This window comes from Cavia porcellus, unplaced genomic scaffold, assembly GCF_034190915.1.
Source record: "Cavia porcellus strain 051 isolate PalLab524CR breed Dunkin Hartley unplaced genomic scaffold, mCavPor4.1 scaffold_5, whole genome shotgun sequence".
Taxonomy (NCBI): Eukaryota; Metazoa; Chordata; class Mammalia; order Rodentia; family Caviidae; genus Cavia; species Cavia porcellus.
In genome coordinates this window covers 63,078,340-63,150,428 of record NW_026947488.1, presented here as the reverse complement: position 1 = coordinate 63,150,428, position 72,089 = coordinate 63,078,340, and the positions used below count along the sequence as shown (strand labels likewise).

At 39.4% G+C, this 72,089-nt stretch overlaps 1 protein-coding gene across 2 annotated transcripts; it reads right to left on the bottom strand.

Annotated features, from left to right (window-relative positions):
- Positions 1-15,157: 15,157 nt before the first annotated feature.
- On the bottom strand, positions 15,158-44,641 carry Cldn18 (claudin 18). 2 transcript variants are annotated; one of them, XM_003476742.3, is made up of 5 exons: positions 44,422-44,641; positions 24,036-24,200; positions 23,137-23,254; positions 18,747-18,857; positions 15,158-17,475 (listed from the first exon to the last, which is right to left on the bottom strand). In XM_003476742.3, exons 1-5 carry the CDS (start codon positions 44,639-44,641, stop codon positions 17,304-17,306), a joined length of 786 nt encoding a protein of 261 aa, XP_003476790.1. In that variant the 3' UTR covers positions 15,158-17,303. The 2 variants fall into 2 exon arrangements, with proteins under 2 accessions (XP_003476790.1, XP_003476789.1); XM_003476741.4 differs by lacking the exon at positions 44,422-44,641 and adding an exon at positions 36,393-36,769.
- Between the last annotated feature and the right edge of the window lie 27,448 nt (positions 44,642-72,089).

Sequence of the window (72,089 nt, the reverse complement as noted above, 5' to 3'; positions counted from 1 at the left end):
CAAAGCCAGCATTCCTTGGAGACCAACAAGGCTGTGTAAGTTTATGCCTTTTTGAGAAGATTTGCAGTGGGATTCCAGGTAGTTTATATAATGGCCCTCCATTCACTCAGATACCATAGCTACTCCACGAGTCAGATCTGTGGTTGTGTTGTTTTTCACTTTTCATGCAAATTCATAAGCAGGCTCAAACAAAGACAAGTCCCCTTGTCATTCATGGCCAGTATCTCAGCTGCATGAGGAAAAAAAGTCTCTTAACTTGCCTTTGCTTTGGGATTTTCTTTTGCAGACTCTCCTGAGGCTTTTTGAGACAAGCATATGCCTTCTCAAAACCATCAAGCAAAATCTTACTAGCTTAGACGCTAGATATCATAATTCATACCCACTGTGCGAGTTCAGGGAATGTCTCTGTCTCCTTGGGAAATGGCAATTTACCATTTCTCTGAAATAATGAAAACCATTCTTTATGAATGTGGATTATGTGGGAGAAGTTTTATACATTGTATGTTTAATCCTTACAACGATCTTAGTATATAAATATTAGCCCATGTTGATTGTTGACTGGGTGCTGAGGCGAAGAGAGATCAGCTACTGCTTCACTGTCTTATAGTTGCTAGGAAGTGCTGGGACCCTAAATGTCCTAAGACCCCTCCCTGTGAACCATCCTTTTCATTGGTCTCATGTCATGATGAATTGAAACACCCTGGGCTTTGAGTCAGACACACATGATTCAATTGCAGTTTCATTAATCACATAGGTAAGCAACTGGACAAATCATGAAACCTCAGCGAGCCTCAGTTTCCTCAGCTCTAATTGTGAGAACGATACTTTGAGTAGTTCTTATGGAAATGGAATGAGCTGAACACTTAGAAGCCCCCAGGATTGTATTGGGACATTGTACAGCACATTGAAATCCCAACAAATGACACTTCCTCTTTTTTCCTTATTCTTCTTTGTACCTGTTGTGGCATCTGGCACAAAGTAGGTACTTGAAAATATTTGTGAAAGTAAATTCAAAGGATTCTTCATGGCCTTGTTTCATAAGGACATTATGAAGTTGGACCCTCTCCAAAAGCTGCCTGGAAGAACAAAAGATGCTTTGAAGCATGTCAAAGCTACTCATGGTTACAATCTTTAGGATGAAGCTGAGAGACAAGAATACTGCTAAAAATAACAATAGCACTAAAATTCTGAAGTAAAATTCACTGGGTGGAGTGCTGTTGCTCTTCAAGAAGCAGTAGTTGTTGAAGGTTGTCAAGTACCCTGAAGCACAAGGGACAGTGAATGTGACAGGAACAGCTCCTGGGTTTGGTGCATTGTTCAACAATGACTGCATTGGTTAGAGACAGTGCACTTTGTAAGCGTATCTTTGCTTAAGAATAGAGAAAAAAATAAAAGATTTTTGAATGTGTAATGTGGGTGTGAGAGGGAGTGCATCTTCACCATGCTGCATGGGTGGTTGACTGAGTTCTGTCTAGGAAAGGATTTAGGAGTGTGTGTGAGTGTGCCTGTGTGTATATGTGTGGTATGTGCATGTGCGTGCATGTGCCTGTGTGTATATGTGTGGTATGTGCATGTGTGTGCGTGTTCCTGCCTGTATATGTGTGGTATTTGAGTATGTGTGTATGTTCTTGTGTTTATATGTGTTGTATGTGTGTGTGTGCCTGTGTGTATATGTGTGGTATGTGCATGTGTCTGTGTGTATATGTGTGGTATGTGCATGTGCCTGTCTGTATATGTGTGGTATGTGCATGTGTCTGTGTGTATATGTGTGGTATGTATGTGTATGTGTGCCTGTGTGTATATGTGTGGTATGTGCATGTGTGTGCATGTGCCTGTGTGTGTATGTGTGGTATGAGCGTGTGTGTACTTGTGTGTATATGTGTGGTATGTGCATGTGTATGCGTGTTCCTGTGTGTATATGTGTGGTATCTGAGTGTGTGTGTGTTCCTGTGTCTATATGTGTTATATGTGTGTGTGCCTGTGTGTATATGTGTGATATGTGCATGTGTCTGTGTGTATATATGTGGTATGTACGCGTGTGTGTGTGTACCTGTATGTATATGTGTGGTATGGGCATGTGCCTGTGTGTATATGTGTGGTATGTGCATGTGTGTGCATGTTCCTGTGTGTATATGTGTGGTATTTGAGTATGTGTGTGTGTTCTTATGTCTATATGTGTTGTATGTGTGTATGTGCCTGTGTGTATATGTGTGGTATGTGCATGTGTCTGTGTGTATATATGTGGTAAGTACATGTGTGTGTGTGCCTGTGTGTATATATGTGGTATGGGCATGTGTCTGTGTGTATATGTGTGGTATGTATGTGTGTGTGTGCCTGTGTGTATGTGTGGTATGTGCATGTGTGTGCATGTTCCTGTGTGTATATGTGTGGTATCTGAGTATGTGTGTGTGTTCTTGTGTCTATATGTGTTGTATGTGTGTATGTGCTTGTGTGTATATGTGTGGTATATGCATGTGTCTGTGTATATATATGTAGTATGTATGTGTGTGTGTGTGTGCCTGTGTGTATATGTGTGGTATGGGCATGTGTCTGTGTGTATATGTGTGGTATGTACATGTGTGCGTGCCTGTGTGTGTATGTGTGGTATGGGCATGTACCTGTGTGTATATGTGTGGTATGTGCATGTGTGTGCATGTGCCTGTGTGTATATGTGTGGTATGTGCATGTGTGTGCGTGTTCCTGTGTGGTATTTGAGTATGTGTATGTGTATGTGTCTGTGTGTATATGTGTGGTATGTACGTGTATGTGTGTGCCTGTGTGTATATGTGTGGTATGGGCATGTGTCTGTGTGTATATGTGTGGTATGTGCATGTGTGTGCATGTGCCTGTGTGTATATGTGTGGTATGAGCGTGTGTGTACCTGTGTGTATATGTATGGTATGTGCATGTGTGTGAGTGTTCCTGTGTGTATATGTGTGGTATCTGAGTATGTGTGTGTGTTCTTGTGTCTATATGTGTTGTATGTGTGTATGTGCCTGTGTGTATATGTGTGGTATGTGCATGTGTCTGTGTATATATGTGTGGTATGTACGTGTGTGTGTGCCTGTGTGTATATGTGTGGTATGGGCATGTGTCTGTGTGTATATGTGTGGTATGTACGTGTGTGTGTGCCTGTGTGTATATGTGTGGTATGTGTGTGTGTATACCTGTGTGTATATGTGTGGTATGTGTGTGTGTGCCTGTGTGTATATCGGTGATATGTGTGTGTTCCTGTGTATGTATGTGTGGTATGTGTGTGTGTGTGTGTGGCTGTACATTGCTGGATCCCAGCCAGTTCTTTGAGAGATGTTGCCAGCTAATCATGACATTCTTTCAGGCCTGAGCCTTTACCATAGTCAGTTGCAGTCAGTCTGAGTTGGCTTTTAAAATCCAACTACTTGTCCCTGTATCCAAAGAAAAGGACATTTTGTGCCTGCCTTCTGGTACCCAAGGTCCAAAGGCTCCCTCCCTCTTCATGAAGGTTTACTTAGCCTCTTGACATGACAGGGCCAGGTCATGGCATCAGTGCCACTAGCTCCTTTTTATAGGTCATGGAGATTTTAGTGTAGCAGGCATTAATATTTTTATTTCTTTTTGCCCTGCTCTTGCCTTGGAACTCAAACATGACTGCACACTAGGTTGGATGACAAAATGGTGACTATCCCACCACCTCCAGAATCGTTATTACTTATCCTCAAAGTAAATTTGTCCTTTTTCATTTTTCTTTCTTTGAGATGGGACTTCCTGAGACCTTCTTCATTCCGTATGTTCTTCAAGTCCACTAAACCCACTAGGCACAGTGCATGATTCTGCTGCAGTTAACCTGTCCCCAGCATCTGATGATTCCCTGGTGTTCATGTTTTGAGTAGGTTGCACTGGCTTTAAGCAATAGTAAGTCCTGACTGAAATTGCTATAAGCAACAATGAAATTATCACAGTGCTAGGAAGAAGAACTGTGGCATAGCTAGCTACCAGGTTTTACAAAAGATCTTCACACTCCTGCCCCATGTCCTGCCTCATCTTACTCTGCACTTCATGCCCTCTAGTAGCTGCTCTGGAGTGTAAGCGGCAATAGCTCCCTTGGGTGACCTGGCGTAGGGACTGCTGCTTTACAGAGGCATTTTCTTCCACATTCAGGAGGGGAATTTGCCTAAAAGGAGAGGACAGTTGAACCACTTGTCAGCAATGACCATAACTAAGAGTAGCTGTAGTCTTTATGTAACAGAGTTTCTAAGCGATGAAAAGCAGAGTGGAGGTAGTTTCATTAGGTTTAAACCTTATGACTGCAACTTCTCCCTTATCACTCTAATGTGGAAAAGTTTATTTTAACAGATACTTTCAACCAATTGGTTTAATATAGTGGGTGTAAAATTAGTTTTCTGCTATTATTCTTCTTCCAGAAATCAAGAAAACTTGCATTCTTTACTACATTCTGAAAACTAAGGATTATACAATCAGCTTTATTCTTACAAGTACTTATTTCATCCATAAAAGCAAAATACAAAAAACCAAATATCACGCAAAATACTCATTGCTAAAATACATAAAAGGGAGCTCAAAACATAAAAATGAACTGTAATAAACTGATAGGTTGATGAAGAGCATGAATCAAAAATAGTTTTTATTTTAAAGAATAAGATGGAAGTACCTTTGAGAGAAAACATGTGGAGAATGTACTCCGATCACTCCTTTGTCCTCTGTTGTGCTTTGATTATCAATGCGACCAACTAAAAGATGCCTTTGAGCTGGGGAATTGTGAGGAGCTTCCACTCCTACACTAAATATACCCAAAGTAATATTTTTGAAAATATTGTCTTGATTCAGTTTTCAAAGATTTTGCTGGTTTCAGATGGGATGCAGAGACTGTTAAGATTTACCTGTTGCAGTTACTTAATGCTACCGTGTTTCTCCTTTGTATGAGGGCAGATTCTATAAGGCCTCGACTTACGAACATCTGAGATGTTTCACAGATACCAGTAGCCTCACATTATGGGCATTTGTAGATCTGAGCAAACTGGGGAAGTGATTCACATGTATTTAGGACACTGTCACAGCGGTGCTGCTGTGTGCTTGCTGTACAGTGTGATAGTACACCGTGGTACCGTGCTCGGCAGAACCCAGGATGTCTAGAAGTGAGAGGAAAAGCAGTGGTGATGCAGAGGGGATGCTAGGAAGCGCAAAGCAGTAACCACGGAAACAAAAGTGAAAATAGTTTATTTACAGTTGTCATACTGTACTGTACCACCACCTTATGGTAACTTTAAAAGAAAAAATAGTTAATTAAATGGTTTATTAACAGCATTTTGTGGGGTTTTTACGCTTTATATTTGTGTCAAAGATGCATAACACTCACTTTGTCAGATTTACAGATGAATCTAACTTGTGAATGTTCCCCTGGCCCTGAACTTGCTGTCCTTTGGTATCCTTGGAGTGTTGATCCTAGGACCCCTGCAGCTACCAAAATGTATAGGTACTCTAGGTCCTCATATAACATGGTGTGGTGCTTGCACACAACCTATACAGCTTGTATCATCTCTAGATCAATTATAATACCCAGTAGAATGTTGATGCTATTTAGAACATTATTTTTTAAAGAATAATGATAAGAAGAAAAGCCTGTACATGTTCACCACATGTGCATTTTTTCCAGGTCTTTGATCAGTGGTTGGTTGAACCTTTGGATGTGGAACCCGAGGACACAGAGTCTGTTCATAAGGAGCATGAGGATGGGAAGCCCCCAGACGTAGAGGGCTGACTGTGCTTCTGTCTGTGCCTCCAGAGTCCCTGCCTGGTGCAGCTGTGTGGGGATGCTGACGGTGTCTGGAGCTGCTGCGAGGGTGGAAAGCTGTGTATGGGCCAACTACCTCGTCTTCTCTGGTTTTGAGTCTTGTAGTCCATCTGTTGGGAGCAGATGGACTCTTAAACAGCATATTCCTGATGCTCATCCTTTCTTCCTGAAGACACTAATTGCTATCTTGTGTCAGTTCCCTTCAGTTTGAAGAAGCAGAGGGGAGAGAAGGCAGATCTGAGGACAATGAATTCTTTTGAGTTCCTAATTCTCCTTTTAACTCAAAACTATGCTTTCCCTTCCACTTTGAAGGGTATTGGTAATAGATGTAGAATTTTGGTTTAAATTTTTTTTTCCTTGTAGGCCCTTAAACATATACTTCTGTCTTTGACCTCTATTGTTTCTTTTTTGGGTAATTTCTGTTGATCTATCTCTGAATGAACTAATGCTTTCTTCTGTCATATCTACTGTGTCTTTTAAGTTCATACCATACATTTAAAAATTATGTGTGTATTTTTAATTGTAGGGTTTATTTTTTCTTTTTTGAATGATAGAGATCAAACTCAAGGCCTTGAACATTTTAGGCAAGTTCTGTATTAATGAGTTCTAACCTTGATTCCTAGAATTCATGTTTGAAAGAATAGATTCTATTTCTCTGCTGTGGTTTCTTATTTTATGGGCATATTTTTTTAAGGTATTTAAACAGAGTTGCAGTAACTACTTTAAAATCTTTATTTGCTAACTCCAGTATCTAGGTTACCTTGGAGCCAGGATCCCAGTCTTCACTTTTTATCTTAAAAATTCTTTTAAAGAGTATTGATTTTTGTTTGCTTTATTTGTATAGACAGTTAACTTGCTTGTACTTATACTGAAAATTATTTCTTTTAAGCATATCTGAAATCTCCATTAGTTTTTCATCCTAATCTGTTTGCAGTCAGCTTATGTTTTATGGCTTAGGAAGAGTCTATTGACAAAATTTGGACTTCTAAATATCTTTTTTTCCAAGATCCCTTCCTTCTCATTCTATTTTCTTTCTCTTTCTCTTCTTCTTGTTCTTCTTCCCCTCTCCTTCTTCTTCTTCTCCTCCTCCTCTTCCTCTTCCTCCTCCTTCTTCTTTTTTTTTTTTTTTCTTCTTCTTCTTAGATGGGACTCACTGTGCTGCCCAAGCTAATCTTGAACTCCTGGGCTCAAGTGATATTCCTACTTCAGCCTTTAGAGTAGCTGAAACTCCAGACTTGCAACCTTCCTCCCCCCTTATTTTAAAGAGGCTGTGGGTGCCCTGAGATCTGGTCATAAAACTGCAGTCTTCCCAACAGAGCCCTACTTATCTCATGCTGTTAGATTTAGACCTGCCCTTGGACTAGGAATCACAATAAAAGGAACATTCTCTCTCTCTCTCTCTCTCTCTCTCTCTCTCTCTCTCTCTCTCTCTCTCTCTCTCTGTGTGTGTGTGTGTGTGTGTGTGTGTGTGTCTCCCTCCCTCTACATGTATGTGAACTACCCTCCAGATTATCCCTGTCTTTCTTTACCATTTACTGGCCTCATATAGTTTTTTTTAGCATTTTGTATAGAGGAGTTTATATTTTTTATTTGCAAGGAAGTTAGTGTGAAAGAACCTTACCAAACCATCCTGGAATCTGAGTCAAGTTTTTGTAATAATTTCTGTCATGCAGAATCTACAAGTCAAGACAAACATGGTGAAGTAGAGATTAAAGATCAAAAAATTCCTCTTAGAATGTAAAATTCTGAGCTCATCTTGCTCACAAGTGGTTCTTTGTTTATCTTTGGTCCACAGTTTGTAGCACATTTCTGTTCAGTGTCTCTAGACCACTGAAGACAGAGTTTCTCTCCACCTTCTTGCAGTGATCTCAGTTTGCTGTGTCTGCGTGTGCTAGGTTTGCAGCTTTCCCAGGGAGGCTAAAATACAATCTCATCCCAGTCTCAGGACATAAAGAACAATGGATGGTTTGGTGCATTTCTTCTTTATTTCTTTAATTTTTCTATGATTTGGATCATATTATATTTATAATAATGAATATTATCTTTTCATGTGAAAAGGATGAGAATTTATCTATTGTGAAGATTTCTTAACCATCAACTTTATTTTCTCCTTCATATTATAGTACTGCATTGCTTAATTCCTCCTGGTCTTTAGAAGTAAATAACTTTCCCATTTTTCTAGTTTTACAAAATTGAAAATAACCCCGCACTGGCCTTCTTTGGGATAAAGATGATCTCCTTCTGGTAGGCTCCTAAGAAGTCCTAAAAGGCGACTAGGTCACAGAGAGTGAGCAGGTAGAGTCTGGGTGCTTGTTACCAGGGGGCTGTGAGGGCCATTTGATGCCAGCAAACTCCTGTGAACTTCCTTTTGGGTACCTCACTGGCTCTGTTCCTTTGCTGCTGAGTGGGGCCTGGGCTTTCTGAACAAAAGTTCCTGGTAGGAGGATTCTGGCAGCCCTCACAGGAGGACACACACATCCATTCACTGTTGACTTTCAAAATGCCTCTACTACATTCTGACTCCAACCCTGCCCCTCAACATAATTTGTTGGCCATTGGAAATTTTTGTCTCCCTTGTGCTCTTTCAATTATGCCTAACTCTTAAGACTTGGGCAAACACTTCCAGCATCATGAGGAGCTTCTGGCTGACGTGGCACCCTATGCCCATTGTGGTATTTTATTTATCCTTCAATCTGATACCATCCTCTTTACCAGAGGCATTGCTACGACCACCTCCCTTCTTGGGGAGTAAGTATGGGTGGCAAAGTTTGATATATTACCTTTTAAGAAATTCTTTAGAGAAAGTTCAAGTTGGCCCATTGAACAAAATAAATAAGCTTTTATTGTCAATGAAGTCTAAGGTGGCAGCTTTGACTACGGGGAAAGCCTAGACCAGTCAAAAACCTGAAACCCAAGTGAGCAGATCACATCCAATTCCACTTAGGAAATGAGTGAGAAAGCTCTCAGTGCTGATGGTGACAAACCTGAATTCCAGACACCGTTGGGGAAGCATTAGGTGTTTCTAGGATGAAAGGAACCTCGCCTAGCAAAGTGTGGGTAGTTTTTGGTTGCTACCACTTTGGTGGGGGATGAACAGGTATTTCTTCTACCACTTTGAGTGTCCTGAGGATTTCCCTACCTTTGTGGGTGGCATCACACCACAGTCCCCTTTAGACTGGAAGCCTCTGAGAATACAGTTTCACAGAGCACACTAAAACCTTTGCAGTGGCTGAGTCTGGTCAAGAGGGACCAGGTGGTCCAGTGTCCCATGCCATTATTCTCATCATCTGTTTGTGCACTATTTACAATGCACATGCTTTTGTTCAAAATTTCTGAAACTAGAGAATTAAAACTTGAAATTTTATGTAGGTTGTTTTAAGTATTACACTTCTTGACCTCACAGGCAAAAAAATTAAAAGTATATTTACGTGAACTTTTTGTGTTTATGTGTGTTTGTTCTTTTTCCTACCCTTTTTCTTTCATATTTTATATATGTACAATTTATTTTGCCCATTTAGTGGTATTCTGTCTGCCATAGTGAGGAGATGGTGAGATGGCATGCTTCTGTGTTCATTAGCTGCGTGGCCTTGGCACTGGGGTCTTGGTTTGCTTCCACTAGAAACATCTCCTAGAATGCAAGACTCTCAGTGCTAACCTGGGACAGCCCTAGACAAACTGGGAAGTCATCACCTTCCTTTGGCAAGGTATGTGATCTTTTTGAACCTTGGTTTTTTCTCCAGTAAAACAGATAATATTTGTCTAATGGGGTCAGTTTAGGGGCTGGGTGTACAAAAAGGGCCTGAACTATGTTCAGGAATTTGTAGATTCTCAATAAATGATAATGACCATAATCTTAATGTTTATAATTATCTGCATTTTTTAGAAGCTTAGAGTGATCATTTGTCATCATCTCTTTCTGCCTTCAATGCTTTTCTCTTTATTTCTAATGTCTGTTCAAGGAGTCAGGTGCTTTCATTTTCAGATAAGCCTGGGTTTTTGAAGTTTTGCTACACCAAATTTTAAAAAAGCTATGCTTCTGCCAATTCCAAACATCTCTGAATATAGTTTAATGGTAACACACCGACTGATTCGAGATGATCTTTCAGAAAGTTTGAGAAACTCATTGAGGTCTTTAAAGTCCTCTTTAGATACAAGATATCCTGTTCCCAGCTCACACTGAGTCTCTTCTTTATCAGATGCAGGTTCATGAGTTCCACAGTAAACACTAAGTAGATACTCTGGTTCTTTCCACACACAGGTGTGTCTTAATGCTTACCAGAGCTTGCAGGGCTGGGGCAAGTCTCCAAAGACTGTGCATACTTTGAAGGATTCAATGCAGTGCACAGATATTTACAAGACTGGCCTATAATGGCTGCCCACAGCGTCAAATATAGGAGAGTGCAAGAGATCTGGCCACATGCTGGAGATCCAAAGGCTCCAACCAAAGACCTGAAACACACTTAAGTGTACTAAAGGAATTCATATCAGGAGGTCTAAGGATCCATGATGCAAGTCTGAGGGGTCTATGCCAAGAGGTCGAAGGGTCAGTGCTAGACGCTAATGAGTCTGCCCTGGCAGGCTGAAGGGCTGGTGCTGGAAACTGAAGAGTCTGATCTGAAAGCCAGGAGATGACCCCGAAGGCAAAGGTGAAGACTGAAGTTCCTCCAAAGAGAAGAGTAGTCATCCTTGGCTCTGGCAAGGACCAGAGTTCCTCCAACAAGAACAGCTACTCCCCTGAGGAAAAGCAGCTGAAACCCTTCTTTCCCATTCTCCTTTTATACCGTTAAAGTGGCTCTTCCATGCCCAGAACCATGACTCAGTTAAGCTGGGCATTCCCCACAAAAGCTGACAGTTAATCAATGAACCACCACAGGTGACCGCGTGCCAACATTAGGCTACCCGTCCTGAAGTAAGCCTATCCTTGCTCTTTCTCGCTGAATTTCCTGGCCAGTAAATGGAGCTGGGAACTGGGGAGGCCCCTGGGATGGAAGTGAGGGTCTGTGGTTTTGTGGAGCAAGCAAAAACTGAACTGGGCGTGACACTTAGTCCTTGTTCTGGCCTTAGCAAGAGCTTTGAGCATGTCCTTCCTCCTTTCTGGTCTCTGTCAACAGTGGGGGGCCAGTCTTCTGCTCTTCCACCTTGAGAGGTGAATGGAATGGATAATGGAAAAATGAATGATGAAGGGTCACCAAGGTAAAAGAATGCTAAAACAACTCATCGGTGGCCAGATTCTGGATTTATGACCATCTTATGTTATTGGTCAGAATAAAGAGAGCTCTACTCAGCCATGATGTAATACTTCCTTCTTCCAAGCTGCCTGAGGTGGATTTTCCATTTTTTAAAATTTTGCCCTCAGTTTTTAAATTTTATTTTTCTCTAGATGTAAAATATTCCCATTGAAGGCAATATGGAAAACACTACAATGTATAAATAAAGAAGAAAAATATAATATCTCTAGCCAAAGCAGCAATTTAAAATTTGTTTTCAGAATAGATTTAATTCCAGGGCATTTTAAATGTATTCTTTAATTACAGCCAACATTAGAAAAAATATTTATAATTTTAAGAGCTATATGTTAGTTTACTTATTTAACAAAACTATTATGTCTCAAATTTTAAAAAAATTACTGTATTTTATTTTAAAGAGGATAAAAAGAATAAAACCAAATCAAAACAAACCAGTGTAAGAGATACAAGACTTCAAAATATTACAAAATCAGCAATAGTTACCATAATGCCTTTTGGTGTCTTTAGAATAGCTGCAGATAACTTCAGACATAGTAAAAATCAAACAGAACAGAATAGAATAGAAACAAAAGCAAAACAATGAATGCAATAAAGGACTTCCAAACAAGCCAATAGTAAATTCAAAATTGCTATTGTCATATCTTGCTATCTTTGAAATAGCTGCTCCTGTCATCGGATTTGACATAATCAAACAAAACAAAAGAAACTAAAACCCAACCTAACAAAACAATGGAAAAGATGTAGAACTTCCAAAACAAGACCAATGGCTGCAACCCTCAGAAGGAGATTCCCTAGATGCCACACTGAGTACCACTATCCTCCTAACCCATGATCAGACTACTGGTCCTAGATCTGCAGTGTTAGTAAAACACCAAAGCACCACAGGCATCCAATTGCATTTCTCTCATCACATGTGTTTCTCTGGATAAGCTGGTGGCTTATGGTGGGGGTGGGAAGGTCGGGTTGGTACTCCTTGTTTGCCAACCCATGTGATGAAGGGACTTGGGTCTGTCTGTCTATGTCTAGCCGCAGCCCACACATGGTGCTTGTTCCCAGGCTCAGCTTCCTTCTTGGTGTAGCTTTCTTTTTACTATTGGTTCGTGAATGGTTAAATCTCAGATTTTTAAGTTGATTCAGTTACATTATTTTAAACAATTGGCATATACCTTTGGACATAAATATGTATTGTTTCTTTGGAAGACATAAGAAGTAGAATTGCTAGATTAAAGGACAAATATTTTTTGGTTTCTTCCATATACTATTATTTTTATATTCTCACAGAAATCTAAGTTAAGAAATAGGATAAAGTCGAATGTTTTTTTTTGAGGAAGAGACTTATATGCTCTTTGGACCCATTTTCCCTTGATGTTTCTCTAAGGAAGAAGTCTGTGATTTCTTTTGCAACCCTCTGTAGCCAAGAGACCCAGAAATTTTATCTTATTTGGTCATTAGGTATTAGTTGCCTTTAGTATTGGATATTGTGGTGGTCTGCATACTAAAAACTATCACTAAAATGACACTTTTTTGATATCTAAATTAAATGCCCTAGCTCCAGAATAGAATTTGAATGAACTTGAAGCATTTCACTGACATTTTGTTCATATGGCATAATTTTTACATTTCACATTAAACCACAAGGAAACTTTCCTTTTATCGTCAGTTCTTTACACCCTGCATATTTATTTCACATTTACTTCTGATATTGTGAAAAGAATAACCAATTTCCTTTTAACTGTGAATTGGGAGGTATGAAAAAATCAGGCTGGTTTCAACTGGGAGGAATGAAATATTTCAACAGTCCAGAGGCATATGCAAATGCTTAAGATTAGAAAACCACAGAAATGACAATCCCTGATGAGAATCCTGAAATCTGAGACTGTGCATGTGTGTGTGCATGCGTGCGTGCGTGTATGAGTGAGTGTGACGCTGTGAGTTTCTGTGGGTATGGCTTGATTCCTAACGAGTGTTTGGAGGCTTTGGGCCTCTCTGGTAATAGATTGGAGGCTAGTGCAGGCGAGATCAGGTTTGTTGGAGCATTAGAGATAAGAGATGTGAAGCACTAAGCACAGTATGAATTATGAGAACTCAATACAGAAAAAATAATGAAAACATCTTAATGAATCATTTTAGTTGATCCTGCAGAGTCATGCAATTTGTTGGCAATAAAGTCAGGACAGAAGTGCAGTGGATCCCAGGCCCAGGGCTTTCTGTAGTGGGTTGTATCAATCCTGATACACCGGGCATTTTGGCAAAAATTGTAGTGGTTGATCCTGCAGAATGTCATGTGGAAGAAGGAGGAGGCTCAATACTACCCAAGAGAAAGGCAGAAGAAGTGGGCATCCCATTGAAAGATTATTTAAGCCCCTTTTTCTTGACCTTAAGATAACATACTCTGTGGTCAGCTACAGGAAACTCCCAGGGATTTTTATGCATAACAGTGGTGACTCATACTGTGAGCATGTACTTGTGGCTTGACTCATTTAGTTCTGTCTTTTTTTTTTTTTTTTTTTTTTGGTCTTTTTCGTTTTTATTGGTACCAGGGATCGAACTCACGACTGCCTGCTTGCAAGGCAGGCGCTTATGCCGCTGATCTAAACCCCCAGTCCCTATTTACTTCTGTCTTTGCAGAGAAATGCTCCTAAATTTTAGGAAATCTAAGTTTGAATAACACTAAATTACAAAACTGAGCACAATTTTTCTTTCTCTTCCCCTCCTCTTCCCTCCTTCTCTTCTCTTGTTCTCTCTCTCTGTCTCTCTCTCTCTCTGTCTCTCTCTCTCTTTTTCTGTCTCTCTCTCCCTCCTCTTACTCTTTTTCTCTCATTCTCTTTTCTTTCTTTCTGTGGAGACTGACCCCAGGGCATTCATTGTACCTGGTTGGCATGTGCTTTCCCAGTGAACGCCAACTCTAATCAGAGGATAATCTTAACTAACCAATTTTCTAATATTGTTTAAAATTGAATGTAAATATTTTCCTTCACATTATTAAGTTTTAATAATCATTTTCTTTGAAAACTAGAGAAATATATTAAATCTTTCTTTGTATATTATACACACTTTGATAATTCATTGATAACTTAGAACTCTGAAGCTTTTCTTGTAAGTTAAAGATTGACCAAAGAAAGAAAAACATTAAACAAAACAATGAGTCTGCCTGTTTTCTAAGGACTCTGAAGCCCTAGAATGGTGGTGGTGTATAACAAATAGACTGGGGGACCCAGACTGGTCAAGTTAGCTGCGGATGCTTTGGCTGTAAAAAGAGGTTAAGAATGAGACACGGCTCAAATAGTCCAGTGCATTTTATTGCTATCTTTTTTTCCTATACATGTTAGTAAACAGATGCTTCCTTTTGACCAGGTTCCCTCTGACATGTGACTTTACACTTGGAAATATGAGCAACTAGTACTGGGACCCTGTGGTAAAGTATTTTTACAAAGCGAACCAATAGAAAGGAAGGCAAAACTGAGCTATAGGCAGAGAAAAATAGTGTCTTGATCATATTCTTTGATCCAGCTGTGCCTGAAGCCAGCTAGGCATTAGATGTCTCAGTTATATAAGAGTTGTGTAAATTCTCTTGTTTGTCTTAAAGTTGCACAAGTTGTATATCCATTACTTAAGTCAATCTTTTTACTTGTATTATTTCATTATCCTTGTTTTATAGATGGGGAAAGTAAGACTTGGAAAGGATAAATACTTTGTTTTTAGTTACCATCTAGGAAATGATGTGACCTGGAATTGAACTTGTGCCATTCTAATTTTGTAGCTCATGCTGTTTCGATAGCCTGGTATAGACTTAATGGGTACAGCTTTTTGAGCTACTCAATCCAATGCTTGGCAATATTGCAAGGACAGGGCAATGACACTTCAGGCAGGTATATTCAAGGTTAGACAGACTAAACTAGTCCTTGGACTCTAAGCCCCTGGGAATCCCTGACATTAAGATTTCCAAACTTTCAGAAAACACTAACAGGGCTGGGTCCTGATGGCCACCAGGTACCCAGGCTGGAGCTGAGAAAACACGTTTTGTAGGCAGAATTACTCCTGGGAAGATATATTTAGCTCTGAGGTTCTCAGACTTCCATTTGCACTTCCTAAAGCTTATGAAAAAGAACAGAAGCCATTAGAATGGAAGAAAGCAGTGCTTTTAATAATTACCAAAACATACAAGTTAATACTCAATGCATATACAATAAGAGAATAACAATGAAACATTATAAAGCGCAATCTAATGATGTAGAGACTTTTAAACAATGAATGTTGATACACATGTGCTAATAAGAAACTCAGCTGAGCCTCACTGCCTCAGATCTGGCCAGGAAATTTCTGATGGGCGGTGTGTGTGGGGATAAAACTCATTTTGCTCATGGTCTTCAACTCAAAGGAAGCCTCCACTCAGTTCCTGAGAACTCTTAACAATCTGAGCTCTAGATGGCTTATCTTTCACTTTTTCCCTAAAATTATTTATCTGTTTATTTTTTACCCTACCTCAGCCAATAAATTCCTTGAGTGCCCTGTCAAAACTGCATAAAAGTGCAGAAATGTGAAAATCTCTGAGTTTACTTCTCTGGTTTTGGTGGACATAGCTCCTACTGCTCAGTGAATCACAATCTAGTGTTTATCAAAACATTGTTCAGCCTGAAGACCTCCTTTGAATATTTACCAAGCCCTCTGGGCTGATTTCATATATACTATTGATGTAAGGGCTCTCCTACCCCCCAATAATAACCAGATGGACAGTCTCATAGTATTGCTGCTGCTCTCTGGTTTGGCAGGATTTTTTTTTTTTTTGTACTAGGGATTGGAACTCACAACCTCATGCTTGCTAAGAAGGTGCTTATGCTGCTGAGATAATTCCTTAGCCTAGTTTGGTAGTTTTAAGAGACTGCCCCCACCTCCGTTTCCCATGGAGCCTATTCTGGCTTTGGTGGTGAGAAGAAATTCTTATGTACAGGAAGGAATTGAGGTTTTCTGTTACAAACAATAGTAAACAAACCCAGGGAAGGCATGTGACTGCAAAGAACTTTTGATTTGGCCTATACATCCACTGTTCTACCTATTCTAGGTGAATCTGGTGAGGGAGACAGCTGTCAAGAGTTACAAAACTAAGCATGGTGTCAGAGGCTGCTGTCAACTGGCAGTGACCTGTAGCATGAGTGAAAATATAAGGTTAAATTTAGGCTTACCATTTTTAAAAAGAACTGGTTTTTAACCAACTTTCTGAGGGCTTGCTGTATTTCTTTTCTTTCTTTCTTTTTTTTTTAAAGCTGGGTTGTACTCATTTTTATTTGTAGTCAGAATCATGGAAACCTCAAAAGGAAAGAATTGGGGTCAGGAAGCTTTTTGTAGAATTTGGACTTATGTGTGACTTTACAAAGTGAAATACAGACAATATCAAAGACAAAATTTTTCATTTTCTTTTATCTATATTTTTAAGGGTGACACAGATTTAGTATATCAGTTTTCTAATACATTACTTATTCTAACATATAGTTGGGACTTAGATTACCAAAAAAAAAAAAAAAATCCTTTTATCATTCCAGTGGGGACCATTTCTGACTTGTCCCAGAAGGTGAGTCTCCAGTGCAGAGCCCAGGAAACCCCTGGGGCAGGCTTGCTGGAATTCAGCAGATGTCAACGGAACCAGAAAGGCTTGGTTGCCTCACTGAAAATCACTTTGGTCCAGTAACTTTTAAGATCATAACATTAAAAAAAAAAAAACCTCGTATAATGGACTGGAGAAAGTAAAAATATCTTTCCTCTTTCATTTTTTTCTCCAATTAGTATTTATTAGTAGTCAAGTTGAAGATGAAGACAGGAAAAAAATCAAATAGCAGAAAATAATGTCTTTTGATCTACTTGCTTCCTTTCCTTTCAAAAATTTCCTTTGGCATAAGCTAGGAAATAGATCATCAATGCATTCATTAAATAGAAGGAGGAGAAAGACTGTTTAAATCATCAAAGTGTCAGGAAGGCAAACCACATTCTACAGCAGATTAAAAGAGTTATTTTAAAAAAGACACAGAATTATAAAACATGAGCCACATAACTTCTAATTCATAAATGATAACTCAGTTGTCTTGTGGTGGAATATTTAGAGACAGAGACACATATGTGGCCAAGACCATCTGGTCTCGCTGCAGATGAAATCAAGGCCTTACTAACTTCCAACTGTAAGTTAAAAGCAAAAAAAAGTCAAGTAAAACCTCCTTTTTTTTGGGTGAGCTCTCTCTGAGGAAGAGTTTCTTCTGCATATGCCCAAGGTTCTTGGAGCATTACACATAGTCGTACTTGGAAGGATGCGACTGTCCCTCATCTTCCGTATGGGCACCCCCGTCATATATCTTCTTGGTCTTGGTAGGAGATCCAAAGCCAGTGCTGGCCTTGAAGCCTTTAGGGTTGTAGGCAACATTGTGACCTGAGGTGTGGTAAGACACGGCTCGGTAGCTGAGGGAAAAGAAATGTTCCATGAACACAGCTGTCCTTAGCAGGTGGACCAATCTCCCCATTTACTCTGGATAATTTCAATTTTAGCATGAAAATCCAGTGTCCTTGGCAGGCCATTAGTCCTGGGAAAACCAAGATGGTTGTTCAGCCTGTCCTTTAAGACACTAGATTTCTGCCTCTGCATCAAGCAGAATTTCTTGCTTTCATATTAGAGCTTCACTGAGCTGGTAGTTCATAATTAGTGAATTCTCTCTGTTAGTCAGTTAAAAAATAAGGAAACTAAGAATAATTTCCCAGGAAACATTGTATTGCCAAAGAATCACAGAATTCATAAGCTGGAAGGTACTTATGTACAACTTATCTCCCTTAGTTTGCTTATTTTATGGGTAATGTATGGTTGCTATGATTTGAAAGTGATTGTGTCATGGGCAATTAGTGCTTTAGGAAAGGTCTCAAGGTTGAAGAGAGCATCCTCTGTCCCTATCTCTCTGCCATGTGATGCCAGTGTTTTTCTTCTCCAGGGAATACAGCACCAAGGCACATCTTGGAAGTGGAGATTGGGCCCTCACTAAGATACCTAACCTGCCAGCATCTTGGGTCTTAGGCTTCTCAACCTCCAGAACCATAAGAAATACAATTTTATTGTATACAAATTATCCATTCTGTGGTATTTTGTTATAGCAGCCCAAGTGGACTAAGACAGAGGCCTTGAGGGGACAGATAACCTGCTGGAGATCAGAGGACCAGTTAGCAGTAGAGTCACACTGGAACTTGCTCTGCAAACTCTAGGTCCACTTGTGGAGTTATAACATGGTTTTGTAACACCCTTACCAGTGGCATTTTGGAATGGATATTCCTTTTCTATGAGGGACTGTCCTGTATACTGTAGGATATTTAGTAGCATCCTTACCCTGTACCCTGTACTAGATGCCAATATCAACTTCCTCTACCCCTTACCAAAGTTGCAACCAACAAAATTAACTTCAGACATTGTCAAATATGCTGGAAAGTGGTGAAAGGGCAAAATGTCTCCCAACTGAGAATGACTGAGTTCAGAACTTTGGAGCTAGAAGGAACTGAGGAATATTTCTTTTTTCTTTCAAATAGTGTCACTACTAATCTTGCCATGTTGACATTTTGCTGTTCTGTTTTTTATATTCCCCAGACATGGAAACGTTCAATGGACCTTTAGTCAATAAAGTTCTTCCAAACACATTAAAATGGACTCTGAACAAATGAAGTGTCTGATTGCATGGAGCTGGAAGACTTACTTGGTTTGCTCAGGTACCAGACCTCGGCAGGCAATGCACATCAACACACCCCCAACTAGTGTGAGGCCTCCAGCAACCCAGCCCACGAACAGAGCTGAACCAAAGGTGTACCTGAGGGGAAAATTGGCGGCTGTGAATGTAGTGAACTCAGTTCTTCAGGCTCCCCGTCATGTCCATCTTCCCTGTCCTCCCTTTAAAAATACTTCCTTCTATGGGCAAAAGAGAAAGGCCTAGAAGACTTGGTAAGAGACATTTCCTAAATAAGAAATCTGTCTCAAGTTACTATTCTTGAAGAACTTTTAGTTCTTTGAGTCCTCACTGGGCCAAGAAGCATTCACATTACCTCTTCTTGTCTCTTCTGAGGTAATTCCTTGGATATAGTCTAGGCATTGAGTATCTCCCAAAGGCCTGGGTGTTGAAGGTTGAAGGTGGCCGAACCTTTAGGAAGTGGGTCTTAGTGGGAGTGTTTCTGATCATTGTGTGTGTGGGGATGAGGGGGTGGGATGTGCTTTAGAAAAGAATTAGGGCATCCTGGTCCCTTATTTCTTTCTTTTCTGCTTACTGGTCGTGAGGTGAGTAGCTTGCTGCCATCATACACTCCTTGCCATATGACACTCTCATTAGAGGTCCAAAGCAATGAGTCTTCCAGACATGAGTCTCAAATCTCCAAAACTGTGAGCCAAAATACACCCTTTCTCTTTATAAGTTAATGATTTCAGATATTTCATTATAGTAATTAATGGAAGCTGTCAAATACACCTTGCTATCACAGGTAAGAGTATTATCTTGAAGAAGAAGTAAGTTGGAAGTGACCACTCATTCTTTCATTTACTCTTTTGTTTAAAAACTGGATATTGTTTGGGTCAGGGATGTAGCTCAGCAGTATAGCACCTGCCTGGTAAGCACAAGGCCCTGAGTTTGATGCCTGGTACAAAAAACAAAAAACAAAAACAGAATAAAACAACTATATATTGCAGTCCTACTGTGTGCTTACCACTGCCCTGGCATTGAGTATAGGGATGAGTAAGACAGGCAGAGATGCTTCCTATTCTAGCCTGCACTGGTGTTCCAACCTGACACTGAGAGCGTCTGACACTGAAGCTGATGCCTTTGCTCTATGTGAGATGTCTCTCCTGGGACTCCCTTAATTCAGAACAGGATGGAGAACAAAATATGAAAATAAAATAACTGTGATCCCAAATAGACACTTTGGATGGTGCAGAGAGGTATCTCAGGGACTAAAAGCTATTAGAATGTAAGTACTTGATGCTGGTTAGAAACGACCTCCATCTGCAAAAGGCCAGCAGAAAAGAGCCTAGAACAGTAGATGGTGCCCCTTAGAGGTCTCCTTTGTGTTCTCTAAGACTGTAGTTACTGTCTGCAGAACACCACAAATCACTTACTTTTTAGGTGTACTATACGAACTGAGAATATTATGCTGGCAGTAGGAAGACAGCCATGTGTGCAGACCTCCGCAGCCAAAGAAAACATGTTACTTTGGATGTACTTAAAAGGTACATACATTATAGTATGATTAAAATTAACAGTGCAAGACTATGATCAAGTGTAATGTGTAGAGAACTAGTTGACTGAGCTCAGTCTTTGAAAAAGTTTGGGAGAAAATTTATATGTATACAATTTTTATTTCTTTTGTGCTAGGAAAAAGACAGACATTTGGTTTGAGGTTACTGCCTTGGAATGAAGAACCCCATTCCTCATCAGTCCTACCCAGCGAGACCCGAGACTGAGCAGACTCCTTCCTGGGCCCTGGATGACTTTACTGGAGGTAGGACTGGTCTCTCTGCCCAGACACAGACAGAGCCCCGTCCTCAATGTCCCTAAAGATTGGTGAGAGGCTGTATCATGATATTGATGCAACAATACTTGTTACCATTTATTGAGCTCTTGATGGTATTTTTATAAGTACTTTTTCATCATCATCTCATTTACTTTCCCTAATAGCCACTGTAATAATATTCATCATTCTCATTTTACAGATGAGAAAATTGAGGGTCAGAGAGAACAAGGGTACAAGATTCTTCTCCTCAACTTAGGGACACAGGGTTAAAGTTTGCAAACTTAAACACACATACCTGGGACAGGCAAGAAACTTAAATAAGTGAGGTGATCAAGGCATAAGAAAATATTTACTTTTCTTAACTCTAACATAGGGAGAGAAACTCCATAAATGTGATAAATGGACTCAGAGTTGGGCCATTTGAGAGAAGCAGGAGTGTGGTAAATTGGAAAGGGTGAGTCCTCGCTCAAAGAGCAGCTGCCTCTCAGTGCAGAGAAGGATGCTTTATGAGAATGAGAGCCCAGATCTGCCAGATCTGATTCTTTTTTCTACATGAAGCTGAGAAATGGATGTGTGTGTGTATGTATGTGTGTGTATTGTGAAATCTGCTTGCACAGGCATTAATAGTTCTTTGCCCCTCTAACCATACACGTGTGCTTCTTCTCCAGCTTATCTTCTTTTGCCTTTACCTAGTGGTCCCTTGCTGGTCTCCCTGGAGTTCTGTCTTTGCTTTAGCCCCGGAAATCTTTGGTCCATGTACACTAAGAGTGACTGGCGTGGAAATATGCAAGCTCAGTCTTCAGTTTAGAGACAATTTTAGGTGTAATTTGCACCTGACAATGGCTTCTCTCAGGGTCAGGCTGTCAGAAACACATCTGAAATCACACTCATACTTGGCTCTTCCCTTTCCTGTTCTGTTTTCCCCACTCCCTAACCTACCTCCCTTTCCTTAATACGCGCTTCTACAGGATCCTCTTCTCAGGATCTGCTTCAGCGGAACATGATCTGTGGCATTTCTAATTTTAAAAGTGGGTGATGAATCCAGATTATAAAACGAGATGTTTAGGCTAATACAAAACACCTTGCAGGCAGTGGTACTGGGAACGCAGGAACTTTCCGCTCTGACCCGGGGCGTAGGCTTGGCCAATGTTACCCGCAACATTGCAGTGACAGAGGAGAAGACAGTAAAGGAGGAGCTGTGACGTAATGAGGCATGAGAACTAAAGTGCCATCAAATGGATTGCCAAAATCTTTCTTGGCAACTGGGGTGTCTTGTATGATTTCTAGATAGAGAAAATGAGAAAAAAGGGGGCAGGCAGCTGCTCATTCATGGAAAGAGACATCCAGAGGCCTCTCAGAATTTACAGTCTGAATTACAGACTGAAGCTGTCTGCTTAAGGGGATGATATGAGAGAGTGGTAGGTGATATCTCTGGGTGCTGGTGGGTGGGTCCTCTGAGTAAGGGTAGTGACACCAGGCACCACCCAGACATTCTGGACAGGGTGAGTTTTTTTTTTTTTTTAAGTAACTGACCAACAATTCTGCTTTTTCCATGATGGAGACATTTCCCAGGATGTGGGAATTCTAGTGCTCAAACTGCGAAAGTCTTTAGTAAACTGGAATAAGTTAGTCAGCCTATTTCTATGTTGCCTTTGTAACAAATAAACCATGGGAGGAATATGGCAGAGCATGAGGACAGCTAGTTTATGGGGATATTTATTTCCTCATTCTTGAAGAAAGCAGAAATATAGAGGTGATTGGACCAGGGATCCAAAGAGTGATGGATTTATCACATTATAACACCTGTTTATGTTGGTGTGGCTGGAGAAACACCAAGTGTCCCTACATAGAGAGGGCTATGCTCTCCCAGAACAAGATCTCTCTCCTTCAGGATTTTGCTGTTGCTTCTTGCTATCAAATACATCAATTTGAAATGGTTAAATGAATACAGGAGTTAGTATTGGTTTTCTATCTTTTAAAAATTATACTCCAGTCACCAAAGTGTAGGAGGATTGCATCTTCCTGTGCTAGACTGTAACCTTCATGAGGGATAATCTTGTCTGTATTTCTGGTACTCTGAACACTTCTGGACTCACAAGATGTGCTCAACACATTTGCAAAATAAAGGAATTAGTGATGGAGAGGTAGACACAGTGGTACACAGAAGAGACAACATATTTTACCCCCACTAGGCCACCCTCAGTGCATTTATATTCCAGCTTTTATCTTTTCCTAACCAGGTTCCCACTATGGACTGTATATGTAGCTGATGTTCATTTGTATGCCTGGCTAACAGTGCTTGTTTCATTGCCACCACAATGGGGCCTATGTAAGAGTGTTAGATAAATACTGTGAACTGTCACTGTATTTCAGTGCAAATGTCAGATCAGCCTGAAGCCATATCACCAAGAATATTTCACTGAAATGAAGTTTATGAATTTATAGATCATTGCTGATATATGATATGGCACGGTTTTCCCTGATAAATTTTTGCTATTTCAGGTATTGACAATCACATTAGACACATATGTTTAATCAGATTCTTACAACAATATTCACCACGGAATACTGAGATTCAGATTAGAAAGTTACCTCGTCTGGACAGTCTGTACCATCCCACCCATGGTGCCGTACATGTTAGCTGTGGACATCCAGAAATTGGTAACCAGCATATTGGCAAACACGGACACGCCAATAATTGCACAAACACCTGTTGACAAAGAACAAGAAAGCTTCAGAGTCAGCTTAAAGGCAATTTATGCAGAAGTGAGTTTAGGTGAGGATGCTGCAGAATATTCCATTCCTAAACAGAATGGTCAATCAAGCATTGACTATTGAATTCTCACAATGTGTCAGATGATGACTGAGATGCTTATCTCTTACCTCATGAATTCTGGGAGGGAGGGACAGAAGCAGGGCAGAGAAGAGGGGGAGTGAGATAGGAAGGAAGGGAGGGAAGGAGAGAAGACAGAAAGAGAGAGAGAGAGCGAGAGAGAGGGAGAGAGAGAGACAGAGAGAGAGGGAGAGAGAGAGGGAGAGAGAGAGAGAGGGAGAGAGAGAAAGAGAGAGAGGGAGAGAGAGAGAGGGAGAGAGAGAGAGAGAGAGAGAGAGAGAGAGAGAGAGAGAGAGAGAGATCCCATACATCTAGGGACCAAGGGTAAATAGTCCTATTTTGGGTTTGATCCTTTGATGTCAAGAGCTCTTTGCTTGTATCATTTTCTTTCTCAATAAGAAGATGCCTTTCAGGGATTGGTTACATGATTACCTTATATGATCCTCTTATATTACATTTGGGGTAACAGTTGAGAAGGACATTAGCACTCATGAGAGATCTATAGCACGGTATTAGATTTCCACACTCAGATCTTGAATCCCAGCATGAAAAAGTCTGAACCATGTTCGTTAATATGGAGGAGCTATGTTTCTTCAACTGGGATGGTTTTACTTTGACGTTCCTAGAAGTACATTTGAGAGCACGATCCCTTGTTTACCTGAGACAATGAACATGATCCCAGAGGTCAATGTCATTTTGGCCTTGGCAGAGTCATCCATGCCGCCAATGCGGATGCATTTCAGAGCAAAGATGGACACTAGGATGCTGATGGCACCCAGCACAATCCCCACGATCATTAGGGCTCGCACTGCCTGCAACCTACCTGTGGGGCGAAGGAAGACACAAGCAGACAAATAAGACAACCTTAACACAACTCATTAGACTCTGGGTTTATAAAACAGCAATCACAACCAGCACTGAACCTCTGAGAAACAACAAGTCCTGAAGAGAAATGAAAAGTGGAAAACTAACAGTCTTCTGACTGATGAAGGGTATGCATACAAATGTCGAGAGAATGAGAAAATTATGGGTGATTGGGAGGACTCTTGGACTTTATTTATTTCGGTTACCTCATTTTACAATTTGATAATCTGGGGTCCAGAAGGGGAAAATGATTTGTCGAAAGTAACAGTCAAGTTACTGATAGAACTTAGAGTAAAACCACGTAGCTTTGATTTATAATCCAAATCTATCTTTCCATATGAATTCAAAGTTTCATAGAGCTGTGTCCACTTTATCAGTATTAATGTGTCACATATAACAAAGCCAAAGTACATAATATAGCAACAGTATTCTATTTTTGTTCCTTTTCAAAAGCAACTACTAAGGCCACCGTGAGTTGTAGGTTTCAAATGTTTACAGAAAAAATCAGTATATCAATATCAAGCTTTTCAACATGCCCATAGTTTATTGTGGTCTCCTTTCTAGGAGTCATTTGCAGCTGCAGGTTCTGTTGGACTCCACCATACGGACCCCCTCCAGGTACATCCAACTTTGTTTCTATTGCATCTTAAAGTGCAGTGACTCATTGTGATAATTGTTCACTGAGCCCCTACAAGTGGGCATAGTTAATAGGTTAGACATATCTCTGCTCTCAAGGAACTTAAGCCAAAGTGTAGAAACACAGTCACTAAGCACATCTACCACAAGTATAATGAAATGTTACAAGGAAGGCAAGCGATCCTTGATGTCTCCCAGAGAAGAAGTTTCCCACTGTGGGTCAGTTTGGTAAAGTGCAGAGCTAGGCACACACATAATGTGCTCGATACCAATCGCTTTCTCTTTTCGGTATGTCTTCCTCTCTCTCTCTCAAGCCCATGATTCCTGAATGAGCTGCCATGTTTTCATCAGTGCTTTTCAATCTACTTAAATATTTTAATTTATGATGTCATAGATTTAATTTCTGATGCCTTAACAGAATATAAAATTGCATTCTATGAGTGTTACAGAAATGTCAAATTATTATAAAGTTTAGAAATATTTATTCTCAGTTTTGGGAGTAAAACTATTCAGATAGACAATGAGCAGCTTGTGGGCTGGTATGAGATAGCACTATAATAGCACTATTGACCCTGATCTGTCATGTCACAAATTAGTGCTTGACTAACTTGTTAATGATTCCAGTATGAGTACCTGACTCAAACGGGGCAGATGAGACCCTTATGCAGGAAGTTTGTATTTTAGACACAAAGTGTAATATATAGTCTTAGAATTCTATGTTTTTATCAGGGGGAGAAAGCTGCTGAATAATAACAAGCATACCAAACTCAAGAGAGAGATAGAGATTTCTGACAGTATTTGATCTCTGGACTCCAACTATTCCTAAGGTCTGGCTATCATCTTTCCTTGGGATTGAGGGACTATCGTAGCATTAAAAAAACCTCTTTGAGGCTAATTCAGGTGGGGGTTCTGTTTCTTGAAATCGAGTGGTTCTAATACATGTGAGACGGCTTTGTCACTGTCTAGAAATACTAACTCCTAAAGTTGTACTGTTAGTGGAGAGTTTCTATTCTTCAAGAGTGATATGACCAAAGTGGTGTTGAAGCCCCTTGCACTTGTGAGGGACTTCTTGTGTCAAGTCTACAGCATAAAGGTATCATATCCTCATAGACAATGCCCGAGAAGGGGGAAAGGGCATAATTTTTCTTTCATTCAAAAAACAAAAATTTTTTTTCTGATTATATAAGCAATAGACACTTATTCAAAAATTTCAGAATCTATACAAAACTATAAACTGGAAAAAAAACCCCATAACTCTTTATCCAATCTCTTGAAAATAACTATTTTTTTTTTTTGGCATCTTGGTTGGTAGGCGCTTTTTTTTTTAAAGAGGAGAAATAAAGTTCCTGTGAAGGTGGTACTGCCATTCACATCCAAGGGAGCAGTTAACAGCCACGTGGAAATGCAGCTGCTTAAAGATGATACAGTTCTAATAGTAAGGGGGTTGGTCACAGGCTACATCCAAAGAAGATAGGCATTCTTATCTTCAGTGAGAACCTTTAATAATGCCCAGCCAAAGTTGAACTTTACAAGTGGAAAGAAACAGGAGAAATATTTAGAACTTTGCTTCTGAAAAAGGATACCTAGACTGTTGCAGGCAAAGTCTCCTGAAAAGTATAAACAGAACTAAAAGCTCTGTTGTGCCCCAGTTGTCATAGTGGGCTCCTAATTTTGCTTCAAAGCTATTACGATTTGACAGCCATTAAACAATTCAGTTCACATAAAAAAAAAACCCTACAATCTAGATAACAATCTTATCTCCATTTTAGAGCTGAAGGATCTGAGGCTTAACGGTGAAGTAACTTGCCACTGGACAAGCCTGAAAAGAAGGGCAGTGCTAAAGGTCAAACTCAGAACTGTCTTGGAGACCTTACGTTCCTATCTCAGTGTGTTGCTTTGAGGACGCTGGAAATACAGGTGGAGTTCTGGCTGTTGTCATGGTACAGGGAGCTGCTCATGCCAAAGGAATGTGTCTTCCAAACTTGGAGACTTAGCCAAAAAGCGTCATCTTCTGACAGCGATGTTAAGAATGTGTAAAGGGACACTTCTCCAAAATCATCTCAGGGGATAACTTGTCCCAGGAGGTTACTTAAGAATGTGACTCTCGAGACAAGGACATTTCCGTCTTCTCTAAGAGCTCTTGAGGGATCTCTAATGAACCACATTGGGAAGATTTTCATCTCAAACAACAACCAACGTCAGCAGCACTGCCAGCTCTAAGGTGTGCATTCACTCTAAGGTGTGCATCCTAGAGCAATTTGGCATGACGTCATGAGGTAATCAATGAGAACTACTGAAAAAGGAGGGTTAGCTCATGCACAATGTGCCAGCATCTTCTCCCTTTCATAAGGAAGGGAGGCTCTGGCAACCTTTTCACCAGCTGTCTCCCTATGGCAGAAGAGAGTGTTTAGGGACTTCCTCCTGAGAAACTTTGCTTGTCTGTGGGGAGAATTCTGCAAGCACTGACCACCAGTCTTGGTCTTATTTGGTAAATGTGTTGGTACACGGTATGGACTGTGGATCTAATCTATCCTAGAGAATTGATAGCATTGGCATTGTGGGATGGCAACTGAGTTCTAACGGTAGAGCATTAATGATTCCAGTAAGGTGCAGAGAACTCATAGAAATTAGGGGTGCTATATGATCTAATTCTCATATGGGGAGGCTCTAGTGTGTTACTTTTGTTTTTCACAGCCTTGCCTGTGACTTTGTTGGTGCCGCAGGATGCTGGGAGCAAACACTTTTGTTCATTACCTCACTAACAAATACAAGCATGTGCTATCTGCTTGTGTATTCATTTATAGCTTTGTGTATTCAAGCGACCACACTGGTATACTCTCATGGTTATAAATTAACATACTCATACATTTACCTGGACTTCATTTTTTTTTTTTTGTACTGGGGATTGAACTCATGACCTCACACTTGCCAGGCAGGTTCTTATTCATCAAGTATTTTTAAAGCTTAACTCTTGTTATCCTTTTTTTAAAAAAGAGAGAATAAAACTCAATAAAAACAATAGAGAGTTTCAAAACAAGATGCTAGGAAATTAAAAATGGGTACTATGTTGCATATTGTTGTGTTCAAAATCAGATTACCAGATATAGGCATGCAAAATTGATTAAACAATATAAGCACTAACTGTTCTTTTCAGTGAACTAATGAAATGATCTTAGCTGTCTTGTGTATGTGTGTATATATATTTTCCTCCTTCCTTCTTTTCACCTTTCCCCAATTCCAGTTGTTCTTTCCTTTTGAGCAGTTTCTTTCCCTTTCACAATATCTATTGTATCTTTTGGATTTTGTTTACTCTTTCAGTTTCTTACACCAGGGATACCAAATGCTGTAGGATATATAAAGTTTTGTGAGAAATAATCTTTGCCTGTAAGACTTTTTACAACCTAAGAAGATTATATTTTTACCAGAAGTCCTAAACTTTAAATTTATTCTTATCCTGAGAATATCTTGGCTGAGTAAACAGAAAGGAACAATTCTGTGACAGTAGCTCGTTGGGTGGGTCCAGTTCTCTTTAATCCATGTAAACCACATGGCAGCCCCGTGGGTCAGGACTGTGATGTGGAAGACATTTGTGTGGCAGCCCTTGCCTTCAGGAAGCATTCTCAGGCTACTCTGTTTCTGGATATTACTATCAAGAAATAGGACTTTTGAGAAAAAGAAGAACCTTAGACATTCACTCCATTTTGTTTCTGTGAGCTTCTCCCAAATTTAAAATCTACCCATCAAATTCTTAGAAGATCTGAAAACTTCTCTAGTTCTAATTTTTTAAGCCTGAAGCTATTCAGAGAACAAAATACTTTGTGCCTTTTGAGAAGCACTTGGTAAAGCATCTGATTACAACAAGGCAACCGGAAGCAAGGAATCAAACAACTAACTAACCAAACAAAAAATATTTAAGCATACAAGACCGAGGATACTCCTTCCATATTCTATGAAAAATCAGACATATCTCACTCTCAGCAAGGAAGGGTCATGGCTGTCTGATGGATGAGTGGCTTTTTTATTTGTTCCTAAAACATACCATGCACATGCTGTGGGCATGGGTGTGGCTGAGGCGCAGGGCTCCCCCATGTGCTGAATGAGTGATGGGGAAGCTTGCCAGGGTGTGTGTGGGGGTCTGTGCCCTTGACAGCTGCAGGTGGCTGCTGCGGGTGCCCACAGGAGCCCCAGGGGCTGTCTGACCCGGTCAGCCTTTGTCTCGGTTGTTCTCTTGTCTCTGTCATCAGGTTCGCACCAAAAGCCTCATTTCTTTTCTACTCTCTCTTGGCCTCCAGATTTCTGATGAATTCTCGATCTTGCCTTCAATCAGGAGTCCACCACATTTTTCATTTAAACAAAGTCATCTTTATAGCTTTCTTTTACTTTGCTTTTTACTCTATGGTTAGAAAACACAAAATGTTATTTTGTATCTTATGAGGCCACTTTCAGAGGCGGAAGACTGGCCTCGGATGGATGGACCACAGTGTTCCCTGCTTCGGAAACCCCTTGAAGGCTTCATCTGGGAAGGGGGACTGTGATGGGGGCAGCTGTCAGGACACGGAAAATATATGTTCTCTGCCACTCACTGCTGGGAATGCCACATGCCTAGTACTGGCCTAGGAGGTACAAGCAGGGGATTTAAACTTAACTTCCAGTTGGAAAATTCTATCATTCTAATCTTTCTCCACAGACAGGTAAACAGGGAAACTGCTGGAAAAGGTAGGTTTCTCTTTTTTGCTGCTCTTTCTCTTCCTCGTATATCAAAAGATACAGGCTTATCTGCCCATGGCAAAATGACTCAACGGCTCTGCACCCAAGGTGTGACTAAGCATATCTCCCAGTGAATAATGAGGCGTTGTTATCAGACCTGGAGGGTGGGTAGGATTTAGGGTTGAAATAAGCAAACAGAAAAATTTGAACTCAGGGTTGCCTCCCTGCTTCAAAATATCTCCTTGCCCTAAAGGAGCTGAGTACTGACAGGAAAGGTGCATTCAGTGTATTTCTTAGCCATGGCTGCTCCCCAGCACTGTCTAGGGGGACCTTGAAAGAAATAGCAATGTTTTGGCCTCAGCTCCCGAGATATATATTCTACTTTTGTTTTTCTTAAGCCCATACCAATCTCCGCAGTTTACAGATTCTTTTGGGTTCTGTGAACATGATCTCAGTTCCCCAGAGGGTTTCTCCCACAAGAATCATGATGTGTAAGAATTTAGATATCTGTCCATACATTAAACAGACACGGTTGCTGTAATGTTTTCCTTTTTTGAAAAGAGGAAAAGCAGTTTAGCTAAAAACCAAGAGTCTCATATCTCATTTCAACTTTATAATTAACTTGCAATAGCTCACTCCTAGGACAGGTTTCTTCCAACAGAAACTGAGGGCAGGCAAGCTGGTTTCATAAGCTTAAGAGCATTTAGACTTGATGAGGAAATATTCAGCCAATGGCAAGAAGGGATGCATAGGGAAGTTCCTCCAAAAAAAGCATTTTAGAGCAGTCTCATTTTTTTCTTTCCTTGTAGATTTTTGCTTTAGAGTCTGTGGAGTTGTTCTCTGGGTAAAGACAGCTCTGTTATAAAAACCTCTGTTCCTCTGCATGAACGTGACTTGCAGCTTGATGTGGGGAACTCCCCAACACTCCAGCAGCTGTTGTTTCTTACACATTAAGGTAGAAATGAGGAACTGGCCATAGGAAGAGAGCCAAGACTATCTTAGTTCTTACAAAAGGGCTGAGAAATTAAGTGCACAAAACCCAAGTAGGATGGATTTGAGAAAGGGGGCAAAATGATTCTAAATAATCTTTACTTTGGATATTTGTGTTCCTAAAGGGTGTTTGGTTGGGTATAGTGCTACATGCCTGTAATCCCAATACTCTTTCAGGCTGAGGCAGGAAGATCACAAGTTCACATCCAGCCTTAGTTAGCAAGATTCTGTCTCAAAATATAAAGAACTGGAGATGTAATCCAGTGAAAAAGGCCTTGGGTTAAAAAAAGAGGAGGGGAAGGAAAGAGGAAAAAGTGGAGGAGGAGGAGAAGGAGAAAGGAGACAACCCTAGCAAATGTCAAATGTCTTAATCGTTTGAGAACTTTGGGTGGTGTAGACCCAGTAGTGATTTACTTACTAAGATCTCGTAAATGAGTCACTGAGCTCTCTCAGACAGGTGCTTTGTTTGAGGCATCTGAGAAAGGAGGGAAGTGAGATCAAGAAGTGCAGGTGGCTGCCACTAAACAAATCTCAGCAGACACATCAAAAGAAACCTAAAACATTACTTGACTATAATGTGTTCACACAGTCAGGGACATGAGTTTGCCAGGGCTTTGTCTCCTGTCTATTCTACTCTCTGACTGTCCTTTGCCACTCTCTTCAGTGTCTCCAGGGAGGAAAATTGTGAATGATGTGGGGATCATCTACTCTGTTAGCTCAGTATTCTCATTGTGCATAGCTAATAACACTGCCATGTGAGTGTCAAGGTGTGATGCACCCTCTGCTTTTGTGCTCAAGCCCAGACCAATGTATTTAGATCTAAAGGCTGCCAATCCTGTCTGGAAGCAGAGGTGAGGCATGGGCAATGGAAAAGCATACAGACTTGGAAGCCTTTCCACATGTATTCTTAACCTGCCATCTTCTATCCATGGGATCTTGGGCATGTTCCTTTCCCTCCTCTCTGAGCCTCATTTCTATCTTGTGATCATGAAGCTAATATTGTTCTGAGGAATAAAGTGGAGAGTGTATGTGCAGCCCGACAAATGGCACTGATCACTGCACACAGCGCTGACTGTGTGGAATACAATGAGGAGGAATCTTAAGTTGCAAGTTACCCCGAGCTGATAATAGACAGGTAAATAGCTTTGCCACCACCACCTCTCACCTCGTTCAGCTACATAATACAGCTTGTTAAGTTGAATTAATTTATTCTATGGCTGTAAGTTCTGAACAGACGAAATGATACATTTTCATCAGACGAATGAAAAGTTAAATGAGATTTTGCAAGAAAAGAGCTTGTATTTGGAAAGAATTTAGTAACTGCTAGTGATTATTATAATTATTAACTAAAAGTATGATAGGTATCTGCTTCAGGCCTTTTGACAAACACTTTAAGGTTTACTTCTCTGTTGGACGGAGGTGCTTTCTTGAATTCTAGGTCACAATTAAACTCTCACCACCTCCCTAAAATCTTCTATTTCTATCTCCAAGCATTCTACCCCGCTCCACTGTTTTGACTGTCCCCCTAGTTCCCTCCACACCCTTCAAAAGCATGGTAGGCAGCTGGAGGCAAGTGCTCTCTAGGCGTTGGGTGCTGGCTGGTTAGTGTTGCTCCTCCCACCTCTCTCAGGAGCCCCACAGTATTCACAGCCCCCTCCATCTCCCTCTCTATCTACTCCACCTCCTTATGTCTTTGCCTGCTATTTCTGAGTTTCTGTTGAGCTTTGTTCCCCTGGTAGTCTTCTTCCTTATTCCTTCTGTCTGCCAAATCTAAGTCACCAAGCAAATATTTGTATCTCTGGATTCCAATTTGCAGTGCAGCCACTCCTGCTGCATGAGGACTGCTGCTCTTCAGTCCACACTCTTCACCATGGCCACAAATTACCAGCGATTTAAAGTACCACCTTTTCTGCAAACTCAGCCTAAGAAACGCTTTTCCTGGCTTTCAGTGAAATCCTATCTCCACAATTCAGACAAGTAGGTCTGGGGGATACCTCTATGTGGATGCTGGGACCACCCCTACCACATTCCCATATTGGCTTAGGACAGCTTGACTTTTTATAGCATAACTGGGAGATAGGATGTAAAGCAGCATCTACTCTCACCCTCCTGCCCTAGCCCTGTTGCCTGTTGTAGGCCATGCAGAGTGTTACAGAGGTGCAAGACAGGCATCTTGAGGTCCTCTAGGACACAGAGAAGATAAAGCCCCTTCAAGAGGCCTAAATGCATTGCTGCAAGACATCACATTTATGTCCACAGTGTTCAAAATATGTGAAGAAATCTTTCTTTCTTTTTTCTTTCTTTCTTTCTTTCTTTCTTTCTTTCTTTCTTTCTTTCTTTTTTCTTTCTTTCTTTCTTCCTTTCTTTCTGTGTCCTAAAACTCTAAAGATCTCTCCCTTTAGGGATTTGGAACATCTCAGAGCTCCTGGGTAGCAACTGGGTTTCCTCTCTATGAGCTCTTTGTCTGGTCTGACAGCAAATAAAAGTGTGAGGCTGAGGCAGGAGGATTGCAAGTTCCAGGCTAGCCTGAACAACTTAGTGTGACTTTCTGACACAAAAAAATTTTTAAAAAGGACTAGGAACACAATTCAGTAATACAGCAATTGGCTCAACTTCTAGTATTGCAAAAAAAGCATCTAACTTACCCAATATCCCTTCTTTTTTCTTTCTTCCTTACGTTTTGGAAAAAACTAATTTTTTCCATTATCATATTTATATTCATCACATAAGTACCACAGACTTTTATAAGGCAGAAAATCATCTCAAATCATACCTTCTTCTTGATTTCAGGCCACCCCTATAAAAATTTCTGGCTTCTAAAACCACACATTTCTTGCATTGGACAATATCTGGTATGTAGCAGAAATTAATACTTGTTTGAACAGTGAATGTAAGTCAACAGCATGTCCTCTTTTGCACAGACTGTTTAGTGTTTAAGAAGTTATCTGTGTATCAGAATTGAAACCAGCCTGGTGGGTAAGTTTTAGCACAAGCAGTTACTATTCAAGTGTCACAGAGGCAGACATGGTGGGTGCCCCCCAAACAGGCGTGAGCTCTATGTCTCCTGGCTCTTGGGGCCATATGGCTAGATCTGGTCAAGACATTGCAAATGGAGATGACATGTCCTCTGCAGGCCGAGGTGGTTGAAAGGAGTTGTGCCTTTTGTGTACTCTCTTCTCTTGTTTTTTACCGTCTTTGAATCGTGTGGCTACATGGAGGCTGCTTGTCCCTCCGTGGATTTCATGTGTACAGGAAGTAAACTTGTGTTAAGCTACTGAGATGTTTAGGGTTGTTCCTTGCAGTGGTTGACATTAACTACTCTAACAGAGTCCCTGAAGCTAGTCCCTGTAACTTAGTAGGTGTGCAAAAGATATTTGTTAAGTGAATAGTTGGCTGAACAATGAATCTGTTTCAGGCAGGAGGAAAACCAGGTTCTTTTCTATACCTGGGGCTATAATAGCAAAAACTATAGTACAAAGGCAATCTTCTCTCTTTTGGAAGCTTTTCACTTGTGTTTGGTTCACATGGGTCATACAGACATTTAAAATATTCTTATTATCCAAAGTTCAACTTAGTTTATCAACCACTTGCTGATCACTAATTTTGCCATTTCCTATGCTGGGAACTGGGAAAATAGGCCTTGTCTAGTTAGCTGATGGGGGCAACTACACAAAAGCTGAGTGAGAAAGTGTACAAATAACCAAACCGGTAATCTAAGGTTCAGACTTAAACAGTGAAATCCTTCTGACTTGTTCCCCTCCTGATACTTCCCACCGAGTCTCTGGTACTCCAAACACCCACATAAAAGCCCTAGGACATGTAACACCCTTGCCTGAATATTTATGCACATGCTTGTCCCCTCCACTGAGGTTTATAGGAGTGGGCAAGGGTAGTGTTGTATTGTGCTCTATCTGTGGTACACAATAAATGCTTCTCAGATTTGTAAGCTGTGTCATGAAGGCAGAATGTGCTCGATGCATGAGAATGCTCTGGCTTGTGGGGTGTTATATAGTATGAGGCTGTGAAGAAACTTTAGGGAGAAGGCAACTGGGGTGGTAAAGGAGACATTTTGAGGTGTCTGTGAGCAAGCCCAAAATACAGTAAATGCAAAGGGAAAACCATAGGATGGGGAAAGAGGCCCAGAACAGAAATCAGGAAAAGTAGGTGAGGTATATAGGAAGGCATAGGTATGAGGCTGCCATGTTTGTACCTAATTAATTCAGGAATAGAGGATCATGGGAGATGCTTGGGTTTTGAAATGTGTAAGGAGAACTGAGAATTGGGAGCCAGTGATTGGAAGAGGCTCCTCTTCTACTGACCTTCAGTCATGGTCAAAGGAGGAAACCCTACATAATACTAGTGGAGAGCTGGGTTTGGCCAGGAAAAGAGAAGATGATTTTGTGGTACAGGAGCAGAACTGCTGAGGAGTGCAGATGAGATTCTGAGGGGGCTCATGGAGGGTAGGAGCTCTGGTGAATAAGAAGACAAAGGCGAGATAGCAGTGATGGGGTTGGCCATACAGGACTGTGGGAACATTTGGAAGGGCCATTGTGATACAGAGTGAGCAAGAGATCAGCAGTGTTCGCTGGAGCCCTGAGAAGCGGTCACTGAGCATGAATAGTCACGAGTTAATTGTGAGCATAAGATCAATCTTTTTTCTAACTAACAGTTAACATTAGATGTAGGCAGCCACTCAACAACCTAAGCCTTGTACTCCCTCCTCTGACCTCTCCCCTTGTTACAGCACATTCCCTGGCCAGTCTGGCTGCCTTCCCTTGGGCCAGCTTCTTTCCCAAGCCTGTCCTTTGTGGAGGTAGTGATCTTGTTCATTCTGCAATGAGCGGTTTCCAGAAAAAAAAAAGAAAAGAAAAGAAATAAATAATTCTTGTATTCTGACAGTTCTTCTTTTATTCCTTTCTGAAAATAAGGATGAATTAGTTGAATTGTTTTTCACAATTCAATTTCAAGGACTCCAAAGCCTCTTTAAAATTTCTTGGCAATTTATTTCCATCTACCTGCTTGAAAGAGGAAAAACTACACCCTCCTATTGGTCACCTTAACTTGCTCTATTATTTTCTTATTTACTGCTTTTAAAAAATACAGTTCCCATAATATGCAGAATGCAAAGTTGCTATGGTGCACATTTGCAATGATTATCTGTATTACAAACAACATTTAGCTTATTTCATCTGCAAGCATGAAAGAATGTCATACTTGTGATTATATTTATATTCATACATTGTTATAATATAATTGTAATTTTACATCCTGACATATACTGATTTTTTTGGAAGAGTATACCAGATGTTCTCCATACAAATTCAGAAAAATGAAATTATAATTTAGTAGCAATTTTGAGGCACTGAAAGAGACTGCAAGTTTTTGAGAAAAGCTTAATTGAAAACAAAATTAAATTAGCTCTTGATAAACTTTTCTGGCTAAAACGAAGTGCCATCCTCTTTCCTTGCTCCCATGTATGTACTGGCAGGAACAAGTCACTTGCACACAGGAGCACATACTTTATTCTCTCCGTGAGAATCAGTAGTTTATTCCGGGTAACCCTAGCATCCCTTACCAGAGACCGAGTCTTCCTGCAGCCGGTCTCCGGCAAGCAGTTCCTCAGACCCAAGCATGAATCCTCCCATTGTCTCCTGTGTGACTGCGCTGTCTGTGACACCCAGCCAGCTTGTGCTCTTATTCACACCTTCTGTGGTCCGTCTGCACGCCTGGAGGCGGCAGCACGGTTGGGTCAGGCAGCCCAGTGGCTGGACTCGCCCAGGCCTGCTCTCCTGGTCCTGCCCAGGATGCCCGCACCTACCTGGAAGGCCCAGGATGGTGAAGTAGGGCCGGCACTCGGTGAAGCCCGAGCTCTGCCTCACACAGCTCCTCCAGAGCCCTTCGTACTGGAACACGGAGGTGACGGGGTTGTCATACAGGTCCTGGGTGCTCCACATGTCCATCCCCGTGGCAGCGATGCAGCCGGCCAGGCCGAGCAAGGACAGGAGGAAGCCCACCACTTGGAACGTGGTGGTGGACATGGCCTCAGCCCTGGCCCTGCTGCCTCCTTGCAGCCAAAACTGGGCGCCCAGCGTGCGCTGCCGAGGGGAACCCTGCTAATCAGAGGCTTTCTCTAGGGCTCAGTGTTTGCTCACCGTGTTTTCCTTAGATAGTTCAGTTTCACTCCTCGTTCAAGGGCATTATTTTTTCATTTGTTAGGGAAGAGGCCCCAAGAGGCACTTGTCAGGCCGAGCTGCGCAGGTGCAGCTGGCAGTTGGTTGAGCACCGGCTGGCAGAGGCCAGAAGGTTGCCCTGCACTGGGCGGCACCAGCCTCCCCCATCCTAGCTCTGTCTCTGCAGGGAACTTGGTACCCTCTGGGGAAAATGCCTAGGGGCACATTACTCAGAAGGGCGCAAACATCTTTCAAAGTACGAAGACCCTGGCAAGCACCCCATCGTTCCATCTAAAACCAGACTGCCACGTTTCCTCCCAGACTGCCGCGTCCCCTTGTATATTACCTTCCACTTCCACTTTTCTGTTTCGAGCTTAGAGAAGCGGGAAGGGCAGATAGATTTATCTGCCATTTTTAGGTGAGTCAAGTGAGGTAGACGTAGTCAAGGAACCTCAAGTGGTTTGTGCTTGAGATGCTTTAAGGAAGGCAAAAGTGGGTCTCTCTCCTTTCCCTCTATCTAACGCACTTCGTTTCTATGTGAGTGACAGGGCCAGGCAGGGTTGTCCCGTTGGAAATGGGTCCAGAAGCCAGGGATCCCACCGACCTCCATAGTCACACAAGAGCCACGGGAAGGTGGTGTGGCAGGCACAGGAGGTATCACTAAGGCCTGAGGAGCAAACACAGCTGCAGGGCCAAGGACCCTGACCTGGTCACCGAGAGGCTCGAGATTGCCCCTGACTCATACTGTGTTGGGTGCTAGGTGATTTGGGGACAAACTCTAAGTCCTGCTTGGTCACTGTCTTCATCTCTAAAAGTGGGGACTGCCCTCCAAGCACTTTCAGACCTCACACACTATCTATTTATCTATTTTGTAGAAAAGTTTTTACTACAGTTAGACAATTAGATGTTGTATGATCACAATTAAATGGACACACGGCTGAAAAAGTTGGTGTAGTATTTTGCTTCTACAACTCAATTTTCTTATAGAAATGATCAGCCTGCTGCTCCTGAGCCTCATGTGTGTCTAACCTCAGAGTTTAGAGACATTCAATTAATTTCAATCTTTTTAAATCTGGATTTCCAAGTGGGAACTACATACACATTCACACACTCAATCTCTACACACTACACACTACACACTACACACACTACACACTACACACTACACACTACACACTACACACTACACACACTACAATCTCTAACCATGACTGGTTTCCTCCAGAAAACAAACCCTTGTGTCTGGACATTTCAGTGTTATCTTTACCATACCGAGGCCTGCTCCCAAGCCTTTAGTCCCGGATAACATGGAAGGCAAATATGGAAGCTCTTTCCCTTATCTAAGTGGGGTCAATACTCTGAGCTTTGCCCCCTGACTTTAAGTTCTGTGATCAGTGTCTGTGGGGAATGAAGCGTAAGTCAGAGAACTCCAAGTAAAAGAAGAAAGAAAACAAACAAAAAATTATCACAAGTTATCTTTTTTCACTTATAGCAGTTTCTCCCTTTATTTCCTTATGCAAATGTTTTATGCTAAATTTCAAAGTAGAAAAAAAATCATATGCAGACAGCAATGAACTGAGTTTTCTTTTTTGGACTACTGAGCCATAAAGAAGGATAAACTGGAGTCATTTGTAGGAAAACAGATGCACTTTGAGTCCATAAAGCTAAGTGAAATAAATCAGACGTAGAAGTTTAAATATCTCATAGTTTCTCTACCACGGTGTAAATAAAGAGCAAAATAATGATGACTGATGAGAAACAAGGAGACAGAATGCAGAGAGAGGATAGAGATCTGGAGATGAGAGGAGAAGGAGGGAGGTAAGGGAAAGGGAGAAGATGTAAAAAGGATCAAGATGTGATACGTAAAAATCCCCCATGATGAATGCATCTGTTACATACTGCAAACCTACCAGTACAAAACTTTTTAAAAACTAAAAAATTTAAAGAACTTTTCTTTTTGGTTGGAATGTGGCAAAAACTAATTTTAGAAGGTATAGTAAAGCTATTATAGAAAGGCTGCTGAATGAGAAGGAAAAAGTTATACACTTGTTTTTTTATGTTTTAAAACACTTGGAAGATGGGATTTTTCACACCCTGGTGAATTTTCTGGGCTCTCAAATGAGTGAACCACTACTCTAGCTGTCTTACCAAAGAATGAACAGGAGTCCAGACATAAAATCTGATTTTTGGTTCATAGCTACACGTTTTGTTGAAAGTTATCTAATGTATGGCTATTAGTTAACTCCTGGTCTGATTCTGTTTGACAATAATGAGTGTGGTTTGAGCTTGCTTAATCACTTTTAAAATGGAGCAAAATGTTTTGCTGAAATCATTCCTGCATTTAGGCTTAAATAAGACTCCTGGAGTATCATTTCAGATGAGATCGGGTGCTTTCAGAGTAGGATGGCCGTAGACAGAAGTATTATTTCAGATTGTAAATGTTCAAGAGCTTGTTTTACCGACTTTGGAAGAAGTATTTCCATCATTTTTACTAACAACTTTCAGGATTATTAATACTGTAACACTGTCTATAATAATGAGGGAAAATGATGATATAAATAGCAGTGAAAATATTACTTAGCAATCAGGAAAAAGTAAAATTAGTGTACTAACAAGAAAAACAGCTGACACATTTAATAATTTTCCCTTATATTACCATACTGGTACATGCTTAGTTTCCGAGCCTACCTTTTGTTTTTCATAATGAAAATTTGGAGAAATATTTTACAAATCACTCCGTTTTAAACTCTAACAGGAATTTGACATACTTCTTTCTTATCCATTCTCTATAAATTTTTTCATGACTAAGAGTTTGTAAAACTTGATGTTTTGCTGTTTCTACTGAATTATATTTATGTCCACAAAGTTTTTATAAATATAATGCAGCATGAGTGCATTAGCACTCCATTATATAGAAGTGTGATTATTTACCGGAACAGTGTCTATTCTTTCATAGTTAAATTGTATCTTCTCTCAATAGTTTTGTATGAAAGCAATGTTGGGATTAATATTTTACATGTAACTCTTTGCCACCACTTCCAATTATTCCATTAGGATGGATCTGTAGGCTAGGATTAGTTTGTTAAAGGGTGCATAGTTTAAAAAAATTCTTTTTGCATAGGGCGGCACTAATTTCTATGAATTGTATTCCTGATAGCAATATTTGAAAGATCCCACTCCATGCTCACCTACACTGTGAATTTGGAAGTTATACACAATCATCTGTTTTTTTTGTTACATCTCTTTGATTAGTGAGTTTGAATTGTTTTTTCCTTTTGTGGTGCTAGAGATCTCAGGGCCTCATGCATGCTAGGCAAGCAGTCTACCTCTAAAGTCCATCCCTGACCCCTGTTTAACTTCTTTTAAATGCGCACCTATGAAATATTTGTTACAGCTCCTTTCTCTGTCAGTTTGTACTCCTTTCTCACTTATTCCCTGGAAATTGAGCACTTTCCTATCAATTTGTATGTTATTTATTTGTTAAGGATCTTAATATTGCTGTAAGTACTAGTACATTTTTTGATTGGTTATTTGTGTTTAGTTTCATTCTGCATTTTTGAAAAATAAACCCCATAGATTGTATTTCATTTTATGTACTTCCCAATATCTGGTGCATGAAATGTGTGCAATAGCTATTTGTTGAATTATGTAGTCAAATAAATTTAGTTTTTCTCTGTTGTTACTGTGCTGAGAATTATTTTCCATTTTATATTTTCCATTTAGAAGATAAAACCATTTTAGAATTTAAAGTATTTAGATATATTTTAATGTATAAGTACTATGGAATTAATTTTGGTTTATGTGTTGGTTGGTGCTGAAATTTCTTTTTCATTTATGAAAATCAATAATTTCTGTAGCATTTCTTAAGTATCCTCATTTTCCCACTGCTTTTGAAACCTCCTCTATCTCATGTTAAATTTTCACACATATCTTTCTAAATGTAGGTTTTGTTTCATTAATCTATTTGTCCATTTTTTTTTACTAAAATACAATTTGAATTATCAAAACCTTAATTTTTGGTTAAATATCTGGTAGGGTTAATCCATTACCTGATCATTCTTAAAACAAACAAACAAAAAAAAAAAACTAAGTAACTAACCTGCCTATTCTGGGCTTGAACTTGCAATTCTCCTGCCTCAGCCTCCCAGAATGCTAGAATCGTAGCCATGCATCACCACTCCCCATCATTAGGCAATTCTTTAACCTCACTGAGCCTCAGTTTCCTTAATCATAAAATGAAGATAATAACAGTACTTATCTCACAGGATTGTTGTGAATATAAAGTGTACACAGCCAATTTACCTAAATAAATACAATTATGTTAACGGCACCTATTAATATATGTCCATTTCTTGAAGCAGCACCTGGCAAATAGCTAGTTCTTAATGCATTTTATTATTAATACATTAATTAGAGATAAATACACATTTTTATAATATTTTCATCTATGAACATGTGCTATATATTTCCATTTAAGTCTTTTAAAAATTTTTTTTAGCAAAGCTTTTTTTTTATTTTTAAATTTTGATTTCTGAAAAATATTTAAAAATATTATTTTAAGCACTGAACACATAACTTTTTTTTCTTTTGGTCATTTTTGAGACAGGATCTCACTATGCAATTCAGGCTGAACTTTAACTCATTTTGTAGCTCAGGCTGGCCTCAAACTCCCAGCAATTCTCTTGCTGGATTACAGGCGTAATTCTCTTGCTGGATTATAGGCGTAATGATGGCACCATCATGCCTGGTTTAACATATAGCATTGTTCTGCATCTTCCCACACAAACTGCTAAATGTTTTCAATCTCTTAACAAATTACACTGTCACTTTCTCTCTCCGTCTCTCTCCTTGTCCCTCTCCCTCTCCTCTCCCTCTTCTTCTCCTTCTCCCTCTTCTTCTCCTCCTCTTCTTCTCTCTCTCTCTCTCTCTCTCTCTCTCTCTCTCTCTGTCTCTCACCCTTTCCCTCTACCCACTCAGGTAGCTCATGCTTGTTGTGGCAGACTCTGTTCAGCTGTCAGTTCCCTTCTGAACCTCCTCTTTCATCCTGGTCTGCCCCTGTACCATGTATGACTTAATATATGTGATTGCTATGATTTTTAAGTGGGGATGATTTTGCTCCTCAGGGATATTTAGTAATATCAGGAGACACTTTTGATTGTTACAAGTGGGTGAAGGGGCAATGTTATACCTACCGAGTGGATAATTGGTGAAGTGAGTATAATTTAAATCAACATTGAAGGTCTGTAAGATTTTTTTCTTTAAAAGGAATTTCTAGAATATTCTCTTTGAAAAAATTTTCTTTAAACTGATTACTCATGGGACTCTCTTTCTCTCACAAGCACACATGCACCCGTGCACAGGTTCTAGCAGAAGCTATAACAGGCAGTCTCAGGGTGGCCTATGTTAGTCTGTAAGCATGGGCAGGCCACCTTGGCCCTCTGGGTTGCCACTGCTTTATCTGCAACATAAACATGGAGGCTATTGACTACTGTTAGTGCAGGGCCCACCTAGATGTCTGGGTGGAGCTCAGAATCAGATTTAGGCAAAGAGGAAGGGAAGGTGCCTCTGCACTGGGGATTTTTACTTTGTGGCTGCAAAGATTTCTGCTTTGTGTCTTTGGGCCTTGCAGATTCTTATTAGGGTTATGAGCTGGGGCTTAGGCTCTGACAGGACAGGATTTGACCTCTGACAAGATCTGCAAGTAACTTTGGGCAAGTTACTCAAACCTGTTCCTTTTCGAAAAGGTTGATAGTGATAGTATCAATTTCACAAAGTGTTGAGATCACACAGAATATTGCAAAGCAGGGGGTTACCTAAGTGCTAATGCATGATATGCCACTGTCATTCCCCTTTTGGAGGGAGCACAAAGGCTTTATCTGTCCCTGCGGGTGCTGTGTGTGGCATGAGATCAGCCTCAGGCTGATTCTGTCCACTGTATCCTCTGGCTCTGCACGGACCCAAGTCCTAGGCTCTGGACTTTTTCTTTTCCTTTCCTTTCCTTTCTTTCTTTCTTTCCTTTTTGTGTGTGGCATTTTTGTGACTGAAGTGAAGATGGTTAGACCCAGAGCTGGGGAAAGGGCAGGAGGATCTAGAGACAGGAAGTGGTTCACCTTCCCCAGTCCCAAATGAAGGGAGATCCCTGACCAGCAGCTGACCACATCTGGTTCATGTTCTCTTGCTAACTGGTTCCTCTCATTTGCCCTGGTTCTACCATTTCTGCCTTTGCCTTTCTTCCTACTTTGATCTATTTTGCATTCTTTTAACAGACTAATCTTCTTGAAATACCATAATCTTAAACCTCTCATGAGTTTCCAACTACCTTAGCTTGGCATTCAGTGCTGTCCATAATCTTCCCCCACATAAGCCCTCTCCAGCCAAGGTCATGTTCTCACTGGTGCCCGAGTGAGACATGGGTGGCTCTTGCCCATGCCGTTTTTCCTTCCAGAACGTTGTCCCCTTCAAATCCTAACCACTCTCCAGTGTCTACAGTGATTTTTCTGCCCCGAGGGAGCCTTGTTACACAATGCCCTGCTGGTCTCATCTCCCACAGCACCAGCCCTGGGCACTCCTCACATGGCCCCTGGCATTGCTCAGCCAGGGCTATCCTATTTTCTTAGAATGCCAAGTCCATAGAATCTTGAGGGTGCAGAGTACCCTATGTTCAGATGTCAAACATATATAAAAATAATTTTAACCAACACCTTCAGTTTTGCCTCCCCCTACCCTTATATCTATCTCTGAGTCTTGACCTTGAAGTCACATGGTCGATTCTTGGTGGGGGATGCCCTGTATTTTCTATTTCAGATCCTTCCCAACTTAGATCAATTCCTTTATCAAGCCTTCTATTTGTATTTATGGAGGGAACAAATAACCAAAAATTCAAAATGACGAGTTTATCATTGTCTTATTCTATAGTACAAGTGAAGAATACTTTTGACCTTTTCTCTTGTGACTTGAATTTTTCTTCAGGTTGAAGTGACTAATCTACTAAGCAAATGAACATACAGTCCTGGGGTAGCTAACATGGCAGTCTGAGGGGTGCATGGCAGCTGCAGCACTTTCCCTTGCTCAGAGGCGGAGCTCACTGACCAGGGAGAGGCCACTGTGCAGGGAATGCTTGGAATTTCATTCCCTGGGGCCAATATTTCTAGAGTCAGAAACTTGGAGTCCCAGAACTGAGCCCATCTGTCACATCTCAGCAAATCCTGGTCTTTATATCGGGCTTTTTCCCTGCCCCATTTCTATTGCTGTTGTTGCTTGCTTATGCACCTAGGAGCTGGGGCCAGGCATAAAGGTCCCGGAGTGGAATCTGTTCTAGAGTTAGGCAGGATCTAACTCAGCGAGGACAAACTTGAGGTTAAGGGAAGAGAGTGGCTGAAATCTGGATCTCCCGAGTCCTGTTTATGCAGGTGAATATGACTATGCTATTGCTCACATAGAAGTCACTAGGATAAAATAACCCAGAAGAACTGGGCATCATTTAGCTGAGGGAACTGGAGCTTCCAACTTGGAAAGTTCCCCCTAAGTTTTATTTGTGTAACAATACTTGTTGTTTCTCCTATAAAAAGTAAAATGAGTTCCTCTCTGTCCTGTGGTCTCTCTCCCACGTCCCAGGCAGAAGCTGCGGTCTCCTCTATTCTATTTCCCCAGTCATCTAGCCAGGAACCCAGTTCTTACCTGGCAGCCCCAGCAGCGTAAGGTAGCCTCGGCACTCAGTGAAGCCGGAGCTCTCTCGGACGCAGGAGCGCCACAGTCCTTGATAGTTGAACACAGCAGTCACTGGGTTGTTGTACAAGTCCTGGGTGCTCCATTGGTCCATGCAGGTGGCTGCAATGAGGCCTGCAAACCCGACCAGTGAAATCACAAACCCTAAGCCCTGGCAGGCAGTCACAGACATGGTGGAGCTCAGCGTCGACACGGAGGACAGCGAGACAAAGGACAGCCCTGTTCTGAAGGTGTTGAGTGTAGGGATGCTGTTTTCTCAGAGAGGCTGGCACACACGTCACGAATGGGCCGTGCGTCGTGTGTGTGTGTGTGTGTGTGTGTGTGTGTGTGTGTGTGTTGGGGGGGGGAACTCCCCAGAGCCACCTAGGCTTGCCTGGTTCCTTTATCTACATAAGTGAGATAATTTCCACAACATGGTACCAAGAGCCATTTGTTTCTCACCATATGTACACTCTACTCACTGTTTACTTTCTGGGGGAGTTTCTCTCCTGATTAACCAGGTTCCCTTCTGCAGAGGGTAAAGCAAGTGCAGAGATGGCTGCCTGGAAGGTGCTGTGGGCTTGGTCAGTGGGGCTTCGAGGTGCTAAAATACTTGGAGGTACAATGGCTTCAGTCATGTGGGGACAGCTACTTTGCCTCAAAAACTTAGGCAAGGATGATTATGAGACTTGATGAAAAATAACTGACTTTTTTGTCATCACATGAGTTGCATTTGTATGGTCTGAAAGACATTGAATTTAGCAAACATTGAATTTTTGCCCTTAGGGAAAATATCGGTTTAGGTTCCTTTGAGCCTCTGGTCACAACACGTTTGACACTGATGGATAATTTTATTTTATGTGTGTCTTTAATTGAAGACACCATATTCACTCACTACATATTGCTGTTTCATTAACACTGGAATCACAGCCAACAATAGTCATGTCCATTATCTAACACAACTATGACAAACTTTTAGAGACAAGAGCCCAAATTGCAACCTAAAACCTACTTTTTATCACAAAATGCCAACACTGCAATTAAACCTGAATACTGAAGTTTTGGTTTATAAAAAATGACTCACATATTAATATTTTTTGTTTTAAAAGAAAAGCAACATGTGTGCCATCAAGGTGCCGCCACCGGCCTAATATGTACCTCAGTTTTTGTGGAGTTGACTCTGCCTCATTCCACAGGGAGAACATGTGGAAAAGACAGGGGAGGGCTCAGCATAAAGGCCTCTGGGCTCTGCAGCCAGCTGGCTTGGGATCAGTCTCCACGCTATTGCTTACCAACCAAATGTACACAGCAGCTAAATCACTTTCTCTCTTTGAGCCTCGTCATCTCCTAAAACACGAAATAGTAGTAGTGCTTACCTGCATTGTTTTGTAGACTATATGTATGAATACATGTGAAATGCTGAGCATAGCAGCAAATGTTGAAATATTAGAGCAGTCTGGTAATAAACTAAGTAAAAGTTTTAGCAACTGATAATCATTCTCACATTGTATTTCTTCAGATTAATCAGCAACTAAATTCCAACTTTATTGCAAAAATTATCTCCAGTTTCAATAAGCCTCATTAAATTTTTTTATTTTGAAGGTAATAAAATACAACAAAACAAGACAGAACAAAACCAATTAAGACAATGCATTGAAATTGGTACAGAACTTCAGAGCAGGTTATTAGGATAACAGTAATAGGTACCCTAATATATCTTGTTATCTTCACAATAGTTGTCCATTTAGTCAGGTTAGCAAAATCAAACCAAAACCAGAAACTTATAAAACCAATCAAAACAGAATACTGAATAGAGCAAAACAATTACTCAGAACAAAACAAAACAGTGAAAACAATATTTGTCTTCAAAGAGAAGACAGAAGGAAATCCCCCATATTTGCTATGTTGCATACGGTCATCCTCCCAAGAGATGCTCAGACCTCTGTCCCCAGGTCAGCGCAATGAACCCAACAATACAAGCATTTAGTTGTTTATGTGCCGTAGTTGCCATCAATTCCACTGTCCTTGACACCATCCAATTGCTAATGGGGGAGGGAGGAACATTTGATTCTCAGCTTGGGCACCGGTATGCTCACAGGAGATGCTGGCTTGCTCACTGCTGGCTCATGCAGTGGCCATTTACCAGGAAGGAGCGGGTGTTGATTTTAAAGACTCATTTTTTTGTTCAAACGTGATTTCTGCCTATTTTGACTCTGAATTGAAATATGAACTATTGTGCCTCAGTTTCTCTATATCTAAAGCTAAGAGCGCATACTATCTCACAAATTTCTTAATCTTAAAAAAGAAGAACCCTCTTCTTTTAGTATACTATTGTCAAGAGTACTAATGTGTTGTGAAGATAAAGTACATGTGTGAGTGTGCATGTGTATCCTTGTGTAGCAGTGGGAAGCGAGGAGGAAAGACATGCTACTCTGGTTTTAGGATGGAGGGAAAATTCTGCCCATTTTTCCTTTGTTTCCCAAAGTAGCCTCTGAGGAATTAGCAGGGGATTCCTGGACACATAATTTGAAGCCATTGGGTAAGATTCATTCAATAATCTAATTAACAATTAAGAGATAAACTAGAAAAATCAGTTCATTGGCCCAGGAAGAAAACAGGAAAGCTGGAAAAGCTTAGTTTCAGTTTGGTCTATGTATAGAAAAGAAAAAGAAATCTCTTGATACTGTATCATCATGACCTCTGTCACACCTGATTGGCTTTATGTATGCACACTCAATGCTATTGTCTTGGAACTCCCACATCAAGTAATTATCTTTAAAAGTTGATTTTAAGCCAATGATATATCTAGAATGACTTGCAGAAGCAACTGCAAAATTCTTGATGCAGACTGCATAGGAATTCTACTTTAATGGCTTTATCAAACTTGAACTCAAAAACCAAAATATAAAACCTGTTATAAGCAGAACACTAATAAAGGAACTCTTAAAAGAAAATAATCACTCTGCTTTAGGGTATTTGTCAATTTTCATGGTGTAAGCAATCCTACTATGGCTGATTTCAAGCTGCCAATGTGAACTCAAAGTTATTGAATGCAATGTCGTGAAGAGATGCATAGAATCAACGTTTGCAATTTGACTTCAGTGCACCACTTAGTTATGAATGAGATGACAAGAAAAATGCTCACAATGAACCCTCTGAAGCAAATCAGACTCGTTAAAGTCATAAAGGAAGAAACTAAAACCATAAGTGTATAAAAGTCACCATAAAAAAGGAACAGCAAGAGGCTAGAGGTGTGGCAGAGTGGTAGAGCTCTTGGCTAACATGCAAGAGATCCTGAGTGCAATTCCCAGACAGAGAACAAGCAACAACAACAACAACAACAACCACAACTCAAAAGCCAAACCCAAACAAAAAACTCAGGAAGATTTGCTCTTTTGGTCTCAGAATTTCTAAAAGTTAGATATTGTATGCAGTCAATAAAACAAAAACTCAATGGACAGCATAGTAGACATGATTTTGACTATCCTCTATTGCTGGCCTTTGTGTTACTCCCACGGTTGTAGTCTTTTATAAGACAAAAAGGATTATGCAGATTAAGTAAAGTTACTAATTAGCTGATTTTTAAATAGGGAGGTTACTATAGGGAGGCTTGATGTAATCATATTATCTCCACAAACTGGCAAAAGACTGCAGAACAGGGAGTAAGAGATGCAATACAGAGGTAAGAGATCTGATAAATGATAAGGATTTGAAATATAGTTGTTGACTTCAAGATAAAGGGGGTTACATGTTAAGGAAAAAAATATCTTTAGTACTGCAACTGCAAAGAACTGAAATTTTTCAAACAAGAGTGAGCCTGGGAGAGGACTGATGCCCGGTAGAAGGGCATGGGCATGGCAGAGTGCTTTGAACTTAGCTTGGTAAGATTTTAATTAAGTAGAATGTTCAGCTTGTGAGACACTAAACCTATAGGATCTTTGAAATAATAAATGGGTGTTGTTTGAAGCTGCTAAGTTTTTGGTAATTTGTTATAGCAGCAATAAAAAGATTAACAATAATTAGTAGATTAAACATAGATGAAGGTAGTAATCGTAAACTAAAACATGGAACTGAGGAAATTACACAAAATGCAGGCAGAGAAAAAATAATAGAACACATGAAACAGCAGCTGTACAAGAAATAGAGGAAAAATGAGAAGTTCCAATACATGCTTAATAGGGATAGCAGGAAAAGAGAATAAGCAGAATGAAAAGAAAGGCAATATCTGATGAAGTTTTTTGGGGGAAGGTGGTTCCTAGACTCGATGAAAAGCATAAATCCCATACTAACGTTCAAAGAGGTCCAAGAAATATAAGCAAAAATATACCCACACTTGGGAGTACTATACTATTAAAAATATCAAGGACAGATGGGACCTTAGAAAGATGGCGGATCAATAAGTAGCAGGGTAAAGAGCCTCTCTGAGAGAAACAGCTCAGATGTTAGAATTTTACATCCTGCAGAAGACCAGATGAAAGCAGAGGAATTCTCGTGACCCAGGAAGAAACTAAGGAAAAATAAAAAGGAAAAAAAGAAAAGAAAAATGTGGACGGAAGGCTGGAGCCAGCTACACTCTGTGCTAGGTGCCCTGGAGTCAGAGGACTCGCAGTACACTTAAGTCAGGGGTTGGCAAGCGCTCGGCCCTCAGTGGGAGGATGCCTTGCAACAGAGAATGGAGCTGGTGTGGAGATCTGTACTAGTCCAAGGTGAATGCTTGGAATTAGGTCCTCCCATGGGAGAGGGTGATTGGCTGGATGACATATTGGAATCGGGCAGGAACTGGGAACCGTAGCAGCTTCAGTTGGCCACTCCTGGTGCAGAGCAGATTGGTGGGACTTCTTAGGCTGGGTCATGCCCTGGGTGGGACCCAATAGCCAGGGATGAAGTTGCCCCTGAAACTGTCCCGAACTGGTTCTGTCTGCCTGGCACACACTAATGTGGTGAAGATTCCCAGTGATTGACTAGCTTGGAGGGGAGGGTCTAGCCTGTACTGCCCCTGCTTATACCTCAGTAATTAACCGCAAACTGGACAGGGCAGCAATCCCTAGACAGCATGCTTCAGAGTAACCACAACCAATAAAGAAAGGGCCTGGGATCTCCACCATACACCTGTATGGAAGAAACCAGAAACACAGTAACAGAAAGAAATAAGAAAAAGTCTCCAGCTGCCAATCCAGGGAATATGGTCCAGGAGAGGTAAACACAGAAGAGATCGAGGGCAGCAAACATGCAATATTGGAAATGGCATCAGCTGACATAAAGAAATATCTTTGTGACATTGTAGAAGAACTCAAAATAGAAATAATAATACAAGTAAAGCAAGATATAAGAAGATTAATGAAAGAAATGCTAAGCACCTCTTAAGAAGACACAGATGGAAAAGTGGAGGAACATGGAAAAAGGAGGGAAACCTTTGATGAAGAATATAAAAAAATCTGGAATACCTGAAACAGATTCAAAGAGATTACCAGGAAATTAAAAACTCCATTGAAAGCTGGCAAAATTACTTGAAAGAAACTAGACAGACTATCAAAACTTAAAGATAGATTTGTAATGTGTGATCGTGAAAGGAAAGATCTCTTAAAAAATACCAAGGAACCAGGAAGTAACAATACAAAGGCTAGAAGACAATAAGAGGATCTATAACTTAAGAATAAAAAATGTGAGTGAATAAGCAGGGGTAAACACAAAGGAAGCACAAAGGCTATAACGGAAATAATTAAGGAAAACTTCCCAAGCATAGGAAAAGGAAATGATATACAGATGTATGAGGCATACAGAACTCCAGCCAGCTACAACCAAAACAGATTTACACCTAGACATACAATAATCAAGATCCCAGAAATTCATCACAAGAACAGATTATTAAAAGCTGTCACAGAAGAAAACCAGATCACCTATAAAGGAAAACCCATCAAAATCATGACAGACTTCTCAACATAAATCATCAAATCAAGAAGAGCTTGGAGTATTCCAAGCCCTGAAAGAAAATAACCTCCAACCCAGATTGATGTACCCTGAAAAACTGTCTCTCAAAATTAATGGGGAAACAAGATGCTTCCATGACAAAGAGGAACGGGGAGAGTTTGTCAACACCATTCCAACCCTCCAAAAATACTGAAGGATGAGAGAGAGAGAGAGAGAGAGAGAGAGAGAGAGAGAAATCAGGGTTTCAGGAACAGTGGCAAAGAGCCTTCAATGAATGGGGCAGACAATGGAATAAAGGAGAAAAGTAGACAACCAATGGCAGAAAAATAGCATAGCAGAAATGAGGCAGAGAAGGTTGGCTATAATTTCTAACATAGATGGCCTTGATACATTAACAAAAAGAAACACAGGCAGAGTAGATCAGGAGATAGGGTCCATAGAAATGCTCTGTATAGGAAATACAATTAACCTGAAAGAGAGTTTATGGACTGAAAGTCGAAGATGAGAAAATAATGCTCTATGTGACAGGGAACCAGAGAGGAATAGGAGTAGCTCATCCAGTAGCTGTAGATAGGATGGAAAGACATGACACTTATGTGCAGTGGCGAACTACTCAGCTATAAGGAAGGAAACCTTGAGGCTTTTGTTGATAAAGAAATACAACTTAAGATCAAGCTCAGGGGTAAAAAGGTTCAGAACCACTTAGGTAAATAGTGGGTTGCTCCCCTAATCTAAAAATTGAAGGAGTACTTGGACCCAAAATGTACAATGAATCTTGTGAAAGTGAAAGGGAGGAATTGTCTAAAAAAGGAAGGTAGAGGACATTGTTAATAGTGTATCAGGATTTAAAATCCACATTATTCTCATTGCTCTGTTTAGTTTGATTATATTTTGTTCCAGTTTGTCTACTTGTACTAGATTTGAGGGCACAGACAGCTATCTCAAAAATAGCAAGATATATTATGGTAACCATCTTTAATTTCCTATTAACTTAATCTGAAACCCTATATTGCTTTCACTGCCTTGTTTTGACTGATTTTATTTGAATCTGTCTTGTTCAATTGCTGACTTGTCTTGACTGATTTTATTCTAGTTTGTTATGCTTGAAAGTATTAAGTCTGAGAGTATAGGCAACTACTCTGAAGATGACAAGATTCACTAGGATACCCATTCTGGTTTGCCTATTACCTGTTTTTGAAGTTCTACATTGTCTCTAATGTTTTGTTTTGTTCTGTACTGCTATATTAAATTATGCTATACCTGATGATATAGGCAATTCTATTAAAGATAACAAGAGACATTATAGTAACCATTGTAGATCACCTTGTATCGTGGTTTTAATTTTGTGATACGTCCATCCTTTGGTTTTGAATGAACCTCTTTTGTTTTCTTTTTCATTTGGTCTTATTCTTTTCAAAGAGATGGAGCCACACAAATCACTTGTAACTAACATAAGCAGGTAGGAGTTTATTAACAAATTCTGGGCAGCTCAAAGTGATGCCTCAAATGCTACCACTACCAGGCCCATTCAGTCTCTTCTGATGCTATGGGTAGGCATGACAAGGCTGTTGCTCTCTTGGTGCTGGATACTTCTGGGTGAGAGCTACCTAGGTCCTCTGGCAAGGGCTGCCTCCATCAGTACCACCCTTCCTGGGAACAAATTCCCATCCTCCCCTGCTTCTTGCTGCCTTCAGCCTCAAGTTCTCAGTCAGGGCTTCTTGAGTCTGAGGCTGCACAAATTAGGCCTGTATCTAGGCTGCAAGGAAGGCTAGAAAAGTGAGTATTTGACATAGCCAATTTTTAGGAGAGGAGGTAGGTTCTTCCTTCTATGGGATACCCCAAACATAGGAAGAGAGCAAATCCAATGCTGTGAAACAAAAAATAATGTCTCCTATGCTAGTTTCTAATATCATGCTATCCAAAGTTAAATAATCAACCCAAAAAAGGAAGTGATTAAGTTAGAAGTCTTCCATCCTGAGCCTTCTCAGACCCACTTGCCAGAAGCACTAACAATGAACTGTGTGTGTTTTGCAAACCTGCTGAAGTGTCCCTATATATCTGGATGACTGTACTAAAAATAAGTACAGTCATCCTTTAGTATCCACACGGGAAGGGCTCCAGGACTCTCAGCAGACATCAAGTGAAACGGGTCCTGAAGTCCCTCAATCAAATGGTCTTTGCATCAAATTCACACACATCCTCCTCTATACTTTAAACCATCTCTTAGGTACTTAAAATACAGTATAAATATATGTCAATAGAAGTTATACTGTATTATTTAGAAAATGATGATTAAAAAAAAGCCCCTACATGCTCTGGACAGATCCAATTTTTTTCCCAGTATTTTTGATCCATGGTTGGTTGAAATCCGAGGGTGAACTCTTTGTATACATTTGTATATGAGATGCCTGTGTATAATGTATAACGTGGTAAGTATGTGTATGCACCAGTATGTACTTATATAAATATATTGTGATACCAAAAAAAAATCAAGGACAAAGAGAAAAATATTTTTTAAAAACCTGAGAGAAGGAAATTGCAGCTGTCAAGGCTGAGGTTGGAGGTCAGTGGTAGAGCACTGCCTGGCATGTGAGGCCCTCAGTGAGAGCCTTGGTGCAGGAAAAAGGAAAAAAATAACAAAAGAAAAAAATGACAGGCACTATATGAATTGCAAAAGCTTAAGCTAGAAAATAATACAATTATATGTTTAAGATCTGAGAATAAAAAAACTATCAATATTAAAACATTGAAAGTCAAGCTACAGACAGAAAACATTTGCAAAAGACATATCTGATAAAAGATTCATATTTAAAATATATGATATACTTTAAAATCTTAGCAGTAAGAAAATGAACAACCTGATTTAAAAAATGGAAGTATGAACAAGAGCAGTCAAATGGAAAAGAAAGACAAAAAAGAAAGAAGTAAACTTTTCACTTACATACATGATTTAATATGCAGAAAATCATAAAGGTTACACATGCATTCTCATAGAGCTAATAAATTAAGTAATGTTGCGGAACATCAAGCAAGCCTTTACATAAATTGTAATATATCCAAAAGGAAATTTAAAAATCATCTATAATAACATTAATTAGAATACTTAGGAATAGTCCTAAGTAAGGAAACTTAAGACTAAATGTAACCAAGGAGGCAAGAGACAACTCTGCACACTGAAAACTGTAGAACTGAGAAGAGAAACTGAAGATATAAATGGAAAAACACTTATGTTTGTTGATTGGAAGAATTAATATTATTAAAATGTCTGTACTACCCAAAGTGAGACATAGAATCAATACTGTCAAAATGACAGTGATGGGTCTGGGGATTTAGTTCAGCAGCACAAGCACTTGCCTGGTAAGTGCAAGTTCATGAGTTTGATCCCTGACACAAAACAAACAAACAAACAAAAATTTACAGTGATTTTTTTCACAGATATAGAAAAAACAGTTCCAAAATATCAATGGAACCACAATAACCTCACATAGTCAAACAATCTTGAGACAAAATGATGAAGTTGGGGACAGCATGCTTTCTGATTTGAAATGGCATTGCAAAGCTATAATAAAAAATAATAACATACTGGACCATTGAGCACATAGACCAGCAGAACAGAATAGAGAGCCCAGAGATAAACCTAATCAGAAATGGCCAACCACTTTTTTGGCAAGGGCACCAAAAATACACAGATGGTAAAAAATAGTCTTTGATAAAAGGTGTTGGGAAAACTGAATATCTACACATAAAAGAATGAAATTTGATCCTTCCTTTTATCATAAACAAAAAAGCAACTAAAATGAGTTAAAACCTTAAATGTAAGACATGAAACCTTAAAACTTGTAGCAGAAAGCATAGAGAAAAACTTCTTGATTGTCTGTGACAGTATGATTTTGCGTATTACATCAAAAACTCAGGCAAGTTTAGCTTGATGTGACCACAAGCACAAATGAATTGGCAGTGCCATGATTGTCTGCAAGGAACCCTGGTTGGTTCTTCCTGCATAATTTCTCCGTATATTATAAACAAACAATTAGAGTGATACAGGGAGTTGTGTAAGTGGACTGTAGAGCCAGGAATGTGTTTGACTCTTTGATTTTAGCTTGATATAAACTGGGTACATTCTGGCTTTGACGAAGTCGCTGCTGACCTGACCACTTCACAAGCCCCCATTATCTGATCCAAATATCAAGAATCTACCATGTCATGCTATTGCCTGGGACTGTGCTTCTGTCAGCAAGTTCCCAAGGAATTGTCCTCTTTCCAATGTGGAACCTTTCTGTCTCTTTCTACAGTCTCACAGTATCTTATATCCTCATAACTGGGTTGTTCTGGAATAGGCAACAAGTACCATAGGGTTTAGCAATCTCACTTCTGGGTATATTACTAAAGAAAGTGAAATCAGGACCTCAAAGGATTTCTACACTGTTACGTTCATGGCAGCAAACATGAAACAACCTGAGTGACCACCAATGAGAGAATAAATAAAAAATTGTGGGAATTTTCTAAGACAGTAGATTTTAGGTGCTCTCTCATCTCCCACCCCACTCAGTAACTATGTGAGGAGATTGTTATGTTAATTTGTTTGAGTGCAGTAGTCACTTCAATATGTACACATTTATGAGAATATTTACATGTACACAAGCACATTGCAAATAAGCCCATGAAAAGATACTCAGCATACAGCGTCACAAAAGCAGACCTCCGCAGGGGCAGGGAGTTGGACTCAGAGGCAGACATAAAAATGCAAACTTCCTGGATATTTTAGGAAGTCTTGGGGGCAGCAGTAGAATTTTCTAGGGAATCCAAGTCTCAGTTACATGACAAGTCAAATGGAAGTTCATATCATGAACAGGGGCCATGTCTTGGTGAGGAGCTCAGTCATGGAGAAGACCAAGGCCAGTGCACACACTGAAACTCCCCATAATGGAGCAGCTATGAGGCCTGAATTGAAAACACAGCATTCTGGTTTAGAATGTCTTTCAGTGACTGGAAAGCAGGCTCCTTTAAGCTCTGTACCTCCTCAGCCATGGTCCCAGATGATCTCCCAAATGTATACCTTAGCACTCAAAATGCCCTTACATCTAACCTGTTCAGATTGCTAGTGATGAAGGATGTTTTAGAAATTTTCAGGAAGCTTTCTTTTTCCCCCCAAATCTGGGAATCAGGGAGAAAAATCTCAGTATGTAAGATAATACACGAAGAGACTCATGTCCTCGTTTTAGTATTATTTTCAGATTTTAGTCATATATTTTATCAAGTTGGGACTCTCTTTCCCAGGAAAATAAAAGAAGTTTCTTACCCACAAAATAAGAACCACTGAAAAAATAAATATACTATGTTCAGGAGTCTTTAGCACTTAAGTGAGGGCTCTGAAAAAACAAATCCATTTTTTTCAGAAATGAAAGGGCCTGTGTGTTCTTTCTGGGTGAAATGGCCATCACAGACTGTCAGAGAAACTCTGCATGTTATATCGTGAGCTCACACTGCTGAGTCAGATAAGATTCAGGAAGATGACCATCAGTCCCGGAGTTTCAGCCTAATGTGGGCGTTCCGAGGACAGGATTCAGCCAAGCAGTGACTCATGTTGCCTTGGTTTTGCTTGTGGGAGTAGTCGGATAACACTCTCCTGAGCGTGGACAGGAGGTAAAAATTGCCCATGTACCCTAACCCATTTGACTCAAGATACACTTTTAAAGTTAGAAAGCACAGGTAACCAAAATACCACCCAGAATTCACTGGCTTTCTAGTACAGCAGCTGTGTTTTTAGCCCCAGTTTGAGTAGAAAATGGCATTTGGATTTTCAATAAAATGTATGCCTAAGAGGAATTCACAAATTTAAACTTATTTGGAAAAGAATTCAAATAATATATGTCCTCTCAGGATAAACAATCTGTATTTTTTATCCAGAGTTTCAGCTTGAATATTGAATATTGAATATTTTGAAACTTGAATATTTTCTACTGTGACAAAGCAAGATGGAGCAGGACCAGGGACACTATCCATGATGCTCTGATTTTCCTGTTGCCAGCCCACATCCATATCAAAGTGTTGCCTGAGATCCAGGAGTCCTTATAGGATGAAGTTTCTATTCAGAATCAGCCTCTAGCAAGGGTGTGGTGTCATCCTAGATGATTCTCAGGCTCGTTTACTCTCCTCTGGCTGACCTTTCCTGAGAGGTTTCCTCCTCAGGGCCACTCACTGCCCATGCTCCTCCTGCATCCTCCTGTCTCTACATCTGTGTTTAGGAAGGAGGTATGGTAATGATGGGGTTAACAGGAAAGGCTTGGTTTGTAAATTCTTCTGGATTATTTCCCCTTTCTCCCTCCTTTCCTTCCTCCCTCCATCTCTCCTTCCTTCTTTCCTTCCCTCCAATACCTTTATTTATTTATTTTGTTTCTCCCTGCCCCTTTCATGTAGTACTGGGCATTGAACCAAGGGCTTGTACATGATAGGCAAGTGGTATACCACAGAACTATGCTCTCAAGTGGACAATACTTTTAAATTCTGAGACAAGTTCTCGCTAAGTTGCCCAGGCTGGCCTCAAATTTGTGATTCTCCTGCTTCAGCCTCCCAAGTAGCCAAGATTACAAGTGTATACTACAGGCAGGCCCTGTGCTATATTTTACTTTAGGAATCAACTTCTTTTCCCATTTTAAAAGCAAATCAAAGATTTTTTGTGTACTGACAGTTTTGCAGTACTCATAGTTTTAGATTTTGTGAATGAGTCAATTTTCAGATTTTGAGACCCAAAGGAGACTATGAAATTATTACTTTGCCAGGAAAGGACAATAACTAATTGTTATAATCGTTATATAAGAGAAAGCATGGCCTGATGTAAAAGATAGAAAATCACAATCTCATGGATTGCTAGGGTATATATTTGCATTGATGCTCCATATTGTGTTCACTTTTCTCCTTTCTTCTCAGAGGGGGACAAGGGTAGTCCATGGGCCAGCACAGGTGCAGAGGCCGGGAGTACGGGCTGGTGGCTGTCCTATGACCAGTGAGATGCTCACTGCTATGTTTACTGAGGAGAAATTCCAGAGCATGGAAGTGAAAATGTGACTCCTGAGCCGAAGGCAAGGGTGGGAGTTTTGGTGATCCCAGGAGAGGCACTAACTTTGGGAGAAGACATAGATGGGCAAAGACAAACTTGAGGTTGAGGGAATAGAGATTGAGGTTGTTGGAAATGAGAGCAGGATTTTTGGGAAGAATCATTCACATCAAGGACAGAAGAGAAAAAGAAGAATGAAATCTCCCGAGGACAGTGACTATGAATTTACAAAGGACTTAAAATGTTCTGTGGGCAGGGATGAAGAAACAGCATTGATTGATTGATTTCATGTGATGGATTTGATTCATTCATGGGTACATTTTTCTAAGAAGCAACTGATGAGTGAGTCAATATAACAAGCACTAGAGATGAATGAAGAAGAGTAACATGCAATCTTTATCCCCAGATATGTGTAGTTATTTATAAATGACATGCATGTGAATACATTTATGCACTATATACATTATAAAGCATACTCTCACATGGAAATTAAAAGAGGATGATACAACAGTGGTTGTAAATAGAAGTTCTGAAGTTATCTTCATGCACCCTTGTGGATGATTTTTCAGTATCCATGAGTTGTGAGTAATCCCTACCTGCAAGTTATTGGCCAAATAAGGTGTGAGCAAGGTGAGAGAGAAAATGGCAAATAGGAGTGCTGATGGCTTCCAGGAGAGGAATATTACTACCAAACTAAGATATACACACGGGGCTCAAAGATGGAGTGGTCCCAGTTCTTTGGGATCAAAGAGAAAAGAAGAAAAAGAATCAGCTGAAATGAAATAAAGCAACAACAGACGCAAATGTCTTGGGGCCAGGAGTAATTCAGAAGCTGGTAAGTGCTCCATGAGGTAAAGCCTACCCACAGAAAGGGAGCTTAAAATTCTGGCTTCAGTAGGTCACACCCAAGCTTCCCAGATAACTGAGCAGTAACTGGATCTGCGATTTGCCCACTCTGTGTGTGAGATATACCCCAATTGTCATTCAGTGACTGAGAGTTTGTGTTCAACTGTAAGGCTGGGATGAACTTACACGAAATCTGGAAGAGGAAACATCTCAGTGATTCTGATAGAGAGGTCACAAAACACTGCGGCTCAGTGTTAGCTTTTTGAATCACCTGATAACAGCGCTAGGGGACCAGCCATCCTGGCTTGTTTGGGACTTTCCTGGTGACACTACTGAGATGGGTTCTGGGAACTCACTCTGTGTCAGGCAAACTAGACCCTTCGCTTACCTTCAGTTAGCACACATTGTGCTCATTCTTTTGAGAAACAACCTCTTGTCCTTGCCAATACATTTACATCAATTAGAGCAGTTTCTTCCATAGAGGTGGGCACGTGGCTGAGGACTGGCAACTAGCATTTTTTATTGCTGATCACAGTGATTGGATCATGCGTGGGCATGTTATACAGATAAAATCAGTGAGACTCAATTCTGGACATTTTTTGGGAACTATTGAGAAACAAAGGAAGTCCTTTTCACTAGGATTTCTGGTAATGGATTTAATGAATGTTTGGCTCTGCTAGGAACCATCAAATGAAATCTTGAATAAAGACAATTTAGAGAAAAGTGGATAGGACAGATGGGAAGAGCTACTAGCTCTTGGCAATGTCTGAGCCTCTCTACTACATCGTGCCTGAAGAGAGATTTACTTTTGACCATTTTTATCTAAGTGAATCAACATAGCTTTTTCTTCCCATGCCATCCTACCACACCTTCTCTCAAGGCAATTTGAATGAGTTCTCTAACTTTTGATTGGCAGAGTCTTGATAAATTTAACTTATGTTGATCATATAAGGACAAGGATATACTTATTGACCTCCCAGAATGCATTGTTAATTGTGTATTGTGATGCTTGGAGAAAGGAGTACAATTACCTGCCAGTATTCCCTTAAGTAAAGTAAGGTAATTATTCATTATAAAATGATTAATTATATAAGGAGTTTAATGGTCAGGAATAAAAGTGGAGAACTGATGTCGAATGGGAGAAATAAGCAAAAATAGTAATACAGCACCAGTGCTATAAAAAATTTTGCAAGTACAGATTCTATTATTTCAGTGTATTTATTATTTTCATCTGTGACCCTGCCCAGAGTGATTAACAGTAAAATCTTGACAAACTATTAAGAACTGGCCCATGAGTATCTTTTGGAGAGCAGCTAAGTTAAGCAAAGAAGAAATTAAGGAATAGATATTCTAATAATGTGGAGTCCATCATAAAACAAGTCTTTAAGTATTTGTTCAACATTTGTTTATAAGAAAGTGAACTTTTATCATGATAAGAAAATCTCATTTTCATGAATAATTTCCTTCCATTTATAAAACTGGTCCTAACATGATAAAATGAGTTTCATTTTTGGTAGTTTTTATTCTCTTCCATAATTTCTTGTGATTTTTCTGAAGCAGATATCTTAGTTGACTCATTACAGAGTTTAAGATTGAAAAAGTAAATATCGTCTCAGCAAGCAGGCGAGCATCACCAGTTCCAGAGGCCCCGTGGCCTGCGGTAAGTGCCCAGTGCACTCTGCCCCAGGCCCAGCCTGTTCAGGACCCTCGAGCCTTCCAGGTGCAATGAAGTGGCTAAGTGGGTCTGAGGCGCCTACATCCACCTCCCCATTCTGGCTGCTCTCGGAGAACTGTGGAGTTTCAAGCAAGCAAGCAGGCACACACTATCCCCGGAGCCCAGCCTATTTGGGACTCTCACACCATCTCAGTGCAGAGTAAGGGCTGGGCAGGTCTGGGATGCCTGCATCCACCTCCCCGTGTGTCTGGAGGACTGTGAATTTCTCAGCAAGCAGGTGAGCATCACCAGTTCCAGAGGCCCCACGGGCTGGGCAAGTGCCCAGTGCACTCTGTGCCAGGCCCAGCCTGTTCGGGACCCTCGAGCCTTCTGGGTGCAGTGAAGTGGCTAAGTGGGTCCCAGGCATCTACATTCACCCCCCCCCCATTCCAGCTGCTCTTGGAGAACTGTGGAGTTTCAAGCAAGCAGGTGGGTGCACAGTGGCCCTGGAGCCCAGCCTATCTGGAACTACAGAGTTCTAAGCAGGCAGAAGACCACCACTGGTTCCAGAGGCCCAGCAACCTGGGGGAACTGGGTGCCAGAGTCCCAGGAGCTGCGAACATAACAGTGGATTTCCAACGGACCCTGAGGAAGCTTTCAAAAACACTTGAAACACAGAAATATAGGAAAATGACAAAACAAAAGACCAAATTAAAACCTCAAAACTCCAGCCCATCTCAAGAAACCCTAGGAGCAATGTATATAGAAGAAAATATGTGCCATACACCTCAAATATCAGACATAATAGCTATTGAAATAAACAAGCAACTCTGGGAAACTTTAAAGGAATTCAAACTTGAAATAATCTCCCAGGTAAATGAAGAAATGATAAAAGAAATGAAAGAGATTCTGAATATATCTAAAGAAAACACAGTTAAAAAATTGGAGGAACTAAACAAAAAGATAGAATCCCTAGATGAGCAATATAAGAAACAAACAGAATACATAAAGCAGATGCACAGAGATATACAGGAAATCAAAAACTCCACTGAAAGCTGTAAAAACCACCTCAATGAAAGTGAAGATAGAATTTCAGACCTTGAAGACAGGATTGCAGCTAGTGAACAGGAAAGGAAAGATCTTTTAAAAATAACAAGGAATCAGGAAATAACAATTCAACAACTGCAAGATGATGCAAAGAAAAACAACATAAGATTGATAGGGATTAATGAAAAAGAAGGGGACAACATAAAGGATGTCAAGAGGATATTTAGAGAAATAATAGCTGAAAATTTCCCAAGCATGAGATCAGAAACCGACATCAGGTTCAGTGAAGCCTATAGAGCTCCAAAGAGTCATAACCAAAATAAAACTACACTCATACATATAATAATAACCATCCCAGAAATCCAACACAAGAATAGATTATTAAAGGCTGTCAGAGAGAAAAGACAGATCACTTATAAAGGAAAATCTATCAGAATCACAGCAGACTTCTCAGCACAAACAATAAAGTCAAGAGGATGGAGTGAAGTATTCCAGATCCTAAAGCAAAATGATTTCCAACCTAGACTAATGTACCTTGCAAAACTATCATTCAAAATCGATGGTGAAATACGATACTCCCATGACAAAGAACAGCTGAAGAACTTCATGAACACCAAACCAACCCTGCAAAAAATATTGAAAGACAGTTTAGATACACAAAGGAAAAAACCACTAAGCAAAGCAAATAATTAAACAGAACAGAAAGATAAAGATGCAACAGCAGAGAGATAAGATTCCTACAATTAACCAACATTTAACAGTAATAACCATTAATGTAAATGGTCTCAATGCACCAATCAAAAGAAACAGACCAGCAGAATGGATCAAGAAACAAAATCCAACCATATGCTGTTTACAGGAAACCCATCTAACCCAGAAGGATACTCACAGACTGAAAGTCAAAGGATAGAAAACATGCAACAGGAATCCAAAAAAAGCAGGAGTAGCCATTCTGTTTGCAGACAACGTGAACTTTAAATCAACAATGATCAGAAAGGACAAAGAAGGTCACTACATACTTGTTAGGGGAAAACTCCAAGAGGAAGAGATAACTATCTTAAATATATATATGCACCAAACTCCAGAGCACCCAGTTATATAAAACAACTATTAACAGAAATGAAAAATCAAATTATCAGTAACACAATTGTAAGAGGAGACCTTAATACACCAGTGACACCAAGGGACAGATCAACCAGACAGAAAATGAGCAAAGAAATAACAGAACTGAATCACACCTGTGAACAAATGGACTTGATAGACATATATAGAGTGTTCCACCCAACAACATCAAAATACACATTCTTTTCAGCAGTACATTGGTCATTCTCTAAAATAGACCATATGTTATCTCACAGAACATATTTAAACAAATGCAAAAGAGTTGAAATCATCCCTTGCATGTTATCGAATCATGGCGTTTTGAAATTAGAAATTAATGATAAAAGATACTGCAAAAATCCCACAAACACATGGAAACTGAATAACACACTCTTGAGTAGTCAGTGGGTCACAGAGGAAATTAAAGAAGAAATTAAACAATACTTACAAGAAAATGAAAATACAGATACAATTTACCGGAATCTGTGAGATGCAATGAAAGCCGTCCTCAGAGGAAAATTTATTGCTCTGAATTCCCACATTAGGAAAACAGAACAAATACAGATAAATAACCTGATGCTACACCTCAAACAGCTAGAAAAAGAAGAGCAAGTCAAGCCCAAAGCCAAAAGAAGAGAGGAAATTATAAAAATCAGAGCAGAAATCAACGCAATAGAGACTAAGAAAACAATCCAAAGAATCAACGAATCAAAGAGTTGGTTCTTTGAAAGAATAAATAAAGTCGATAAGCCCCTAGCCAACCTTATTTAAAAAAGGGAAGAAAAAGCTCAAATCCATGCAATAAGAAACAAAAAAGGTGAAATCACTACAGAGTCTATAGAAATACAGAAGATCATTAGCATCTATTTCAAAAACCTCTACTCTCAAAGGTTTGATAACACAGAAGAAATAGACAGATTCCTAGAAACATATGAAGTATCAAAGCTGGATCAAGAGGATGTAAAACTGCTGAATAACCCAATCTCTATTAATGAAATTGAAAATGTAATTAAGTCCTTCCCCACAAAGAAGAGCCCAGGTCCAGATGGATTCACTGCAGAATTCTACAAGAAATACAAAGAAGACCTAATGCCGACATTCCTCAAACTATTCAATGAAATTGAAAGGTAAGTAATCCTTCCTAAGTCATTCCTGGAAGCAAATATTACTCTAGTACCAAAACCTGAGAAACACCCAACTAAAATAGAGAACTATAGACCAATCTCCCTAATGAACACAGATGCAAAAATTCTCAATAAAATATTGGCAAATAGGATGCAGCAAATCATCAAGAAGATTATAACACCATGACCAAGTGGGATTCATCCCAGGCATGCAGGGATGGTTCAACATACATAAATCAATAAATATAATCCACCATATCAATAAAGCCAAAAGTAACAATCACATGATCATTTCTATAGATGCAGAAAAAGCCTTTGATAAGGTCCAACATTCATTCATGATAAGAACTTTACAGAAAATTGGAATAGATGGTCTTTACCTCAATATAATAAAGGCCATCTATGACAGACCAACAGCCAGTATCATACTAAATGGCCAAAAATTGAAAGCCTTTACTTTAAAATCAGGCACAAGACAAGGATGTCCTTTATCACCACTCCAATTTAATATAGTACTGGAAGTTCTAGCCAGAGAAATTAGACAAGAGAGAGAAATAAAAGGGGTAAAGAAAAGAAGTTAAATTATCATTGTTTGCAGATGACATGATACTCTACATAGAAGACCCCCTAAACTCCATTGAAAGACTCTTAGATACAATAAATAAATTCAGTAATATGGCTGGATACAAAATCAATACTCAGAAATCAATAGCATTCTTATACACAAAATCACAGAGAGAGAAATAAGAGAAGCCACACTCTTCACACTCGTAAGCAACAAATGAAATATCTAGGAATTACTCTTATGAAAGAAGTGAAAGACCTACACAGGGAAAATTATAATACACTGAAAAAAGAAATTGAAGATGATCTCAGAAAATGGAAAGACATCCCTTGCTCATGGATAGGAAGAACAAATATTGTGAAAATGGCCATTCTCCCAAAACTGTTATACAGATTCAATGCAATCCCAATAAAAATACCATCAACATATCTTATAGATCTAGAGAAATCACTCTTAAAATTCATCTGGAACCAGAAGAGACATAGAATAGCAAAGGCAATTCTAAGCAGCAAAGGCAAGGCAGGAGGCATCACAATCCCTGACTTGAAGTTAAACTACAAAGCAACAGTAGTAAAATCAACATGGTACTGAATAAAAGCAGAGCCGAAGATCAATGGAATAGATTAGAAGATACAATCACAACTACAAACACACTCAACCACCTTATCTTTGATAAAGGAGCCAAGCAGGTTCACTGGAAGAATGACAGTCTCTTTAATAAATGGTGTTGGAAAAATTGGCTCTCCATTTGCCGAAAACTAAAACTAGACCCACGCCTATCATCATGTACTAAATTAAAATCTAAATGGGTCAAAGATCTGAATATTAAAACAGAAACACTAAACCTATTGGAAGACAAATTGGGTAGAAACCTTGAAGACATAGGGGTAGGTAGAGAATTCATGAATAGGACTTAAACTGCACGGAAATACTTCCCTGAATCAATAACTGGGACCACCTCTTATTAAAAAGTTTCTGCATGTCAAAAAAAAAATCTCCAGCATAGTGAAAAGAAAACTCACAAACTAGGAAAAGATCTTAGTGAACTCCCCCTCAGACAAGGGACTTTGGTCTAAAACATATAAAGAATTATAAAAGCTCAGACCCCCAAAATTCAAAGATCCAATCCAAAAATGGGCATCTGAGATGAATACGTACTTCTCAGATGAAGAAATACAAATGGCAAATAAATACATGAAAAAATGTTCATCATCATTGGTCATTAGAGAAATGCAAATTAAAAACACACTGAGATTCCATCTCACTCCTGAAAGAATGGCCAGGATCAAGAAAACCACCAACAACAAATGCTGGAGAGGTTATGGGGAAAAAGGAACTCTCCTACACTGTTGGGGGGAGTGTAGACTGGTACAACCTTTGTGGAGGTCAGTCTGGAGATTTCTCAAAAAGCTGGGATTGGAAGTCCCATTTATTCCAGCTATTCCACTTCTAGGCATATTCCCAGAAGAACTGAACACATCATACCACAGTGGTATATGTGCACCTATGTTTATAGCAGCACAATTTGTAATCGCCAGATCTGAGGAATGGATAAAAAAGTTGTGGTATTTCTATAGAAGGAGTACTACTCAGCTATAAAGAAGGATCACATTGAGATATTTATCAAAAAATGGGCACAACTTGAGACCATACTCATAAGTGAAATAAATAAATCTTGCATGTGTGAATACCGAATAGTTTCCCTAATGTAAGAAATGATTCAAATATATAAAAGTATGCGGTAATCATGATTCTCCATTATGTGGCCTTGAAGCCTTATAAAGTTTTCACTTATTAATTCAAATGGCTTTATTCTGGGCTGCTTGATATTATTGCCTGTGATGAAATGAACCACTATTTTGAAGAAAACAAGTCATCATAATAGCTAGTGCTGATTTACTATGATCTTGTTTTGAAGCCCCACCAAACTATGGCTCTTCTGTCTCCATTGGTTTTATCATGATGTATCTTCCTGGATTTTATTATATATGATAGTATAAACAAAAATTGTTATAGGCAAAGAGATAATATAGGAACCATTGTTTATTTTCTCTTAGCTGGTTCTAAATACCCTACAATGATTTCATCCACTTGAATGGTTTTATACTGACTTGATATGTTTGATGCTATAGTATATAAAGTTATATTCAAATATTTAAAGAAAAAGACACCATGGCAACTACTATTAAGTCGGGTTATTCGGTGTGAAGCACTAGGTTGCTGAAACTGTCATGCTTTGATCTGTATTGTTATGTTGTTATGTTTTCTTTTATCTCAATCTCTCCCTTATTCATTAAAAATTATTTATTTTTTATGATTTTTTTAATTAAAGGGAAAAAATAAAAAAAAATTAGCAGGACATATTATAGTGACTTTTTTGATTTCCTAATAACTTGATTTGAAGTCCTGTAATACTCCCACTATCTTGTTTTGACTGATTAGACTCTGTTCCATTCTGTATGATAGTATCAAGTTTGAGGGTAGAGGCAACTACTTTGAAGGCAATAAGATTCACTATGATGCTCATTCTGGTTGACTATTATCTTTTTTTGAAGTCCTTTAATGTTTACAAGGTTTAGGTTTTATGGCTCTTGTTCTATACTGTTTTGTTCAACTCTATAATACCTAATGAGGTAGATAATTCTTTTTAAGGAAGCAAGAAGCATTTTGGTAACCATTATTGATAACCTTGTACTCTGTTTTTACATCATGTGCTATATCTGTCCTTGGTTTTGACTGACAGCTTTGTTTTGCCATATTTGACTTTATTCTCTTCCAAAAAATGTAATAAGAACTATGGAGTAATAAAACCCAAAATGTGTAAATTTTGTTGTAAAAAAGAGAGGAAAAAAATTGCTCTAAAGGATACAACTGCAAGTGTGTTTAGGGGTGTTAAATAGATGACCATATTAATGTTTTTGGTTGGATCATTGAACACAACTGTTTGCAGTCTCACTGTTTGAATGTCCCCTTTGTATGCTTTGATCCTGTGACTTGAGCAACTATCTCTAAGATGATAATGTGTAAAGTATTAACTGGTGATTTCTTACTGTTTTTTTTTTTTGTAGTTCTGTATTACTTGTACCCTTACACCGCTTTGTTTTGTTTTGTTTTGTTTATTCTCTTTTTCCTTTTAAATAAAATTTTAAAAAAAAGAGAAAAGGTAAATATCAGTAAATAGCACTAAGCTATGCCAATTCAGTTTTATAATTTTAATTTTCTGCAACAGAGAGCTTAGGTAAGAGTTAATGGGTTAGGTTTGGATTGGTACAGTTTAAGAAAAAAATATAGATTGTGGAGACGTGTGTTTAATAAGTTTCTCCTGGAAGGCCTATTCTACCTTAGCAGAGGTGAATATCGAAGTTTTCATCAACAAAGTAAGAAGCTGTGTGATAAAACCTGGGTGAGCTGACATCGTATTTGCAGTTTATTCAGTGCTGCTTTAACGTTTCATATGAATTGGCACCACTATCAGCCACCTAGTTAGCTTGGCTGTCACCCAGCCCTTGAGAGAAAAGGTGGCACAGGGTACTGAGAGGGAGAAGAAGGTTGGTCCCTCACTCTACAGGCAAAAGGTGCTGTGAAGAGAGTAGGGAGAGGTGATCTGTTGTTCTCAGAATGGGCAATAGAAATATCATGTGGAAAATGGGCAATAGAAATATCATGTGGAAAAGTTTTCTGCTTCTAAGAATGGTGTGCTAGCTTATTTGATCAAATTTTATATTGAAATAATTTTAAAAGCTAAATGAAGTAGTAAAAAGATTCTCAAAACATATTACACTAATACATGAATATGGAATTATTAATTTAAAGAAAAATAGAACCCTGAGATATAAATAAGCATGGAGGCCCCTTTTTTCTTAGGATTTTTGCTGTTCCTTCAAAATCCCCCTCTTTTTTTTTGTTGACAATGTAGGGTATATGTAGAGGACAGAAATTAAAGTTCCATAGGAGTTGACTCTGAGGGAGACAAATAACTATCCTATAATAAATTGGGACTCCAAAGGCTTTATCTCCAGGGAAAGTGACACATTCCTCCAGAACTGTAACTTTAAAGAGTCCTCAGTTGAAGGTATTTTCCAGTTGAAGGTATTTTCAGACTATCAATGATCTTCAAGTACCTGATGACAATCAAACTCAAAATTTCTTTTTTGTGCAGCTTAAATTAGACCTTCTAATAATTAAAAAAATTATAACAGGTAGCTAAAAAATAATATATAACATGTAGACAGCCAGACATACAATAAATAAGATGCTGTTAAGAGACAGCAAAAACAGAACACAAGAAAACAGCAGATTAGACCCAGCCCAAAAAGAATTAGTCAATTGATAGATCTATCAGAAGAAAGTGTTTAGGATAGTGTGTGTGTGTGTGTGTGTGTGTGTGTGTGTATGTGTGTGTGGTATGTGTGTGTGAAGACAGGAATTATATCTTCAAGAAACTGAGAGAAGGTAGCTGCCAAGCTAGAATTTTATATTTGGCAAGCAAATCTTTGAAGAATGAGATAAAGAAAAAAAGCATTTCCAAACAAACAAAGCTGAGTGGGTTCTCAACCTGTGGATTTACAGTGAAGCAAATTCTAAAGTAATATTTTAGATAGAAAAATGATTCCAAACTTTCTAAGTCTGATAAAGAGAAGCACAATAATGTCACAGCTAAATATCATAGCTAATTATGAAAGGTTGAATGCTTTCTCCCTAATATTAGGCATAAGACAAAAATACCTGCTTTCATCAGCTTTCTTGACATTTTACTGGAGGTTTTAATTGGGCCAATTAAACAATAAAATAAAATGAGGCTTCTAAATTAAAAGAAATAAAACTATCTCTATTTTTAGATGATATGATGTTATATATAATATCCTATAGCCTTACCTATAAGAACAACCTAAGGAACCCATTAAAAAATAGTAGAGCTAATAAATGAGTTGAAGTCAAATTTTAGCATATGAAGTTAATAGAGGAAAATTAATTGCAGTTATATATTCTTACAATGAAAAATAAAAAATTAAGAAAATAATTATATCTAAAACAGTATCAAGAAAAACCCAAAGTATATCAGGTGGTGATGGTGCATATGTCTAATCTCAGTACTCTGAGTGACTGAAGCAAGAGGATTGCAAGGTTGAGGCATGCCCGGGCAATTTAGAGACTTAGTGGGACTCTGTCTCAAAATAAAAATATAAAATGGGTTGGAGATGTAGCTCAATGCAAAGTCCTTGAATTCAATACCCAACAGTGGAAAAAAAGAATGAAAATTTAGGAATAAATGTATTTCATAAAGGAGATATAAAGGTTACACTGTGAAAATTATAGAATATTCTTGAAATAAACTAAAAAGACTGAAATAAGTGGAAAAACAAAAATCTCTAGTTCATGGATTGGAAAGTTTAATGATGTTAAAGTGGCAATAGTCCCCAAATGGATCATGAGTGTAAACAATGCAGCTGCTTTCCGTGTAGAAATAAAAAAATTATTCTAAAATTGAAAGGACCTAGAATAGTCAACAATTTTAAAACAAAGCACAAAATTGGAAGACTCACTTTCTGATTTTAAAACTCATTACAAATCTACAATAATCAAGATGGTGTGGCACAGACATAAGTATAGACATACAGATCAATGAACTAGAATTGAGAGTTTATAAATAAACCCTCATATAATGTCCAACTGATTTCTGAAAGAATTCCAGGACAATATTATGAGGAGAAAATAATATTCTTTTCAATAAAATGGTGCTGGGAAGACCCCATATCTACATGTGAAAGGGTGCATTTAGACCCCAACCTGACCTCATACACAGAAGTTAACTCAAAAGAGTAAATGTAAGCTAAATGGAAGAGCTAGAACTACAGAACTCCCAGAAGAAAACAGATATAAATTTTCAGGAACTTGAAGTATATCTCGGTTTCTTAGCTATCACACTCAAAAATAAGTAGTAGATGAAAATAGAAGTGGGATTTATCAAAATTAAATTTTTGTGTGTCAAAGGACATCAAGAAAATGAAAAAAACAAATGGCTTAGTGTGGTGTTGTAAGAAAGTATCTTACTTAATAATTTGAAATCGAACTTTCAGTTGGGAGAATGAAAGTAAATTACAGGAAAATACGCTGCTAGTCATTCTGGGAAGAGTTCTCCAGGTTGTGTGGTAAATAGGATAGAGAGATTTCAAAACACTCCTGGGAAGCGTCCTGTATGGTGACTGTGTTTTCAAAACTAAAGAGTTTATGTGCAAGAACTAAAAATAAATATCTTTAGTTAATATATGCAATAAATTAGCTTTGTGATGACAATAAGACGAGAGGAAAATCTGTATATGAGAAGTGGTTGGGATGATGGCTGTAGAAGTTTCAATTTACCCTCTAGCACCTGGCTTATCTGAGCCAACATGCAGTATCTGGAAGCAGCAGGACTTCATTTCCTGCTCTCAGGAATCAGGAGAGTGAGGCAAGAGAGCAAACAAGGTAGGGAGGGTTAGTTTCTGTTTGACTAGCTGTAGGCTCGCTTGGCTTCCTGCCCCCTCCCAATATTTGACTCACCAACTGCGTGTTCACCTTTGGTACCTTTATTCTGGACAGAGCAACATTCACAGAAAGAGTTTCTGAGTCATGGGGGAAATGAAGACGCCAATTTGTATTTTCCTTCACAAAGGCGAAAGGATGAATTTGGACCCCAACCTCACATCATATACAGAAATTAACTCAAAAGAGTAAATGTAAGCTAAATGGAAGAGCTAGAACTACAAAACTCTCAGAAGAAAACAGATATAAATTTTTAGGAAGTTGGAGTAGATCTTGGTTTCTTAGCTATGACAGCAATTTCCTTATAGAAAAAGTAATATGAAATGGTAGAAAACAGCCAATAATTTAAAAAAATCCAAAGAGGGATGAATAGGTGGACCAGATGAAGTTTTATTAAGGGCACTGCTTCTATGCGATGTAGTGTATCTCCAGTGGCAAATACCAGTCATTCTGTATCTGTCCAGACCCGTAGAATATATAACACCAAGAGTGACCCCTAGGGAAACTATGGACTCTGAGTAATGATGTGTCAGTGTAGGTTCATCAGTTGTAAGAAATATACCACTTTGTGAGTGATGTTGATATCTGGGGACTCTGTATGAGAGGGGTGTGGGTAATGTATATGGGCAATCACTGTATCTTCTTCACAATTTGTTGTAAACCTAACAATGTTCTAAAAATAAAGCTTAATAAAAATAAAGAAATATATAAATAAACTGAAAGAAAAAATAAAAATTCCAATTCCCAAAAGCTCAAAAAATAAAATGATTCTAGCTCTATGAACTGCCATCACTAACAATTTGTTATTATTTATCTCTAGTCATTAGGTACTTGGAATGTGATACATATTTTTTACATAATTGGAATCAGAGTGTGCATGCAGTTTTTATCCTTTAACTTTATATAAAGTAAAAATATTTTCTTATCTTGTCAAAAACTCATTGCAAACAACTTTTTAACACTTTACTATGTAAATGTATCATGTTTTAAAAAACCTTTTCCCCACTATATTTACCCATATCTAAAGTACATCACTGAAACACTACTAAAGAGATCTCTATTAGCAACAAAGTTTTTACACTATTAAGTACCCACAAACCTCAGTACAAAATAAACAAACACAGGAAAATAAGGCAACAAAATACCTACAAAAACTCTCAGTTCCCTCAAAGCCAACCCAGAGGGCATAGAGGAAAAGAATAGCATAAGCCATACACCAGAAATACTTGAAAGAGAAGATTAGAAAACAAATTAAAGAGACATTCAGCAGGATCATAGAAGACATGACTGAACAGATAATGGAAGCAGTAACAAAAATGATTTAGGAATTTTCATCAGACACCAGTAAAAAGCTAGCTGAGCTAAACAAAATGACATAAAACTTGAATGACCAGTTAAGTAAAGAATTAGAAGAGGTTTCCATCAGAAAATCAGATTACAAATTATGCTGAAATTATGGACAGCAGAAGCAACCAATGTGAGGACAGAATTTCAGAAATAGAAGACAATAATGCTTTCAAAGACCAATGACTGAGAGACACCTTAAAAGCATAGGAGACCATAAAAAAATGAATCCAACAGCTGCTACATGGAAATAAGTGAAAAATAAGAAGATAGCACAAAGGTCATAAAACATCGGCTCACAGAAATAATGGCAGAAAACTCCCCAAACATTGGGAAAGAAATAAACATCCAGATAAGTGCAACACAAAAAACCCACAAATAGCCACAGTTGAAATACAACCTCCCCATGTCATGTCATAATCAAAGAAGTTCATCATAGGAACAAAAATCTTAAAA

Bases quoted from the DNA above. Each gene is read 5' to 3' on its own strand.
- Cldn18 (XM_003476742.3), bottom strand. From the start codon at position 44,641: ATGTCTGTGACTGCCTGCCAGGGCTTAGGGTTTGTGATTTCACTGGTC. The intron at 18,858-23,136 runs GTAACTTTCTAA...TTTTCCCCTCAG, and splicing joins GTACAGACTGTCCAGACGAG to GTACACCTTTGGTTCAGCTC. The intron at 17,476-18,746 runs GTAAGTCTTCCA...CTTTTCCCTCAG, and splicing joins CTGGTACCTGAGCAAACCAA to CTACCGAGCCGTGTCTTACC.